The sequence below is a fragment of the Camellia sinensis genome, chromosome 4 (assembly GCF_055761805.1).
Source record: "Camellia sinensis isolate YWXY chromosome 4, ASM5576180v1, whole genome shotgun sequence".
NCBI lineage: Eukaryota > Viridiplantae > Streptophyta > Magnoliopsida > Ericales > Theaceae > Camellia > Camellia sinensis.
This window is the reverse complement of record NC_138964.1, coordinates 40,733,439-40,795,996: the sequence shown is the minus strand read 5'-3', so window position 1 is coordinate 40,795,996 and position 62,558 is coordinate 40,733,439. Positions and strand designations below refer to the sequence as shown.

General features: G+C 32.4%; 5 protein-coding genes across 10 annotated transcripts; 1 reads left to right on the top strand and 4 right to left on the bottom strand.

Moving 5' to 3' along the window:
* Nucleotides 1–3,922: 3,922 nt before the first annotated feature.
* Nucleotides 3,923–10,072, bottom strand: LOC114315174 (large ribosomal subunit protein bL35c). 5 transcript variants are annotated; one of them, XM_028261754.2, is made up of 4 exons: nt 8,705–10,072; nt 8,506–8,622; nt 4,393–4,449; nt 3,923–4,258 (listed from the first exon to the last, which is right to left on the bottom strand). In XM_028261754.2, the coding sequence occupies exons 1-4, from the start codon at nt 8,960–8,962 to the stop codon at nt 4,217–4,219; spliced, it is 474 nt and encodes a 157-aa protein (XP_028117555.2). In that variant the 5' UTR covers nt 8,963–10,072; the 3' UTR covers nt 3,923–4,216. The 5 variants fall into 5 exon arrangements, with proteins under 5 accessions (XP_028117555.2, XP_028117558.2, XP_028117553.2 ...); XM_028261757.2 differs by having other exon boundaries at nt 3,923–4,247; XM_028261752.2 differs by having other exon boundaries at nt 3,923–4,155.
* A 1,104-nt stretch (nt 10,073–11,176) lies between these two features.
* On the bottom strand, nt 11,177–17,653 carry LOC145789240 (nuclear pore complex protein NUP43-like). 2 transcript variants are annotated; one of them, XM_082924672.1, is made up of 5 exons: nt 16,876–17,653; nt 13,701–13,770; nt 12,290–12,521; nt 11,749–11,822; nt 11,177–11,598 (listed from the first exon to the last, which is right to left on the bottom strand). In XM_082924672.1, the coding sequence occupies exons 1-5, from the start codon at nt 17,505–17,507 to the stop codon at nt 11,545–11,547; spliced, it is 1,062 nt and encodes a 353-aa protein (XP_082780798.1). In that variant the 5' UTR covers nt 17,508–17,653; the 3' UTR covers nt 11,177–11,544. The 2 variants fall into 2 exon arrangements, with proteins under 2 accessions (XP_082780798.1, XP_082780797.1); XM_082924671.1 differs by having other exon boundaries at nt 11,440–11,822; nt 16,876–17,615.
* A 16,936-nt stretch (nt 17,654–34,589) lies between these two features.
* Nucleotides 34,590–41,088, top strand: LOC145824595 (uncharacterized). Its single transcript, XM_082924669.1, has 5 exons — nt 34,590–34,635; nt 34,791–34,870; nt 38,307–39,628; nt 40,054–40,208; nt 40,601–41,088. The coding sequence occupies exons 3-5, from the start codon at nt 38,409–38,411 to the stop codon at nt 40,909–40,911; spliced, it is 1,686 nt and encodes a 561-aa protein (XP_082780795.1). The 5' UTR covers nt 34,590–34,635; nt 34,791–34,870; nt 38,307–38,408; the 3' UTR covers nt 40,912–41,088.
* A 6,078-nt stretch (nt 41,089–47,166) lies between these two features.
* On the bottom strand, nt 47,167–48,468 carry LOC145823706 (uncharacterized). Its single transcript, XM_082923221.1, has 3 exons — nt 47,937–48,468; nt 47,721–47,839; nt 47,167–47,631 (listed from the first exon to the last, which is right to left on the bottom strand). Exons 1-3 carry the CDS (start codon nt 48,466–48,468, stop codon nt 47,167–47,169), a joined length of 1,116 nt encoding a protein of 371 aa, XP_082779347.1.
* Nucleotides 48,469–48,483: 15 nt separating this feature from the next.
* On the bottom strand, nt 48,484–49,445 carry LOC145823705 (uncharacterized). The gene is made up of 2 exons (XM_082923220.1): nt 48,860–49,445; nt 48,484–48,749 (listed from the first exon to the last, which is right to left on the bottom strand). The coding sequence occupies exons 1-2, from the start codon at nt 49,443–49,445 to the stop codon at nt 48,484–48,486; spliced, it is 852 nt and encodes a 283-aa protein (XP_082779346.1).
* Between the last annotated feature and the right edge of the window lie 13,113 nt (nt 49,446–62,558).

Below are 62,558 nucleotides of genomic sequence, written 5' to 3'. Positions count from 1 at the left end.
AAGTAATAGAAAAATATTAAGAAAAAAAAAATAAAATAAAACAAAATAAAAGAGTAAACAATTTTCTGTTTTGTTATTAGAGCATCTCCAACGGTGACTCAAATTTTTCACCAAATCTGAGTAAAAAATGACCCATTTCACCAAATTTGATACCACTCACTCCAACGGTTCACCTTTCGCCAAATCTATCCCAGGACAACCGGGTGGTCGACAGGCCGGTTGACCGGTTAGGAAATTTTTTTTTTTTTTTTTTCGCGAATTGTCTGAACTTTTTTTTTGAACTTTCTGAACTTTTTTCGGGTCGACCGGCCGGTTGACCGGTTAGGCAATTTTTTTTTTTTTTTTTTTTTTTTTTACGGTTTGAACTTTTTTCCTGAACTGTTTGAATCTTTTACTGGTCGACCGGTTGGTCAACCGGCCGGGCAACCAAATCTCCTGAACTGTTTGTATTTTACCAAATCTCGAGGGGAGTGTTTGTAATTTGCCCTTTTGAGATTTACTGTAACTTCTATTTATTTTGAATTTTAACAAAACTCTGCTTTATGCTTTTTTTTTTTTTTTTTTTTGGTTCCTTTCTTGTTTTATGCATACATGGACCTCATTTGTCAACATCTATGCTATTCTATAAAACAAACACTCAAGTCGGATCTTGAAAATTGAAGATTATACAATGCCGCAAAGTACATGAAAAAGAAACTGATTTAGCTACTGAATTATCCTTCTCCTTATTCTCTATCTAAGTCATTTATTCCCATGGATCATTTGTAATTAGCAATACGTAACTGTCGCATATTTGAATCACTCCTTCTAGTCTTTATAAAAGCAACTGCTTGGGTTCTTAAAATATTAGATTTGTTCATTTATTTTGGTAAAATGAAAATAAAAAACATATTTGATATTCATGTCCATTTCAAAAAATTATTTTGAGTCGATGGTTAGAGATTGTGACTAGAGATAGTTGTCGACCAATGGTGATCGAATCTGGGTGTAAGTCACAGGAGGTAATGACTAAAGGTAATTTTTGGCAAGAGGTGGTTGTGGTTATCGGTAAGTGATAGTTGCCACTTGTGGAAAGTTGTTGGTGATGTTGGAAGTAGTGGTCGAAGGTCAAAGGTTGTTGCCCAACGCCAAAAATGGTTACTGAAGGTTGTTTTCGACAAAAAATAGTAACCGTTAGCGTTTAACTGTAGGTGATTTCCATAGGTTGAAATTGGCTGTCAGCAATAAGAGGTAGGTGGTTTTCAAAGGTCATCAGTAGTAGTTGTCTAAGGTGAGGGTGGCCAAATGTGGTGATCGGTGAGGGATCAAACAAGGAATCAAGTAGTAGGATAATTAAGATAAAAAAATAATAATAATAATAATAATAATAATAATAATAATAATAATAATAGTAGGATGGTTGTTGAATAACATTTTTTTAGCACATTACTTAAAAATAACTTTACATACAATATCATATTTTTTTAATGGAGGAAAGCAACAAAATAATTGTTAATTTTGGTGGATAATAGCGCACAAAAAAGAAAAAAAAAAAAAAACTTTTGAACGCACTTTCATAAAACTTATTCATGTACGTATATTATAGTTTCGTTTGGCATGAATTATTTTGATTAAACTAATTAATAAAGACAAAACAAGTTAATTTAGCCAATAAGATAAGATATCACATCTAAATTATAATTATTTCACTTTTTCTCTCACAACCATCAAGTACAACAAAAATCAAAATTTATTCTAAATACAATTTTTTTTAAATAGGTTAAATTAGCACATTCCAAACGAGGACTACATATGCATTGTTTTGATCAAATTCTTTGCGTTCGTTTTCTTATATGCTAATAGCCACCATTAAGGGTATGGATCAAATTGTATGTAATTTCTTTAAGAATTGGTTGAAAAGATGACTACAACATATCGATAGAACAATAATAAAGGGTAATTCTATTCGCACCAATTCCACTCAATGCACATACTTAATGAACACCTTTTTAGTATATATATCAAAAAAATAAAAAAAAAATTCTCAGTACACATCCATTTATTCTAATAATACCCTCATTTTTAATTTCAAAGCTCAAAATTTTCTTTCATCCACCAACTCATCATTCGCGGCCGTTACCACCACTCTGTCAGCTCATTCCCTTTCCATCATAGACCTCCACAGTCAACTCAAAAGTGAGTGATTTCGCGGCGAGAGACTTGTAAGCATGTATGACTCATAGCGGAATGTGGTTGCAAGCAAAAGAGAAAGAGACAACACGAGGAGATGACGGAAGAGAGGTGGCACAAGTGATGGAGGATAGTTGTGGTGTCTTAGAATTAGGATTTGGGTGCAACAAGATATGGATATCATGATATTTGTGTCCTAGATATTTTTATTCTAGGACAAAAGTATATTAAGAAAAATCTTCATTAAATGTATGAAGGGATAGAAATTAGTTTGTGAAAATAAAATTACTAAATAATGACGCATAAAATATACATATAATTTATGCAAGATGGACATTTAACTAGAAGAGATTAGGGTAAATAGATTATTGCAATCCTCAATTAAGAAACATTTTTCTGAAAAGTATAGGAGAAAATAGCATGCATGTGTTATTAGATCTCTCACTATTAATAGGAATTTAATAAGAGCACTATGCAATCCATTTATATAAAACTCAAAAGTTTCATCAGTTCTTTGTCATACCACTTGCCTGCCTTGCTCTCAACAATATTATGCAGTTGAGACAAAAGGGTAGCCCAAGTGGTAAGGGCCCCTTTTACTAGACCCCAAGTCTGGGTTTCGAGTCTCACCTCCCCTCCCCTAGGTTAGATTACAACTGTGTTGTGAAAAGAAGTTGCAATTGACCATAGCAAACATGTTAGGAGGTAATGAACCTAACATTATCACAGAATGGCCATTTAAGAGAGACCTTACAGTAAGAGAAAGGGATGGGCATTTCTCCAGTCCACAAAGTGGACTAGACCGTACTGTTGGATCTGTTGGACCTGTAGAACTCACCACGAGTCCCGTTTCAATAATCAGAACCGTTCAATATGTAGAGCTCGTCCAGTACTTCATCCCTGCAAAAAAATCACGTTGATCGAATATCGATAGCCCCTCGATCGGAATACATTTTTGTTAACAATTTATTTTAAAAATCATATTTACTACTGACAAAAATGTGTTCCGATCAAAGAGCTATCGGTATCTGGTTAACGTGATTTTTTTTTGCAGGAATGAACTACCACATAATGGCATAGAACAAATTTTTACATGGTGAAAAAAGCATACAATCCCCAGAGATGTATAAAACAGTAAAATTATACCTTAGCCTCTATAATTCACCTCTTGTGTCGATTTGATCTACGTAGTTCCAATTATAGCAATTTCACTCTTTCATTTTTCACATTGTGTTAATTTAGTCCAATTGATAACATCCATCAAGAAATTGAACAGAAATCAAGGCTGAAATAATGCATTAAAAAAAGAATGCAACATTTCAAATTGGATGCCAACCCCTCAATCACTTTTAGGAGAGTGAATACACTAGTTTGCTCCTTGGTTTTAGTGAAGTTTTTGAAGAGCCATTATCAATTGGACTAAATTGATAGAATGTGAAAAATTCAAAGGTAAAATTGATGTAATTACAACTACAAAAACTAAATTGACACAAAAGAAAAACTATAAGAACTATAGTCGTAATTTTTCCAAAAGAAAAATTGCAAAAATAAAAATAAAATGTTTGAGAAATATGGTGCAAGATCATGAGGCAAAAGAAGATGGGATAGACATTCATGACCATGGAGTTGTGCTAGGATAACAAATATTTCAAAGTTAAGCCTCTACAGAGAGGAAATGGTTAATCAAGCAAACCCATTATAGATAAAACCTAACAGTTCTACCACATAGCAGTGGTTTAAAGAGCCATCAAAGTTTTGCCCAAAAATACCAATTATCGATGGTCAACTTACTTGCTAATGGTTGATAAAAAAATAAACATCAGTTAACTGAAACCAATATTGATGCAAATTTAACTAGACCCTTTAATTTGATACAACTATCTATTAACTAGTCTTGGCATGCTACACAATAAATAAATAAAAACACCCCAATGCAGTGCCAAGAAAGCCAAAGTTACCAGTGCTTGAAAGCTGCAAGGAACAAAGCTGTGCAAAACTCAATCCCCATGAAAGTCAACTTCATCATATTGTGTGTGTTGTGTTCATCCTACGACTGCATTTCCGTGTACTCAATAAAACTGAATTTGAACTTCAAGGTTAAAAAATTTCATTACACAAGTTGATTAGGAGAACTTAAACCATTAACAGATTATAGTTTACACAAAACGGGAGAAATCATCTTCCAAAACAATTGAAACATCACCTCTAATTTTGTCGATTTACCTTCAGATATGGCAAGGCACCAATGACATTGTCATAGTCACTGCGGTTAACTTGTAGCTGTAAGAGAACAAAATTCAATCAAAATTGAGATACAACTGAAGGATCAACGTACTGATATCAGCATATGTTCTATTCTTTTGAATTTATTTTTCTTACTCGTAAACAATTCTCTATCAGAAAATCAGAAACTGTGATTCCAGATCAATGGTAATATCAACCAATCACTGATATATATATGCATATATATATTAGCAATGATCATTTAAAATTTGTCCATTTTGTTTTTCATGAGATATGGCCAACTAGTTCATTTCCCTAGATGTCATAACATCATTCATTTGGGTAAATGTTACTCATTAAATTTTCAAGGTCCAAGCTCTCTCTCATTGCAGAGAAAGGCTATTTGTATCCAACAACCACTATCTTTTATCCAAGTAATTTTACTAGCCAAAGCTTTAGAAAGGGGGGGAAAAATCTAAAAACGAAGAAATATCGATGACATCACAATATTCAAAGGTTTGTTGGGGAAGTGGTTTTTTTTTGTGGCTCTTTGGCTAAAATATGGGTGAAAAAAACAGAAGTATTTAGGAATGGCTTTTTATGTAAAAACGTGCTTTTTTGTACGGACTTTTGATTTTTTGGCTTTTTTTAAATGACTTTTTAACCTTTTGGATAAATTAGCCTATTGCGAAATGACCCCTAAGGTTGTGTTTGATTGGAGGATTTAATTAGAGAAATGGAAAGAGAAAAGGAAATACAATCCCACTTTTTGTTTGGTTATCATGAAAAACACAGGGAAAATGAAAATGAGAGGGAAATGCAATCCCACTTTTTTGTCTTTTGGTTCACTTAGCCTCTTTTTTTTTTTCAAATTCCCAACTCAACCAAATATAGCTTGGAATTTGAGTCCTATTAATTCTTTCTCCTTCTCTTTCTATTTCCCTTTCCCTTTCCATTTCTCTCATCAAATCCTCCAACCAAACAGAGTCTAAATTTCTGCTAAAGCTTAGATTCCAAAGGTAAGAAGTCAGGCCTTGGGTTTGAAATGAGCCACATAAACCCCTTCATTGTCTGCAATAGCAAGTGGACAAAATAATCAATACTTGAGAGAACCCTCACCATGATCACCACAGACAATCTCCCTTAAAGCTAATTGTCATGAAGTTGCCTTGTCAACATCATCATGTGATGCTTTGTTATGAGAATTTTACGATTCATGATTTTGCATTTTTTGCAAAATCGATACGAATCTATGAGTGAATCTATTTTGATGTGAATCTCTAGTGAAACGCACGATTCACTATTGATTCACGAATTGATTTACGATTTGATTCAATTTTTACGATTCATGCAATTCTTGAAACTATGACAACTGGCATATTTTGATTCTTTTTTTCTCCATTTTTTTTTAATAGTTAAAATGGCATAATACAACTTCTAATAGTGTTTAGTACAAAATAACTAACATTTATACATAATTTGTTGTTATTTTGGAGATGATGGAGTTTTCAATGGGATCAAATTAGATTGAGTGAGTCAAACAATATGTTTTTAACCTTTCTTCTAATTTTTTTCTTTTCTTAAAAAAAAATTATAGTGTATTTTCTGAGGATGCCTCATCCTCCTCTCTTTGGCTTTGTGCCGTAATATATTCTTGTTTGTTGCTAATCAAAAAAAAAAAAAGAAGAGTAACTTGCAATATGAATTATCTATTGCTATTTTATTGAAAGAAATGTACTTCAATACTATATGGGTGAGGTAATATTGAAGTAGAAAATAAGAATATACGCTTATGACATATCAATATGGTGTCAGGTTATTATTACTTAGAAATTGAGAGTTTATCTTTGTTTACTTTCTTTATTAAGAATGGCTGATAAGCAATATCTATAAAAAAAAAGAAAAAGGTATGATGGTAATCTTACATGAGAACCTGTCTTAACTTCTTACCTATTAGACAACGTGATTATCATTCAAAACACCATGTTCATTGATTTAAGTCTAAATATTTTATATTTATAAGATATATTTAACATCTAAGTGTGTAAATATATTTTTCTAAGTAATTTATAAAAAGTGACCAAATCTTTACGATTTACGATTTGATTTGATTAGTGATTCGGTACAAGGTCATTTTGATTCACGATTTGACGACTATGATGTGATGTAGCACTAGAAGAAAAGTAAAGGAGAAGAAGAAATATAGAGAAGCAGCAGACAGAGAAAAAAGGGGAGGAACCAATTTCACAAATCAATTTTCAATTAATTAATATCCAAACCAAGTCTACAAAACCTATTATATATAGGCTTATTCATAGGCATGTTAGAAAATCCTGATAAAAGTTATTAAAAAAAATTATAATAATTAAATCCAAACTAAATAATGAAACCCAAATAATAATAATAATAATTAAATCCTAACTAAATAAAGAAACCCAATAAATATAAAACAATGCCAAAATAAAATATTAAAACTTTGTCAAGGTGGTCCACTCGTAAAATTATATTATATCCATACTCACCGGTACTTATTCAAAAATATTTCCATTTTTGCATGTGTATTATGCCTCCATCTATTTCGTACTTTGTCAATAGAAGTTAACACAACTAATCTGGTATCTTTGGTATGTAAAACCAAAAATCCATTTAGATTCTAACACCAAATTCATCATTTAGCACCTTTCCAAGCCTTTTTTCCTTAAGAAGCACTAATTTTTCAATCATAACACCATATGTTTCCTCACTGCTAGTAAGTACATGCAGCCTGCTCAAGGTTTTCGCAATGTGGCTAACTTATCTAAAAGAAAATTGAGGGAAAGAAAGGTAGAAAGGAGATAAGAAGTCTCTTAAAGAAAATAAAATAAACAATAGAACAAAAGGGCAATATCAACTTCTGCTTGCTTCTAGGTTTAAGAATTCCTTCATTGTTGCACCGAAACATACAAATATTGACTACTACAAATCCCCATGAAGCTTCCTTGCGGAGGAACATAATCAGCCTTACAAGGCCTGCCTATAATAGCCCTTTCTTTGCCATGGATCAGCCTCTTCATAACCTTATTGATTCATCAGAAGTAACTAGCTTAAGGCCTCCAGCTTAAGAATAGACAAGTCATTCTATTATCAATCTGGTACCCATTCTTATGAGAACACCAATCCAAATTCAGCATTATCTCTAACACAAGAGGCTTCCAAAATTCATTAATTAAAACTCAACCAAGTTGGTACACAGAATGGATCATTTGGCCCAATACTATCTAAATAGGCCCCATAGTAACAGCTGAATAAATAACTTCAGGGTTGAAATCTTGAAATCGCTATCCAATATTGGATTCCTTAGAAAACTTCAAACTTCATAACAAATTATGATCAAATGAATGTCAATCTTACCAATGGATTTTAGCTTTCATCTTCCAAGCCTAATCATATTTAAAGAACTAATAGTGATCTTTACATATCATATACACACATACATGCATGGTTGTTAGAATCGTACGATTCACAATTTGATTCATATGATTCAATATAAGTTTTAACAAAAACAATTCGAATTGTGATGTTGATTCGGAAATTGAGTGACTTGTGCAATTCAATTTGCGATTCACTATGATTTGTTACGATTCAGTTCTATTCTATTTTTGTTTTCTCTTACATAATGCATGAAATCAGATGGTGTTCGCCAAACTATAAAGACATATAGAAAAGAACAATTAGTTATATTCATATACATGATGTTATAAGTATATACATATATAAAAATTAGTTATATTTATTTTTACATCATTTTAAACACTATGATTTATATAGATATATAAGATTATATCTTATATTAAATAAAATTAATCTTATGACTCACGATTCAATACTGTTCACTATTCTCTATTTTGGCAAAACAATTTAGGATTCAATTTGCGATTTGACAACAATGCACACGTGTATATATATATATATATATATAAACTGAGAAATTGAATGAAATAAAAACGCAATTAATACCTCCTATTCTAACACATAACTATTAACTAAAAGGGTGAAACAATCGCATAGCCATAAAATTATGCATAAAGAAGAGATTGAGAATGAGTTAAAAGAGGGAAAAAAAAAAGCCCTAACCATCTTGGAGAGTCGCAATTTCCTCTTGGTATTCTTCTTTCCAAGCAAATGCTGCTTCCCAGCTCTCCTCCTCATAATCTTCCCACTACCCGTGACTCGAAATCGCTTCGCCGAAGCCTAAAAACACCCCAAAAAACAAATAAAATAAGTACCCAATTCCTCAATTACCTACAAAACACACAGAGATAGAGAGAAAGACCTTGTGGGTTTTCATTTTGTAGCCTTTTGCAGAGACGACGGTGAGAGATGGGGGGGTTGGAGTGGGAAAGTTGAGACGAGGAAGGATTGGGAAGAAGCCAGATATGGTGTGTGAGGAACTGAGGTTGAGTGAGGATTTCTTGGTGAATTGTGAGAGGCGAACAATGGTAGGAGTGGTACGAAGACTAGTAGTAGAAGAGCGAGCAATTGGGGGTGAGACTTTGAAAGCAAAAGAGAAGGTTGTTGAGGACCACGCCATTGTTGCTCTCTCTCTGCTATTTGTTGTTTTGGTTGAGAGGAAGGACCTCTTCTAGTTGTGTTTGTTTACTGGGTGCGTGTGGATAATGAATGGCTGTGTTGCATTCTGTGCTATAAAATGGATAAATTTTAGAGACCCGAATGTTTCAATTTTTTAAATTTAGGGTTCTTTTGGAGGTGGATTAGTGATCAAATGTTAGCTTTTAACCTATTTTAGTTTATATTATTTTTCTAATTTTTTATATATATTTTAAAAAAAGTTAAAAAATTAACTTTTAACTATCTTTTTAAAATAATTCTTAATGATGTGTAGTGTAGGTGATATAATTGGTTAATGATTAAGAAAATATGAGTGAATGTTATCTTAAAAATCTAATTGATTGTTGTATTATTAAACTTGAAAATTGAGTCTAATTTTTAGACTGGTATAGTAATGTCCGAAATAAAAATAGGTCTATTTTGAGAAGTCAGTTAAAAGTTTTTTTTTAAATTAATTAATTTATTTTTATCACATTACCTTTCTATTTTTTTACACATATTTATTTTTAAAAGTAAAAAATAAATAAATATAAAAAATAAAAAATCAACTTTTAACATGCTTCTTAAAATAGACCATAATCACATAAATAAAAATAAAAATAATTCATCCACTAAAAAATGGTTACATGGGTCTTTTTTGTCCTTTTCAACCTTGCTTTCGTTTGAAATAAAATAATTCTAAACTTGATATTATTTTGTAAATATATTGTTAGTATAAGCAGAGTGTTTTTATCTTTTTTTTATTTTATTTTTTTTTGATTGAGGTGTTTTCACTTAGTTAACAATATTACATATTAAAAAAAACAAATACTCAAAAAAATAACTTATATTTTAATTATAATCATCATCAGTTTTTCATTATTAAGTAATTTTATAATAAAAAAATGTGAAACATGTTTGGGAAGATGTGTGTTGGGTTTTTTTTTTTTTTTTACACAATAAGACAAACTTTTTGCAAAACTAAAAAAAACAAATCTAAACAAAATATTATATCCAATCCCATAATCATTTCATTTTTCTCTCACAAACATTACATCCAACCATAAAAAAAAAACCCAAATATCTTTCCAAATACCAAAAAGTTTTTATCCAATAATATTGTACAACTAAAAAAACCTACATAAAAACTCACTTCCCAAACACCCACTTTAAATGCATGTAAATTAAATAGATATAAAATCAGAAAAATATTTCCTTTGCATTATCATTTTACTAACATACACAAATATTTTTTTTTGTGTATGTTAAGAGTAAAATGATAAAAATCACCTAAATTAAAAACTACTAGTAGGCTGGGTTTTTGAGTTGAGGTTTGTGTGCTTGGGCAATTGAGTTTTGAAAACGCGATGGTGAAAATCTTAATCAAATAAGTTTTTGTTTTAAAACTTGAGTTCATAAAAAGTTTCGAAATATATGCTGAAAGTCAAATAAGTTTTAGATTTTCAATTTTGAAAAAATAATTCAAAAATTCAACCAAAGAGACTAAGCTTTTTTATTACTTCAATGAAGACGTTTGCGGATTAACTACCAAAATAAATGTATATTAACCTAATCCCTAATTGTAGTGACTAGGTTACCATTTGGAGTTGTTTGACATGATCTAAATAAGTACACTTTTTGTCTTTTTACGAAAAGATGTACAGAAAAATAAAGAGGTGATGTGATGAAAAAAATATAAAAAGATAAAAAGATTGATTATTTTTTAGTTGCCAAAACAAAGAGAAAAGGAACTGCCACATGCCACCGTCGTAATGACTTTTTTCTCCAAATGACACATTTCAACTTTTTTTTATTATTATTATTTTAAAAAAGGACAAATTATCAACACCCCTCAAGATTTGAATAAAATACAGATTCACTCCTGAAATTTGAAAAATTACATCCCGTCCCCTGAAATTTATATTTACATTACAAATTGACCATTGAGATTTTTATATTTGCATAACAAATTGCACCCTCATTTGTTATGCAAATATAAATCTCAAGAGGCAATTTGTAATTTTCCAAACCTTAGGAGAGAATCTGTATTTTAGTCAAACCTCGAGAGAACTATTGGTAATTAAAAAAAAAAACCATAAATATTATCCAGAAACATCAGTGTGGTTAAAATTCATGTAAGCCATGCACCCCACAATATAATAAATCAATCTCAGCCATGCACCAGTGCTCTGAACAGTTTTCATGGCAACTTTTTTGGGTCCATGGCTTTAGTGTTTCATTAGCAATGTCTTTCAAAACAAAAGCAGATGGTCCAAGATTAGAACAATTACTTTTCCAACATGGATTCAGTCTGGTGCTGTTAAAAAGCCATCTGTATTCTGTACTATTAGACAAGAAGGAGCATAACTATAAACCTTACATTTTTGGGTGCATATGCTGGTTACCAGAACACACTGAAGCTACCCAGTTCATCTTCCCAAAATCATAATGTGCTGCTTCTTTTTGCCCCAAGTAGGATCATCACTTTCACTTTTTAAGATACACTGAAAGGATAATGAACAGATCCTATTTATGCCACCGAATTCTTCATCTTAGTCTCAGAAATTATGCCCTCATCAAGATGGCAATAGCCTCCCACTCTAAACTACATATCACATCCTGTTATGGCAACAATTGAAATCATCAATCATTTTTAGCAATTCCACAGATATATGACATAGCAAAGTAATTTATCCCCAATATCAAAATGTTGTACATCTCTGAGATAAAACTGAGTATAGGAGAAAGAGAGAAGAAAAAACACATCACCGAGGGGTTCTGTCGGTCAATGTCAAAGCTGTTGATAGCACATGGTTCAGCCAAGAGTTCAATGGGTTCCTCACCTGTGCAAAGGAACAGTGTGCAACAAGTCAACCACCAGATAAGAGAGGTTACAGATTGTCTGAAGCAAGTATTCCTTTTGTAGAGGAGGCAAAAGATTTGGATGAGTCAAAACGAATAATGCATTTAAAAAACCTGACCATTTAATAAACGGGTTTAAGTGATTTGGGTTGAATTTGTACACAGGTATGGAAAATTAATCTGATCAACCCACTAACCCGACAAATTAACCAGATCAACCCAACAGGTATACAACTCATTTATAACCTGTTTATTTATATATTTTGACGAGAGTTTAAATGGGTGAAATTGGATGGATTTAAGGTTTCCGGTTAAGTGTGCCAGCTCTATCTTTTTGCCACAGAAAACAAGAAATATGAATTCAGCCACTTAGCAAATAAGATGACCTTAAGCCTTTCCACCAGAGCACTCAAATGGAAAAAGCCAGACATGGCAACAAACTTCATACCTTGTTCAACAACAGCAAGGATTCCATCTTCTGAGCAGATCATAACAGGTAACACCCGTGATGTTGACGTGTTACCAATGTTTGAAGTATAGCTATCATACTGGACCTCCCAAATTTCACTCTCAGATAATGAGTGGGACTGAAACTCACCTGCTGCAACCCCAGACAGAACTATTGGCTGCTGTTGCCACCGAAGATCCCATGCAAATACAGTACCAGAAGAGCCTCCTGCCTTCATGTAAACCAGCAAAATAAATAAACAATCTCGAAATTTTTCTCAAGTCAGAACACAGAAAGACAACTTATTCGGTTTCCAAATAACCATGTAATCCAATAATTAAACATGGAAGAATTTCAATGTGATCACAAAATCCTTTGAATCATCACCCAGCATGAAATTTAACCATGTCAACCAATATATTATCATGATCAGTCAAAATATTCAGCTTGCATAAAATTCATGTAGAATGATTTTGTTCAGATGCTTACAAAAATAACCATCTTAAATGAATGTGTTTTTTTTTTTTTTTTTGAACAGTAAAAAAGGGGTTCTCCTTGGAGGCGCCATCTTAAATGAATGTTCATAAGCATAATTCCTGTCTGGTCTATTTAATATTAAAAGGAAAAAAACAAAAAAAGCGAAATCAAAATTCATAGACTTTGACAAACTAAGTTTAAGAAAGTGAATCATTCTAAACCCTTGGACACAGAAATATACACCATAGAAACAATTTCAGTCAGAGTTGGTAGTATTTGCGCCAATACATAAATCTCAATGATCATCAAGAAGCAACTAGATACAACCAGAGCTATCTCGGCTACTTAATCAGCAGACAATTAGAGATCCTATTTATCTCAAAAAAACCTAATCAGTTGACCCAAGGACAGAATATCAGCATGCATCTGCAGCAGCAGTACAACAGCAAACTCCGTTACAGTGTGGCAATCAAATAAACCATATAATTATATAGCTGCCCAAACCCCTTATAATACCACAATGTGATACATTTTGATAAGATCTGTTTCTAACACAAATAACAGTAGGCTTTAGTTTATATTCCAAATCATCATCTTTATTATCTTTATCAAGTCATTACTGAACCTTTTAGCAACTAAGAAAACTACAGATAAAGCATAAATATTATCAGCCACTGGATATTCCAAATATACTGTAATTTTGCTCCCCCAAAAAAATATTAGGTGAGGGGAGACAGAGAGAGAGAGAACAATGGGGACAGCTAAAACAAAACCCAATAGTTCGTACACCCCTGTCCTAATGCCTTAGCATTTACATTCTAATGTTTTTAATTCTTACTTGATGGACTCTACATTATGCCCATGAGTTAAGCTTAGTGCATTAAATCTACATATTTTTATGAGAGGAATGAAGAATGAGAAAGCAGCATCTTACAATACAAGTGTGTTTTCTTGATGGATGAATATCAATGGAGTGTACAATCCCAGAAGTAGTTCCATGAGCCCTGCAACATTATTAATATGAAGAATCACATCTCATCACAACAAAAACAAACCATGAAACAAAAAAACTGCTTCTACTCAGATGGACAGAGTTGAATCCAACTGTCAAAATATGCCGTTAAGATAGTGCAAACAGCACAAAAATAAGCACTGAATTTAGAAGCATAATAGAAACTCATCTAAGAAAATGACTAATACCACTTAAGAACACATTAAGCTTCAAGCAATTCCTACATTAGTATGTTTAAATTATCAACAAATTATGAACTCCTCATGATCCTTGCATGTGAAGTGTATCACCATCCATCTTTTCTCTTTTGTTTATTTTCCCAAAATCATAACTTTATTTGATAAGAAGCAAATTTTATCAGAACATATAGGAAATAGGTCCCCTTAACACATTAGAGCACAAAAAAACAACTGATTTTAGTTCAAATAAATAATATAATAGTTCTCAAAAAAAATAAAAATAAAAGAAGTCTGAAATGAAAAAGAAATAAATAAATAAAGAACCTGAGTGGAGAACAAAATAATTCTCATAAAGAGCCATGTTCAAAAAGGGGGATGAACGAAAATCTCATTAAAATGCTCTAATTAGAGGCTTTAACCTTGTGTCCTGGCCTCCAAAACTCTACTAGACATGAAAATGTGATCAATAGGTGACAACTGCTAAATTAGCTGAAACCTCCAAGTATATAAATCACAGAACTCTTTGTACTCTCAAATATTACTTGCCAGCAAGTTACACTTAAGCCAGATTGAACTAACGTAAAGCTCAAGTGATCGCCCTTTAAAGCCAACAACATAAGCTCTAAACATTTCCAACCATTATCTAGAACACACCTTTAAACCCACCTCATATTGATAAAAGTACGTAACTACACACCTTTAAGGTGTGTCAAGATGGGATCCGGATTCTCTCCAACACTTTCTTCATACAACCATCACCCGACAGTTTATCCAAATACCACAAATGATAATGACTAGCTATTGAATTGTGGTATTTGGATCAAGTGTTGAATGATGGTCGTATAAAGTAAGTGTTGGAACTGGAAAGGGTGTTCCCCCAAGATGTACCCAAAATAAAGGTTCATTTTTGGCTATGAAGCATAGACACCGCTCCGAGGGCTCCGTACCAGTGTCGAACACGTGTCGGACATGGTGGACACGTGCTCGACACGCAGCTAAGAGTGTCCCAATTCTTTATTTTTTTTTGCAGCCGGACACGTTCCGGACACCTTCGGGGACACGTTCAGGGTCAATTTCACAGTTTATGGAACTTTTGTGGGTCAATTTGTAAAAAAATAAAAACAAAACAATATGTGCCCTAAATGAAGGTAGAGCAGAGCAGAAAGAGAGAGAAGAGAACAGAAGAACAGAGGAGAAAGAGATAGCAGACCTGATCGTTCGTCGTCGTCACTCGTCGGCTATTATCTTCTTCTTCTTCGTTCTTCTTCTTCTTCTTCGTTCTTCGATCTTCGATTTTCTTCTTTGATCTTCTTCTTCTCCGATGCTGTATCTCTCTCTCTCGCAGTCACTCATTCTCTCTCTCTCTCTCTTGCAGTGGCTGTCACTCTCTCTCGCAGTCACTCTCTCTCTCTCTCGTTGTCTCTAATCTTCTTCAATCTTTTTTTTTTTTTTTTTCGTTTTCTTTTTCTTTTATACGGTCAGTGAGTGGGAGTCTTGCTCTCTTCAATATTTTTTTTTCTAATTTCATTTTATATTTTCTCTTCTCTCTATGTGCCTTTGTTATAATTTTTTTTTTGTGATAAGTAAAAAAAAATGCCTCTGTTATAATTTTAATAGTATTATTTTGTATTTTTTATTATTTTTGAATAATTTTTTTATAATTTTATGACATATAATAAATAAAATCAATTATATATATTAAACGTGTCCTCAGCGTGTCGTGTCCCTTATTTTTTGAAAATTTGCGTGTCCTCGTGTCCATGTTGGGTCGGGTCGTGTCGCGTCGCGTCGCGTGTCTGTGCTTCATAGATTTTGGGTATGGGGTAGGCAACTAATAGGCATGATAAATTTATGACATCTCCAGAATCCAAAGCCAAATTGAACTAGGACTTGAAAAATTCAACCTAAATTGCGGTTTTCACTAGTAAAAGATAAAAGACAATAGTAGAGCAACCCATGCAATCTGCATAGGACTCTCACTGAAATATATTTCAAATTAACATTCCTTCCTAATTTCTTATTTAATATTTATCTCTACTTTTCAAAAAATGGGAAGATTCCCCAGCCCTATCTCATGTTTTCACTCCTCTACATTCTTAATTTTATACTATCTTTTACCCATTTAGTTTTACTTATAAATAGGAGAAAAAGAATAAAAAACACAACGGAGATTGCTCCATACAAGGATTGTAGGCCTTAAACAAAAATTTTAATGGACGAAAAATTGAAAACTAGCTGCCTAGTAATACCCAGACCAATCAATGGGAACCATGCAATTGCAAGGAATCACAAGCAGAAAAGACTACCAACATAAATAATCATCCGTCTCTTTTTAAATCTCTCCAAAAGGGAACGGGGATTAGGGATCTTGTCTCTCTTCTTTCATTTGTTTGGGACATGGTAAGCTAAATTTTTTTAAAAAGCGACGATTGGGAAAGGACACTTTGAAGCATATTTCTAATCCCAACTCCATACTTTGAAGCATTCACTCTACATCATGTACACAAAACACACCCACATACATTAAGTACATGCATTATTGCAGATAGATTGCACCCTTGTGACATTGGATGAGTCCTTGTTTCAACTCAAATATGGGCGGCAAATAAACATGATCAAGTCCAGACCTTGCCCATATGATTGACATGTATAATAACATTTGCCACATCTGAACCCAATTAGAATCCGTATTTTGATAGAATTTTCTTATTATTCAAATAGGGAGATCAACAAGTTCCATGAGATCATTTTGAAGATAAAGTTTGCAAATTTGCATCTCAGGTTGAAAATGAGTTAGTCACAGACCTACTTGCCACTACTTCTATCCAGATTTTTGGATGAAACTACAATGTTTAAAATGAAATTTCTATACAATAATTGTACAAAATGGAAAAATAAATAAATTGGTATTTGCTTACCAAATACCCTTGAACTGAGAAGCTGGTCCTCCAGGCTTTCTCTGATCCCACCACTGAAGACTAAACCCCAATCCACCCGTGGCAAACTCCATCGGCGACGCCCACTTCGCCGCTGTGTACGACACCAACCCATTGCTATCGAAAAACCGGCGGTGACTCAAATTCGAATTACCAACGCTCACCAAATTCACCCTCCCATCTTCCCCAACACTAACACACTCAGACCCATTTTCCTGCACATCAATACACGAAATGGGTCCAACGTGCAATGTCTTCCCAGGCACCGAAACCTCCGATTCGATCAACGCATCGACCGGGTCAGCGAGCAGGACGTGGAGCGAGCCGGAGAAGGTGGATGCGGCGATGAGGGGTTTGTGGAGGGTTTGAGAGGCTTTGAGGGAGGAAATTCTTGAGGGTGAGGACCATAAGGATTGACGAGTTAGATTTGCGGGGTTTGATCGGGTTAGGGAGTGGATTTCGATGGCGGAGGAGTTGGAATCGGAGTCGAATACGGCGAGGACGACGAAGCGATCAAAGGCGGAGAGAGGTGGAAGCCAGCGGAGGGCATCGATGTATTTGGAGAGTGGGAGTCTGTGGACTTGGAGGGTCTCTGGTGTCCCGTTCACCGCCATGGCTAGGGTTTTGTAAGGTTTTTGGACAGTAGTGAACTGTATGTGAAAGTGAGACGTGTGTGAGTGATGGTAGGGTAATAGAAGGTTTTGGTCTTTGGATAATTCATTATGATGTTCAAATTTAACGCCTCATTTGGTAACTAAGGCCTCGTTTGGCAACCTTCTTTTTTAGCCAAAAAGTCAAAAAGTTACTAAATTAGCCAAAAAGCCAACAACCCATACCAAAAAGTCAAAGATTCTTTTTTCTCTCTACTTTTTGCACATCTTTTCGTAAAAAGTCAAAAAGTCATCCCAAACATACTAGTTTTTTTTAGCTCATATTTTAGCCAAATAGCCAAAAAGTTACTAAATTAGTCTGTTCCCAAACGAGGCCTAAGGGTTTTTTTTTTTTTTCCCCTGAGATTTGGGGTTAAATTAGTTATTGAAAAATAAAATAAATTTAAAAATTAACAAAATAAAATATCACATTTAAATTATAATCATTTTACTCTATCTCTTTTAAAAGTTAAGAAAACTAACTCAAACGAACTTTTTAATCCCAAATTAAATGTTGGTTTGAAATATTCTAAATAAATAAGAAAAGATATGTTAATTGATATGACTCAAATAAATGTACTTATATAAAATAATATGTTTATATAATTTAATCTAAGTAAAAATTTAAATTAATTAAAAAATTAAAAAACCAACTCCCATATCAAACGAAACGTAAATATGAATTTAACAAAATTTAAAAGATTTCTGAAATGAAAATTTCTCACGGCCTGAAATCCCTTAACCCAAACCTGCCAGATAACCATCTCTTCAAACCAAAGCCAACTCATCAAGTCCCATTATCAATAGTACTCAGGTTGTTTGGAATGTTCTAAATAAGTGTAATTTGTGATTTTTTTTATAAAATATAGATTGAATTTGAAGTAATGTGATATAGAAATGATATAACTTAAATAAGATGATATGATTTAAATAATATAGTAATTTTTTGACTTTTTAACTGCTTTAAGGTATGCCAAACTTAACCTAAATCAGCAAGTCCCATTACCAATAATTCTCACTAAATTACAAATTGACCTCAAAATATGGAAAAATTACAAAAAATTATAAATAGTTATAAAAAAATTATATTTTTGTATAAATTTAGAATTAATATTTATATGCGTTTAATTACAGAATTTAGAGCTAAAATAAAATATAGTTTAGATTATATTTTTGAATTAGAAAGTGAATTAAATTAATTAAATTTTCTTTTGGCTATTATTTCAGAACAAATTGTAATAAATTATAGTCAAAGAATTGATAGCATTAAGGAGACAAATTCCTTAGAAAAGGCCAGTGTAAGTTACCAATGAAAGTTTTTACAAGAGTTACTATTAAATTAGATCTGCAAACCCTTAATTGAAATTGGTATCGGAGCTCGGTTTCTCTACCTTGCCAATAACATTTGCATGAGTATTAAATATAGTTAAAAAGTAGAATATGATAATTTAAATAATAATATTTCTTTACAAATAATAATAGAATAAAATAATACATTAATTAGGCTATTAAAAAAATTAACAAAATTTTTAGAACTAATCAATTAGAAATAATAAATAAAATTAGACATTTTATACAAGATCTAAAAACAAGTAGCCATTTTTGAAGGAAAACAAAAAGAATTAGATCTATATCCTTATCCATATAAATGAAATAATCCAGAAGAACCATTTGAACTAGTTTCACCAGCAAACTAAAAAGATAATGGAGTTAAGTAACTATAGTCTAAAATAGTTAGAAGAAATGGCTGAAAAGGAAAATGATAATGAAATAAAATACAAAATAATATTAGAAATAGCTGAACAATTAGATATGATAGATGAAGAAATAATAGAAGAAATAAATAATGAGAGAATAGAATTAGAAGAAGATATATATAAACAATTAGGATTAATCAATTTGGGAGAAATGAAATACATTCTCCTTGAAGATTTAGAACAAACAATGAGAAATAGTTATGCAGAAAAAAAAAAAATGTCCTACAAGGCATAGGAAAAGAAAAAGAAGATAATACCTTAGAAGGGTTCGAAGAGACTAATAACATTAATGATATTGATATGGTAGTTGTAAAACAAAAAAGAAGTGGCTTGTCTGCTCCACCTAATCCAAATCATCCAAATTTTAGAAACTTTACTAGGCATCAATTGGAAGATGACACTAGAAATTATGACTATAGAAAAAGAATGAGAAACTACAGTTATTTAAATAGAGGATCATTTGCTAGGGGAGTACCCAATTATGCAAAATTTATCCCTAGAAAAGAAGTATTTTTAAGAGAAGTACTACTAAAACCAATAAGTAATATATGATATTTATTAGATATTGATTCTACTACAAATACAAGTGAGTTAATAAAACAATGGAAAAGAGGTATACGCCATGTACTAAATATCCATAGCAGCAGCTGGAGTGCAAAGTTTTCTAAATTATATTGAACATAATTTCACGGATATAGTAACAAGTTGATATGACAGCCTGAGAGAAAGTGATAAAGAAAAATTAACAATAGAAACTACCTCAGAAGGTATGTCAACCCTATTTGTAAAATATATTGAAGATGTGTGATTGATAGTAGTGTAAGAGCATCTACAAGGTTTACTCTCTCTTTTTTCATCGAAGTTGAGTAAAAATTTGAGTTCAACGCTAAATTTTTAATTTTCATCAAATAATCGGTCGACTAGGAGGGTTTTTGGGTGGTTGTCTGGCTAAATATAAATTTTCTTCAAAATTTCTCCAATTCGGTCGTCTACCCAGTTATCCGGCCAGTCGTCCACCGGTTGACCGGCCGGTCATCTACCAATGGCCACCTGCGAGATTTGATGATAGATTAAACGTTCTCTTGATTTGATGAATGGGGGTTGTTTGGGGTGTCCTAAATAAGTGCATTTTTTATCTTTTTGGATTAAAAAATTGAGATTGAAAATATAGATGTTTGGGTTAACTTTTTGACTTTTTATGGAAAAATGTGTAATAAAAAATTGTAAAAATTGATTTGTAGGGAAAAATTCGAATTGGGAGTTGTGCAGCCGTAATTGTTGACTTTTGATGAATAGTGTTAACTTTTTAACTTTTTAAGTAACTTTTTGTCTTTTTATCTTTTTTGAAAGATCCCAAACTTGCCCTTAATACCAATTTAGTGAAATAGTTGGAACACCATTTTCATCAAATTTAAATTTGATTAAAGAGTTGAGTTTGAGTTGGGGATGGTCTAATGGATGGTTTGGCCTTAGATAATTCAGTTTGAGTTATGATGTTCAAATTTAAATATAAATTTAAGAAAATTTAAAAGATTTGTGAAATTCATAGTTTTGTTTTATTTTTTGTGAGGACTTAGTTTTGTTTTATTGACTTGAATCGTTTACGTTGTAAAGTTTTGTGTATTTTACTCCAAAAAAAAAAAAAAAGATTTAATTGATTGGATAATTATAACATTTTTATTTTATAATGTTTGTATCTTAAAATTGAAGAAGCATGCTTTTCTAAATAGACCATCTATTTTTTTTAAACAAATATGATAAAATGTAAAAATTGAGTTTATTAGATTGACATAATTTGTTTTTTATTTTTTTTTATAGATGATATATATATATAAAACCTTACAAAATAAACGATTTTGATCATTGAAATGAATACAACTGTTCAACGCTAAATTTTTAATTTTCATCAAATAATCAGTTGACCAGGAGGATGTCCAAGTGGGTGTCCGGCTTAATGTAAATTTTCTTCAAAATTTATCTAATCCGGTTGTCTACCCTGTTGTCTGGCTGGTCGTCCACCGGTTGACCGGTCGATCATTTATCCGGTCGTCCACCAACGGCCACCTACGAGATTTGATGAAAGGTTAAACGTTCTCTTGATTTGATGAAAAAATTAGGACTCCTTTTATTTTATACCGATTTAGTGAAACTATTAGATCACCGTTTTCACCAAATTTTCATCAAATTTACATTTGATTAAAGATTTGAGTTTGAGTTGGAGATGGTCTAATGGATGGTTTTGGCATTAGATAATTCAGTTTGAGTTCTTATGTTCAAATTTAAATATAAATTTAAGAACACTTAACAGACTTGTGAAATTCATAGTTTTGTTTTGTTGATCTGAATAGTTTATTTTGTAAATTTTTTATTGTATTTTACTCAAAAAAAAATTAAATTGATCGAATAACTGTAACATTTTTATTTTATAATGTTTGTGTCTAAAAAATGAAGAAGCCTTTTTTTTTTTAAATAGACCATCTATTTTTGTTTTTAAACAAATATGATAAAATGTAAAAATTACGTTTATTAGATAGATATAATTTTTTATTTTTATTTTTATAAATAATATATATGAAAGACTTTACAAAATAAACGATTTAAATGAATAAGCCCTTTTAAATTCTATCAAGTTTAACTATGAATTTTAAAAAACAATTATGTTACATCCACTGAGATTATGCCCACCTGAAATGCTCGAATAAGATGGAAAGTCTTACTCCAATACTGGTCCCATTTGCCCAAAAAATGTGTGAGTTTCACAATTATGCTACATCCAGTCCCGAAATCGCATTTGATTGCTCTCTTTTGTCTGGTCTCAAACTCATGAACCTCTCTCGTTCAACAATTTCAATGACAAGTGGGTGGTTCAGAGATTTGATTTTAACACTTGAACTATCCAAAATTTCATAAACCTACCTCACAAAATTCACGCAAAAAACACAAACCTATCAAGAAAAACATCAAGAAACAAAAATTCTGATATAAAAACAAAGCTTTAGGCCAAGTTTGGGAAGACTAAATAAGTGCACTTTTTGTCTTTTTGGACTAAAAAATTGAGGTTGAAAATATGGATGTTTGGGTTAACTTTTTGACTTTTTATTGAAAAATGTGTAATAAAAAATTGTAAAAATTGATTTGTAGGGAAAAATTTGAATTGGGAGTTGTGCAGCCGTAATTGTTGACTTTTGGTGAATAGTGTTAACTTTTTAACTTTTTGAGTAACTTTTTGGCTTTTTGACTTTTTTGGAACATCCCAAACTTGGCCTTAGTCTTGGCTTTGTCAATTTCATCATCATCAACTATTGTTTTGGCCATGGTTGTATGTATTGCACATGTACAGGAAAAGAGAGAAGTCTTAAATTGAAGAACAAATGGTTGATCTCTTTACACCCATTCAATTACCTTTCAAGATAGACAAAATTAGGGATGGTTAGTTTCGAGATCGAGTCAGGATAATCATGGGTTGTAGGGGTTTTTTTTTTTTTTGGGTCTTGTTTCCCTTCAATCCCAGATTAGATTGGAGGATATTGTTGGGCCGTGGAAGCCCATCACGGGTCCTTTTTCGATAATTTAAATAATTTAATGTGTATAATTCGTCGAGTACTATATGCTTATAAAAAATCACGTTGATCGGATATCGATAGCTATTAAATCAGTTTTGTATAACAAAAAATAAACAGTGAAAAAATAAACAATTGACAGAAATCTTATCTGATGAAATAGTTACCTATATCCAATCAACGTAATATTTTACAAGCATATAGTATTCTACGAGTTCTACACATTGAACGGTTCAGATTATCAAAACGAGACCCGTAATAAAACCATGGGCCCAACAGTACCCTCCAGTCTGATGTGAAACTGGAGAGAAGCCCGTCCCTTTTGTTTTGTTTTTGTTTTGGTGTTATGGAAGAATGTGTGTGAAAATATGTGGAGTTAGTACCAAAATGGAGGTCTTGTGGATTTTGATCAATAGAGTTTTAAAGAAAGAGAGTGAAAATGGTGCTTTAAACCCACTATTACCCTTTCATTCTTGCTTCTCTCTCTGGCGCGGTGACCCGCGATCTGCAGTAGCGAAAAAAGGGGTTGGACTTGTGACGGTGAGGTTCGTGAAAGGTGGTGGGTGGTTCATGATGGTCGGCAAAGGAGTGGCGGCGAGGGTGTGGAGGTCGGTTCTCTGATCACCCTCTCCCTTCTTTCTTTTCTTCATAGATTCAGATCTGCAAGAGGAGAGAAAAAGACTACACCATTTGTTTGAGAAACAGAGAGAAGAGAGAGAGAGAGAGAGAGAGAGAGAGAGGACTGTCGGTGTAGACAAAGAAAGCAGAGAAATGCGTGGTTTTTTTTTTTCTTTTTTGTGAGTGCCACGTAATGCAGGCTGGGTTAGACTGAGGATTTTGTATGGGCCAAACATTATTCTTTTAAAAACCCCTAACCCATTGAGTTTATTACGGACACTGAATGCCTAATTTTCTACCCCAGCAATGTGATATTCATATAATTTTTTCTTCTGTGTGTTTCCTAAATATGTTTTTGACCGGTAAAAAGGTCATAATCATTTTCTTATAGGTCCAAAAAAAAAAAAATTTGGAAGAAAAAAATTGTGTAAATGAATCATTTTTGTTTTCACACAAAATTCTCCGAAATCTCTTCTACACCCATGTGAGATAGTCTATAAATTTGTGTAAAAATTGGGTAATTATATCTTTACTCTAATTCTATTCCTAATTATCATTATTTTTTTTTTCCATGTATAAATTATTTATGTTGTTCGAATCTTAACTTTCAAATAAAAATTAATTGATCGAATTTCAATTTTAAACAAAATTCAATTGTTCAAATAAATTTTTTATTCAATATGACATTCAAACAAATAATTTTCTTTGGTAGTTAATATTATTTTTGGACAATTGATATCGAAATAATACAAACGTTGTATACTAAGGTCTCATTTCAGGATTAAATATTTTAGCCAAAAAGCTAAAAAGTCGTTATAAGTTGTCATACCATGCTCTCTACTTTTCTACATATTTTTTTTTGTAAAAAATCAAAAAATTACTAAAATAACATATTCCCAAAACGAGGCATAATAAGATAAAGTTGGGTTTGGTACTTGAATGCTGATCAAATGTTAGAAAATTTAGAGTTCGTTTTTTTTTGTTAAATGACATTTTTGCCCTAACCTTGAGTTTTTTTTTTTTTTTTTTTGATATATATGTAATGATAGCCACCAATGAATATGCAAGAAAGGACTTGGACAAGAAAATGCTGATCATAGAAAGGAGTGTTATCTCCAACATCCTTACACACATGGTTGTGAAGAAAAATGGGACAAAGTTTAGAAGCAATATAGTAGTATCTCAAAAGAGAGAATTGGGTGAGAAATCAAGGGACAAACAGGAACCTATTTTTTCATTGAGAGTTTCAAACACAATTCTTGCTCAATCTGTAGTTACAATGCTTGGATTGGGGTTCATCGATGCCGGGTAATCTCCTAGAAATTACTTCTACTAATTTTTTTTTTCTTGTGTGTGTGTGATCTAAATAGGTATAGTAGTGTTTAGACTTCACCAGTATCTACTCTCTCTCTCTCTCTCTCTCTCTAACTTGCAAAATTTGCACAATTCAATGTGAAGGTATAGTGGAGACTGGTCAAGGATTGGAGTGATTTCAAAGGAGACTGAAGATTTGTTAAAGCTTGCAGCATTTGTGGTGGTCCCTTTGTGCCTCTTTCTCTAATTTTCTTTCTCTAAGAAACAAGAGGCTTGAAATTTCGAACATGATTGTACCATTTTCTAGGCAAAAAGAAGAAGAATTTTGTGGTGGTTTATTTTTTCTATTTTTCCTTGTCCTTTCACTCAGCAAGACCCATGACATGCCCTATAAAAAAAGGATAATATTTTTGTTAGTTTGCATCAAAATGCAGCCTTTTACCATTAAACAAAAAAATGCAACTTCCGTTCAATGGTCGGAGATACCTTTGTATTGTTTTGTCTCTTGTTTTTATTAGCAAAATAGAAGAGTTCTATCACATAATGTGGAAATAGAACCAATAATTATGGGATTATTTACACCATGACCTCCTAAATTATTGCAAAAATATTATTTTGACCTCCTAAGTTGTAAAAGCGTGTAAATAGATTTCCTAGACTAATGTGAAGTATCACTTGGTCCCTGAAATTATAAAAACGTGCAAATAAACTCCCTAAACTATTGGCGTCCCTTTCGTTAGGGGTCTAATTTGTACAGTTTTATAGACTATGGGCGTGTTTCAATCTGAGCCCTTTTATTAGGGGTCCAGTTTGTACGGTTTTTATAATTTATGAAGTTCATTTATACGCCTTTATAATTAATAGGACAAAATGACATTTCACAATAATTTAAGGGTTCATTTGTAAACTTTTATAATTTAAAAATCAAAATGATATTTTTTTTAATAATCTAAAAGTCCTCCATATAAATAGCGATACCTACATTATATTAGTATCACTAGTGGATAAGTTAAGAGGTATACATTACAATCACAAGTGTAAGTGGGTATTAGTTGGAAAAATTCTATGACACATGTCTAGTTATGATTTTTTTTAGTTTTTGATTATTATTGGTTTTGGTATTAGTTGACTATGACTAATTGTAATGTAAATTATAATTTGATTATAATCACTTCTTGTTTTATTTTAGTTATGTCTGAAGAGGTATTTGATTATGCCTCAATTAGTCTTTGGTTATGACCCTTAGTTATGTTGTAAAGTTGGTTATACTATAACAAATAAGAGTTTTAAAGATCAATTTTTTGTTTCAAAATATAAAAATTTTATTGCAAAAAATATTTAAGGACCAATTTGTGTTGTTACGAGAATAATTGCTAAAAGGTTAATTCGAAAAAAAAAAGAAGAAGTTTTAGAAACAAAATTTTAAAATTGTTGCTGATAGATGCATTTTTAGGAACAATCATTTTTTTAGATAAAATTCAGGTCCCAAAAAAATAATAATTTATCACTAAATGTCCAATTTTGTCTCTAAAAATACAATAATGCTATTTTTGACCCAAAAAAAAATTATTACGTATCTAAAAAGTGATTTTATCCCTAAATTTTTGTTTTTAAAACCTTCATTTGCTGTAGTGTTATAATTTATTATAATTATTATTTTAGTTATGATCGAAAAAGTCTTAATCATGTCATAAGTGATATTTGATCATGATCCATTATATTATCTTTAATTTTGAATATAAAAGTAATTTAGTTATAATATTTATGATATGGATGACATAACTTACCTATGATATATACTAAAAAAAAAAAATGTGTGCCGTAAAACAACCTAATATTATTATTTTATTTAGACACATCAAATTTATATAATTTATATTTCTTTCTAAAGTCAAGCATCGACGGAGAGTAGAGTCACCAAGTCAAACTTATTAGGCTCCTCATCATTGATCATTTTAATTTTGTTATAATTTCATGTAAAATTTTATAAATATTTCTTTTTTTACTCATTTTGATTGGTGTTGACATCAAGAATTATAGCGTAACGGATCATATAGTTTGAGACTTGAAATAGAACAATTAAAATATTGAGATTTAAAATGTAACGTAATGTATGCTTTAAGGACCATCAGCGTAATTACTCTTTAAAAAAAAAATTACAATTTATCTCAATACATTGACGTAGTTTGAATCAACAATTATAGCATGGATAACTACAAATAAACTCCCGAAGAAGGAGAGAGATATTCCAAATAATTGCAAGGGTAATACAACCCTTATGCAGGTGAAAAGAGTCGAACTCTTAACCTCTTAGTACACTTTAAGAGCTCTAGCCAATGGATTAATTCTTTTAAATGCTAATAGAAGGACAAATGTTGCCAAATTAAGGAAGATAGGTATACGTAGCTACTGTGTATGAAGTACAACAGTCACTGTTGTACAGCTAACTGGGCTAACTGAGCTCACTTCGGGCCTTATTTAGAGATATTGAGTAAAATATACTCGGAAAAAAATTAAATTAATCGGATATTGGTAGCCCTTTCATCTAAGTACATTTGTATTCTATTTTATACACAAAATCACATTAACCATTCATTTTTTTTAAATACAAATGTAAATAGATGCAAAAGGTATAGATATCCGATCAATTTGATTTTTTTACAGATATATTTTATTTGATATACTCTAAATAGTGAATGATTCAGATTATTGAAATAAGACCCATAATTATTGACCGCACAACAGTGACCTGTGCATAAAGCACAATAATCATCCCAAATTCAAATTTAAACACCATGGCTAGTTAAATTCTATTTTGTTTTCTTTCCAATCTAGCAAATTACATACTTTTTTTTTTTTTTTAATTTTATTTTTATGCACTTTTGTGTATATATGAATGTAATGAACTAGCAAGTAATTTGTTGTCCCTTTCTCTAAATCAAACTGCAATGCAAGCAAGCAGTTTGTTCGATCCTTATTTTTTTTATAAACCAAAGTGTAAGCAAGTAATCTATTCTCTTCTTTTTGGTCCTTTGATATTGATATACTTTGGTTCTACCTATAGAAACTGATTGGCCTACAACTAGTCAGTCCGGTCATGACAGTAAAACACCAGGCCGTAGACCATTCAAACAATGGCTTTAGTCCCCATATTGGATGAGTCTCCAACAAAAAAAACATGTCATTTTTAAAAGATCCAACAAAAAAAATACTTCCCTTATCCAAAAGACTAAAAGAATTCGTTTGGTTTGGTTTGATTTTAAAATCAATTTTGAAAGATATATTTTTTAAAAGAGTTTTTAAAATTTAAAATTTTATTTAGTTGTGTATTTTAAAAACTAGCGAGTGACATACACAATATGTGTGCAATTCAAATTAATAAGAATAAAAGAAAGTGATAATGAAATTAATATTATAATATGTATTTAGCTTAAGTGGTATAAGTTCTCTTATCTTAAACTCATGATCATGGTATGAGGAGAATAAGACTTCACTATACCAACTATTTATATAAAACACTGCCACGTGGCATGAGGGTCTTTGTGTAATTTTTTATAAATAAAAAACACTATTTATATAAAACATTGTCACGTGTCATGAGAAGAGTAAGGTTTAACTACACTAATTGAGACATTCACTTAATAATTGTATAGATAGAATTTGTAATTTGGGATGATTTGTAATTTTTTTGTAGATGAATGGATGAGCGCGAGAGAAAACGTTATTGATTGATTTGTATGATGTAATAGAGGAGAGAGAAAAAATAATTAATTGATGTGTTGAATGTAAGAGAAGAATGGATATAGAAAAATTGATTTAAAACAATTTTGAAAAAATTATAAAACCAAACAATTTTTGATTTTGAGCGCCCCAAAATTGATTTGAACGTGAAAAGAGCCCTAAGAAATTCAATTTTTTTTTTTTTTTATCAAGTCCCAGCCAAATAATCTCTGTCCAAAAGTCTTCAATTGTAAAAATTGAGAAAAATATTCTTTATCAACAGACTTAGAAAAGAATTTTATTCTTTGAGTGATGATACATTAAAGAAAAAAAAAAAAAAACCCTCCTTTTCTGAAGGATCAATAAATAAAAACTTCATATTCAAAGCTCAACTAAAAAAAATAATTATCCAAAAGTGCTCCCAATATTAACACTTAGAATTTTAATTACAAGAAGGACAAATTGCAACAGTAATTCTTATATTTTGATTCTTGTGTCATTTTGGTTATTATAATTTCAATTGACTTGATTTTGATTATGAATTTATAATTTTGTTTCAATTTAATCTAATTGATAACTCTTAATATTGTTTTATGAAAAATATGCATGTAAGTGGTATGTGTCATATGTTTTAGAGTAAAATTATATAAATTTACTAACTTCAGTGAGTTATCTCAACCAATTCAGTAATTATTTTCAGTCAAAAACATTAATGATATTATCAATTGAATCAAATTGACACAAAATTTAAAATTAAGGGTTAAAACTGTATCAATTGAAAGTGTAGGGATTATAATGGCATAAGGGGCAAAATTTAAAGAGTACCAGTGTAATTTTCCCTTACAAGAATTAAACATATGATTTTCATAAAATATTTCATAATATAAAAATTAATAAAATTTATTTAAATATTAAAAAAAACCTAATTTGCCTTAACCTCATGAAAGGTTGGGCACATCAATACAACATCCCCCAAACGTATCAAAAGAAATGGCAGCAGCCTTTTGCGTTTGGTCGGAAAACATTTTTTGAAATATATATATATATATTGTATTTTTTGGTATTTGAAACAATAAAAAATGAAAGTTAATGAAAAATATTTTCTATAGTTTACAGAAAACAAGTCTATATGAACAGAAAATAGTTTTTACTTTTAAAAAATAAAAAACGTTTTCCACACTAAAATCTTAACAATGCCACCACACTACCACCGTCACCTCACCTCCACCACCACACCACGATCACCACGGCCACGGCTAGTGCCACCATCACCGTTGTCAATGCCCCACCACCATGCCACTACCTCTACCTCCACCTTTGTTTCACCACCACCACCACCACCACCACTACCACTAAATATAGAAAAATGTTTTCTCTAGAAAACATTTTTTGAAAAAAAAATTTCATAAAAAATATTTTTTGCCCAAACAAACGGAGCATAAGGTCACAACCTAATCAGTTTTATTTCCCTTAATTCTTAAACTTTAATCCATATTATTCCATTAATGCATCTTTGAAAAAATACTAACCAAAAAAATTAGAACTTGATGCATTTCATAAATTTTTTAAAAAATACTTCTTTTGTGTTATTAATTTTGATGGCATTAACGTTAGGGATTAAAGTGTAACAAATCACATAATTTGAGAACAAAAATGGAACAATTAAAAATCAGGACTAAAATATAGTATAACTTATCCTTTGAAGATCATTAGTGTAGTTATCCCTTTTTTAATTACATTTTTTCTCAAAACATTGAACTAGTTTGAATTAACAATTATAACATAAAGAATTACAAATAAACTCCCAAAGAAAGAAAGAGATACCCAAAACAACAAGAAGGCGAATAGGACCCTCACACAGGTAGGAGGTATCGAACTCTTGACCTCTTAGTACGGTGCAAGACTTCTGGTCAATGGGCTAAATTCTGTTAAATGTCAAGTGCAGGACAAATGTTGCCAAATTTTAAACACCATATGGCTGGTTAAATTTGCTTTTGTTTTCTAAACTAGATTCCAAGCTAGTAAATTGTTTTGTTTTTATTTTTCTTCTTTGTCCTTTGATACACTTTCTTTGTATATATAAATGTAAGGAACAAGTAAGTAATTTGTTCTCCCTTTACTCTAATCAGATTTCAAGCAAGGAATTTGTTCTCCCCTCAATTTTTTCCTATACCAAAATGCAAGCAAGTAATTTATTCTCTTCCTTTGTCCTTTGACATTCTTTGTTTCTGTATAAATATAAGGATTGGGAGGTAATATGGAGTACCAACTGAGAGGGAGATTTATGATCTGGATTGGGCCGTGGTAATGGCCGGGTATATTTGGGCCGAACACAGTTGGGCCGTGGTAGCATGGGCCTGTCTAGAAAGGTTTTGCTCGGTTAAGGCAAGGTGTGGTAGGACCAAGCTACTTGGTTTCAGGGTGCAGAAAACCGGTCGAGTGATGGTCCGGCCGAGATGTCCGCTACCTCACTGGGTTCCACGGTTCGTGGGTTAGCCCGGCAGGAAGGCCGACGGCTAACCAGCATGAGCTATCCCGAGCTCGGCTATGCCGGAATGCAACCGAGCTCGGTCGTCATCGAGCTTGGCGAGCGGAGCGCTCTGGCTAGCAACATAGCACGGCCTTTGGCAGCCGAGATGCTACAGCCCGGCTGCCGAGCTCCCAGTAGTGTGGGCTGGCAGTTTGGTTAGGTAATGTTTAGCTAGATTTGCACTGACAAATGGGATAGCAGCACCACGTGTCGAGAGACTAATGGGAGTAGATTTGGGGCGCAGAAGGTATATAAGCGAGTCTGAGCCCCCCATGCTGGGATATATGAAACATTTGGTGAGATTTACACAAAAACACTCAGTCCTCTCTCTCTCTCTCTATCCCTGTGTGTGTCTAACTTGATCGTTGGAGGGGTACTCTGGCCACATACCGCCGAGTAACTCACCGCTGTTGTGCTCGCAGGTCGATCGGACAGGCAGGAGCTTGGAAAAAAGGAGTACGGGCTTGCCGGAATATTTGCTCCCCGTACACCAACCATATCATCATTGATCTTCTTGCTTTCAAAGTCATCACAGGCTACAAAATAGAGGTACGAAAGAGTGTTTTTCTTTTCTTCTTTTTAAGAATATATATGTTTTCTTTTTAATTAGTTGGTATTGTCTAACTTCTATTTTTTAGTTTACATGTTAGCCACAATAAGAATTTAATATCATTGCAGGGGTCACCAAGTGAGATTCTAACTTCTTTAAAGTTAAGCTTGATTTGTCCTACATTATTGTTATCTCTATATTCATAATGCCTTAACAATGTTGTTTATGAGAAATGTTTTTCGAGGTTCAAATATTTGCAAAATAATTACTATTGTAATATGTTTTTAGCTTAAGTGGTATAAGTTCTCTTATCTTAAACTCATGATCATGGTATGAGGAGAATAAGACTTCACTATACCAACTATTTATATAACACATTGCCACGTGGCATGAGGATCTTTGTGTAACTTTTTACAAATAAAAAACACTATTTATATAAAACATTGTCACGTGGCATGAGAAGAATAAGGTTCAACTACACTAATCGAGACATTCACTTAATAATTGTATAGATAGAATTTGTAATTTGGGATGATTTGTTATTTTTTTTGTAGATGAATGGATGAGTGCGTGAGAAAACGTTATTGATTGATGTGTATGATGTAATAGAGCAGAGAGAAAAAAATAATTAATTGATGTGTTGAATATAAGAGAAGAATGGAGATAGAAAAATTGATTTAAAACAATTTTGAAAAAATTATAAAACCAAACAATTTTTTATTTTGAGTGCCCAAAAATTTATTTGAACGTGAAACAAGCCCTAAGAAATTCAATTTTTTTTTTTTTAATCAAGTCCCAGCCAAATAATCTCTGTCCAAAAGTCTTCAATTGTAAAAATTGAGAAAAATATTCTTTATCAACAGGCCCAGAAAAGAATTTTATTCTTTGAGTGATGAAAAAAAAAAACCCCTCCTTTTCTGAAGGATCAATAAATAAAAACTTCATATTCAAAGCTCAACTAAAAAAATAATTCTCCAAAAGTGCTCCCAATATTAACACTTAGAATTTTAATTACAAGAAGGACAAATTGCAACAGTAATTCTTATATTTTGATTCTTGTGTCATTTTGGTTATTATAATTTCAATTGACTTGATTTTGATTATGAATTTATAATTTTGTTTCAATTTAGTCTAATTGATAACTCTTAATATTGTTTTATGAAAAATATGCATGTAAGTGGTATGTGTCATATTTTTTAGAGTAAAATTATATAAATTTACTAACTTCAGTGAGTTATCTCAACCAATTCAATAATTATTTTCAGTCAAAAACATTAATGATATTATCAATTGGATCAAATTGACACAAAATTTAAAATTAAGGGTTAAAACTGTATCAATTGAAAGTGTAGGGATTATAATGGCAAAAGGGGCAAAATGTAAAGAGTACCAGTGTAATTTTCCCCTACAAGAATTAAACATATGATTTTCATAAAATATTTCATAATATAAAAATTAATAAAAGTTATTTAAATATTAAAAAAAACCTAATTTGCCTTAACCTCGTGAAAGGTTGGGCACATCAATACAACATCCCCCAAACGTATCAAAAGAAATGGCAGGCAGCCTTTTGAGTTTGGTCGGAAAACATTTTTTGAAATATATATATATATATATATATATATTTTTTGTATTTTTTGATATTTGACACAATAGAAAATGAAAGTTAATGAAAAATATTTTCTATAGTTTACAGAAAACAAGTCTATATGAACAGAAAATAGTTTTTACTTTTAAAAAATAAAAAACGTTTTCCACACTAAAATCTTAACAATGCCTCTCCACACTACCACTGTCACCTCACCTCCACCACCACACCACGATCACCACGGCCACGGCTAGTGCCACCATCACCGTTGTCAATGCCCCACCACTGTGCCACCACCTCTACCTCCACCTTTATTTCACCACCACCACCACCACCACCACTACCACTAAATATAGAAAAATGTTTTCTCTAGAAAACATTTTATGAAAAAAAATTTCCATAAAAAATATTTTTTGTCAAACAAACGGAGCATAAGGTCACAACCTAATCAGTTTCATTTCCCTTAATTTTTAAACTTTAATCCATATTATTCCAGTAATGCATCTTTAAAAAAATACTAACCAAAAAAATTAGAACTTGATGCATTTCATAAATTTTTTAAAAAATACTTATTGTGTTATTAATTTTGATGGCATTAACGTTAGGGATTAAAGTGTAACAAATCACATAATTTGAGAACAAAAATGGAACAATTAAAAATCGGGACTAAAATATAGTATAACTTATCCTTTGAAGATCATTAGTGTAGTTAACCCTTTTTTAATTACATTTTTTCTCAAAACATTGAACTAGTTTGAATTAACAATTATACCATAGAGAACTACAAATAAACTCCCAAAGAAAGAAAGAGATACCCAAAACAACTGCAAGGCGAATAGGACCCTCACGCAGGTAGGAGGTATCGAACTCTTGACCTCTTAGTACGGTGCAAGAGTTCTGGTCAATGGGCTAAATTCTGTTAAATGTCAAGTGCAGGACAAATGTTGCCAAATTTTAAACACCATATGGCTGGTTAAATTTGCTTTTGTTTTCTAAACTAGATTCCAAGCTAGTAAATTGTTTTGTTTTTATTTTTCTTCTTTGTCCTTTGATACACTTTCTTTGTATATATAAATGTAAGGAACAAGTAAGTAATTTGTTCCCCCTTTACTCTACATCAGATTGCAAGCAAGGAATTTGTTCTCTCCTCAATTTTTTCCTACACCAAAATGCAAGCAAGTAATTTATTCTCTTCCTTTGTCCTTTGACATACTTTGTTTCTGTATAAATACAAGGATTGGGATGTAATATGGAGTACCAACCATATCATCATTGATCTTCTTGCTTTCAAAGTCATCACAGGCTACAAAATAGAGGTACGAAAGAGTGTTTTTCTTTTCTTCTTTTTAAGAATATATATGTTTTCTTTTTAATTAGTTGGCACTGTCTAACTTCTATCTTTTAGTTTACATGTTAGCCACAATAAGAGTTTAATATCATTGCAGGGGTCACCAAGTGAGATTCTAAGTTCTTTAAAGTTAATCTTGATTTGTCCTACATTATTGTTATCTCTATATTCATAAAGCCTTAACAATGTTGTTTATGAGAAATGTTTTTCAGGTTCAAATATTTGCAAAATAATGTAGACCTTGTATTTGATTTTTTACCAGAGGGGTTACTTGCAGATCCCTTGTTGCGGTTCCCTGCGTTTCTGAGCCTGTTTAAGACCTCGTATTTGATTCTTCAACAGGTAAATACTCATAAAATTAACATTGAGAGAGGGTTGTCTCGTGTTAGTTGGCCCCTCCTATCTATTTTACTGATTGAATAATCTATCGATTTATAATTACACATCCTTAAAAGAGTGTACCATATGCATTTCTAATTATGCTATTTTCTTTTTTAATTATGACATTATTTTAGTTATAATTCATGTGTTTTTTAGTTATGCCCCATGTTGTGTTTAGTTATCATACGCATTTTTTTTTTTTAAGTTGTGACTTAGAAAGTATGAAATTATGTTATTTTATTTTTTAATTGTAAGGTGCATATAGTACATACTTTTTAAGAGTGTGTACCATAGTTATACTTATATTAAGTAAAATGAAAGGGGTATTACATCCTAGTGGAATAAAAGAGTTTTTTTTACATAAACATGGAGGGGTACAAGAATATTTCACTTGTATTCCGTCACAAAATCACTTACACCTCACATAATTTTGTATTTTTTTTTTCTTTATCCCGCTATACTATAATTCCCCCTAAGATAAACTTTTTATCTAAAAATGTTCTATGAGCTCCAAAGTATTAATCTAAATTTATTAAATTTTTAAATTTTAAGAAATGCACATGCCATAGAAATATTGGCCATCTAACCATATCTATAATTTTGGAATTCAAAAATCTTAATATAGAAAGTCAAAAAAGAAATTTAGCCATCTCTAATTTGAAATTTAAAAATCTTTAAAAAGAATTCCAAATATGAAATTAGTCTTAAATAATTTTAAATTTTAAAAATATTTATTTCAAAATTTTCTATTTTTATTTTTGGCATCAAAATATTTATAGCACATTTGTTAATCAAAGAGAAATTAAAACAAAAAATACGTGTGCTGTGCATATTTTTTTGTCACATAAAAAAATAAATGTGTTGTGCTGAAAAATACATATGATTTTAACTCTGTCTTTTAACAATATCCAAGCCTGCAATATTTTATTTTTAAAATTTTAAAATGCGTGTCATAAAATATAGATGATATAAAACTATTGGCCTATCTTCTTCTTTTTTCGTAATTTAAAAATTTGTAAATGGAAAGTCAAAAATAAAATTCTGACCATATTTATGTTACATCTATTTTGAGATTTAAAAGAAAAGTCTAAATATAATTTTAATTATATATAATTTTAAAATATTTAAATGGAAAATATGAATGAAATTTTTAGCTACAAATTATAATTATCAAATGACCTAATTTTATTGAGAAAAACATTAAATGAAAATTGATAGAATTTATATTTATAATTATGAAATATTTTAAGAATAAATATATAATTTCTTAATTAAAGTTTTAAAATGTTAATAAATATACAAAAATAATATATACAAAAAAGAAATTAAAAAAATATGTGTAGTGCATAATTTTTATGTCACGTTCAAAAATACATGTGTCATGCTTAAAAATATATATTGTTTAAATTATATCTTTTTTTTTTTATAAATAATATCTAACCCTTCTATTTGTTTTAATATTTAAAAATACGTAAAAAGTGTATTTAGATTATAATTTTTTTTTGACATTTTGTGTTTCTTATTGATAGTCCTTAGGGCTATATTATTAGCAAGATCAATAAATTAATAGGTGAGGTGATTCATGAGTTAGACAGACAATTATTTCACAGTAATATTAGAAATATTAATTAATTTATCAATTAACACACCACTAGTTATAATATTAAATGAAACTATGTTAATTAATTGAATCCACATCAAGCGTTATCTTTTCAAAATTAGTGTATTGGATGAAAATAAAAAAATTATGGCATGTTCTCTTTTTAATCATTATTAATTGTCAGTGAAAGACGGTGCACATTATTTTTAGATAGGAAAGAAAAAAACGTGTTGCTTTAATTGATTTTAGAAAAAAAGATTGAGATTCATAATTTAAGTCTCACAATGAGTTGATAGATTATGTGTCAATTTTGATATGTTACAAACTCAATCATATAAGGGGTCCAATTCTCTTATTATGCCTTTGTGAGTAAATTGAGAGACATAAATTATGAGTTTATAACGTTTCTCTTCACTTTAATGGGAAATTCTATGAAAACACACCTCAAAAAAAGGAGTATACAAATGGCCCGTAGTTTGTGGGCGGCCTGAAGCCCCGTCTGCGACTCGGGGTGAGCTCGGCCCATTTAGGCCCGGGCCTGAGCCTAGCTCAAGACCTTGGGCTTGGGCCTGGGTCATCATTTTGAAGCTCGACCTGCCTATAGGCTCGCTTAAGGCCCACTCAAGACCCGGCCGGTCCGGCCTGCCCGAGGCCCAGTGTCTTTTTTAGCGGAAAATAATAGAATTTTGGTAGAAAAAATAAAAAAAACAAAAAAAATGTTCAAGCCCGCTCAAGCTCGAGCCTCCATGCTCAGGCCGCCCAAGGCCCGAATACCCCCTAGGTCTGGACCTGAATTTTTTTGACTCGACAAAATTTACACCCTTGGAGTGTATCATATGCCTAGTTACGACTTTTGTGATGTTTGGTTATAATCGATTGTAATATTGGTTTTGACCTATTAGGGTATTGGTTAGGACTTTGTTATGATTTATTATGGTTGTTATTTTTTATATGTGCAGAAGTTAGTGATTATTGTGTTATTTTTATTTTTATTTTTAATTATGATTGTTATTTTGGTTATGATTAAAAAAGTCTTTACTTATGATGCAAGTGGCGTTTGATTATGACTCATTTTAATGTTGATTATGATTCATTGTGGTATTAATTATAATTCATTAGGGTATTTAGTTATGAACCATTTTGATTTCTTTAGTTTTGACTAAAGGTGGTTTGGTTAAGACACTTTGTAGTACTATCGACATCATAAATTATCATAACTTGCATATGGTGCACAATTAAAAAAAAAAAGAGTTTTGTATAAATTTTTGAATTTCATTCTCAATTATAATGCGTTACCATGATGGAAAATGATATACAATCTCACTTTTTAGACCCAATAATGTGTAAGTGAGATGATTGGTTGATGATAGAGAAGATATAAGAGACAATGTTATTTTAGATATTCTAATTAAGTGTTAAATTATTGAATTTAGAAAGTGAGTCTAATTTTTTAGGTTGGATAACAATGTTCAATTCATATTTATCCATCTATGTTTACTTATAGTAACTTAATTTTCTCTCCATGTGGATAAAGAAGAGAAGGGTGTGATGAATCCGATTCCAGTATCGCGGAAGATACTATGGGATGTGTGGGATATTCGGATGCTGGTTCTACTTAGTCTCACTTTACAAATCATTCTTTTCGTCTTTGGCAAACGCAGAAAGAATATGTCATTACAATGGATTAATGTGATTGTCTGGTTGGCCTACTTAATGGCCGATTCGGTGGCAACTTTTGCCCTTGGCAAGCTTTCTTGTGCCCAAAATAATATTCCTAATCCCACTAATGCATTACAGGCATTATGGGCTCCCTTGCTTTTATTGCATCTTGGTGGCCCAGATACCATAACTGCTTATTCTTTGGAAGATAATCAATTGTGGATAAGGCATTTTTTGGGCATGGGTGTTCAAGCTACTGTGACAATTTATGTCATTATTATGTCTTGGAGGCATTTTTGGTTTTCATTTATGTTAATTCCGGCATTTATGGCTGGAATTATTAAGTATGGGGAGAGAACATGGGCTCTTAAGTTAGCATGCCATGATGAGTCAGGAAACATTGTACCCTTTTGTTCTTACTCATATGGTCTTGCTCGTCTTGCTAGCCCTATCAAACAAGAGGAGAGAGATGAAGGAGTTTTAAGTGTAGCCTGCATGCTGGTGACGGAATTTAAAGAGTATATAGAGAATTATGACATTGGTAGATTTACATTCATGAAATGGTATACAGAAACAAATTTTCTGAATGCAATGAATCTGGATGATGATACATATATTGGGGATATATTGGAGGTTGAAATGGGGCTCATGTACGATTTGTTATACACAAAAGCACCCATAACATTTACCAAGAGAGGGTGCATTTTTCGCTCTATCAGCTTCATGTGTACGGTGTCTGTGTTGGTAGGACTCTTCCGGCTTATCGCCATGGAAGCGAAGTGGCACGAGCAGCACTACTCCATGGTTGATATTGTCATCACAGGGGTATTATTGGTCGGAGCTCTAGCTTTGGAGATTTATGCAGTCATTTTGTTATTATTCTCTGATTGGGCGATGCTTTGGCTAATTTACTGCGGCAGAGGCAAATGGGCAATCCAATTGTGGCAGAAATTTCCTTGGTTTTTTGAAAAGAAGAAGTGGTCTAAAAAGATGGGGCAAATCGATCTATTCGAAGAGGAAGACAAGCGTTCAAAATGGAGCAACATGCTTCGGAGGTTGGGATTGTTGGGGATTCCATACAAGTTCTATAGGTACATGCATACGACTACTGTGCCTATCCCTCGGACGCTATATCCCATGATTTTACAATTTATTTATCGTGCCGCAACTACAGACAACTTAATTGACCTTAAGGGCCTGGAGCGGTTCTTTGGCTTCACAGCTTTTCCTGACCAAATTATTATTATGCACATCATAACAGATATATGCTACTGTTATGATGATACACACACTTCCCAAAATAGTGCTAACTCATCTGGACGTCATGATGACAAGGAAACATGCAAAACTCTATCAAAGTACATGATGTATCTATTCCTCACCTGCCGTTCGTTGTTGCCTGTTGTATTATCGGATAGCCAGTTGGAGGATTTCATATACAAGGGCAGTCCTCGTTTCAGGTATATTATAGTTTTTGTTTCAGGTATATTATGGATGTTATCACTACAAGAAATTATGGTTTGAGACAAAAAATAAAATTAGGAGCAATATTACTTTTTAAGGGCAAAATATTTTTATCACAAAAAGTATTATTATTTTATTTTTAGCAATAAAATTAGACATTTAGTAATGAGTTACTAGCCTTTTGAAACCAAAAGTTTTGTCTGAAAAAATTAAATCTTTGAGAACAAATTATTTTGTCCCTAAAAGTGCATTTATTAACGATATTTTTTCAAATTTTGCTCCTAAAAACTCATTTACTTTTCAGGATGACTTTTTACAACTATACTCGTGACAATTGAAATTAGTCCCTAAATATTTTTTAGAACAAAATTTATACTTTTAGAGATAAAAAAAAATTAATTTTTAAAACTCTTATATGTAGTGTAATGAAAACACAAGAAGGAGAAGGAGAAGGAGAAGGAGAAGGAGGACGCAAAAGGTCTCCCTCGGATATGATAAAAAATTACCTTGAGGAGGCAAAAGCTTTTTTTGAAAAAGCTGAAAAAAGACAAGGAGCCAAATTGGGTTTCCTAGCGGAATTGGGATCCTCCCCTTGAGGCCCCTCCTTCATTCCCTCCTTGTAAGGGCCTTCGGGTCCACTTTGAGGCCCAATTTTGATAATCCGAACCGTTCATATTTTTAGATTTATTCAGTATATCATACCTGTAAAAAATCAAATTGATCGAATATCATAAAGTATGTGTTCGGAAAATTGTTTATTAAAAAATAGTTTGTAGTCCCAATTTTCTGAACGCATACTTTCTGATATCCGATCAACTTGATTTTTTACAGGTATAATATACTGAATAAATCTAAAAATATGAACGATTCGGATTATCAAAACTAGGCCTCAAAGTGGACCCGAAAGCCCCTGCAAGGAGGGAATGAAGGAGGGGGCTCAAGGAGGGGATCTGGACTCTTCCTAGCGGGGCTGGATTTTTTCAATACAGAAGTGATTATTGAACTCGTCGACGAAGGTAAGAAGGAGGTGAAATGGGAAATATTGAAAATCGCGTGGTTGGCGATGTTATGCTACGCTGCAGTTAGTTGTCCAAAAAATAACCATCTTCAACAGCTTAAAGAAGGAGGCGAGCTCCTCAATTTGGTTTGGTTCCTTATACCGCAGTCTCGTGTATTTTGTGGCGTCGACACCTTCGCTCTAAACGGCTTCTTCAATAAGTATTTTCAATCAATGCCAGATGTCAGAAGGTCGAGGTCGCTATACAACGAAGGCTCTTAAAAAAAACAAGTTTATTTGCATTGGTAATATTTTATTTTGTATGCTTTGGTTGTTTTAAAAAAATTAAAAGATCCCATTAAATGAAAAAAAAAAATGTTCAATACAATAGTAATATTATGTTATTGGTATCATCATCCAATAATATCCTATCATTTACATTCTCATGTATATATGGTAATATAGTTATATTTTGAGATTACTCATCTTTGGTGAATTTTTTAAACATTTTAAGCAGATTTTTTTTGTCTTTCTTTTTAGATTCTCTTAATCTAAATACATTTAAAAAATAAAATATTTGTGAATTTTTTTATATAAAAAAAATTTAGGTACATCTAAGAAAATTACTAATATATATATATAATTCACTAAGAACAAAAAAATTACTAATATATATATATATATAATTCACTAAGAGTGCTAAAAAAAAAAATAACTACTTTTGAAAATTTAGGTATATGTTGCCCAAGTCATGTGAGATTTCTTAATGAAACCGAAGGTCTTGGATTCAACCATCTTTCAACACTGTATGTAATTTTTGTTTTTAGGATAAAAAAATATGCCACGTGGCCTGAGAAAAAAGCTTAGACACAAAATCTAGCCTTCGTTTAATAATAGTATAGATAGATAGATGTGCATATCTTCTGTATTTTTATTTATACTATTATTAAAAGTGAACAATTCACTTGATTTTATGAACCTCTCCTCTCTTTTTGTCAAGTGACCTTCTCTTCTTGCGTTAAGTATCAATTTCACTATTCAAAAGGAACAAAGATCATAGTTACACAAGGGGCATAAGACCTCAACCAATGACCATTGATTGATATAATAAAAAACACTTTTCACCACTTAAATAACATAGAAAATATATTTTAAATTTAAAATTAAAATTTATATTTTAAATGCACCTATCAAGTGGGCTCACATTTCTAGTATATATAGATGCATGCAAATAGAGCTAGAAGTAGTTGAAAAAAGCAATTTAAAAATCGAAGTTAGAGGGAGAGATAAGTATTGTTCAAAGAATTTTGTTGCTAATCACGTTATATCCAAATAATCAGAAGCCAACCAGATAAAAAAAAAAAAAAAAAAGTTGAGAGAGATGCAGTAGGTTGTAGATAATTTGTTTTGTTTGGTTGCTGTTTCATACCATCTAAAAAACTTATACTCATTCATTATTCATACTATTCAATACAAAGTTTCTCTTCTCTCTTTATAATATCATAATAGGGTCTAAACCCATACAATTATTGGCAGATTGACGGGTTCAAGTCAACCTATAGGCAGATTGGCGGGTTTGGCTCAATCTTACCAGCTCTAGAAAATTTGTAAAGGGGTTCAAATTTGTTTAGCTTTCATTTCCATACAAAACTTGATATATTTGATTCTTCTTATCTTTCATATTTTGCAAATATTTTTAAAATCCTAAAAATTTATAAATGGACAATTATTGCCGTAGTTCTACCCATCTTTCAACATTTTCCTTCCTCTCAGAAGTGCCATTTTCCATCCTCTCTCAGAAGTGCAATTTGTCATGTGTGTTTTCATTCTTTATGCTCACCAACTTGTGAGTCAGACCGAAAATAAATAGAAAATTCCAATGAATGTTTTGTGATAAAATAGCTCTTACCAAACTTAACTCAATAATCTATAAAGTTCACTCGTAAAAAACAATTTACAATTAAGGTGTCCTTTGGAAAAATTTATAATTTATTATTTTTTTGTTACAAGAAACAATAAATATGTTTATGTTTATTTTTAGTAAAAATGAAAATAAACAATATGCTTGATATATGGGTCTGTTTGGTAGCGTTTATGTTTTCAATTTATATTTACAAAAATTTTATAAATTAATTTTTATTTATTTTTAAAAAAACATAAACTACAAACGCGTTTGGTAATATACAAAATATTTAAAAAAATTTAAATATAAAAAAAAGAGTGAAAAATGGCAAATGACGACGGAAGATAGTGGTGAAAAATGATGATGGTGGGTAACGGGTGGTGGCAGGTGGGTGGTGGTGGTGGTGGTGGTGGTGGTGGTGGTGGTGGGTGACGGTGGCGGGTGGTAGCGAGTGGGTGGTGGTGGTAAAGGTGGCGGGTGGTGGGTGGTGGTGGCAGATTGGTGGCGAATGGCAGGTGGGTGGTAGTGGCTAGTAGGTGGCGGGTGATGGGTGGTAGCGAGTAGGTGGTGATGGCGGGTGGGTGGTGGTGGCGGGTGGTGGGTGGTAGCGAGTAGGTGGTGGTGGCGGGTGTGGGTGGTGGTGGCAGGTGGGTGGCGGATGGTGGGTGGTAGTGGCGAGTAGGTGGCGGGTGGTGGGTGGTAGCGAGTAGGTGGTGGTGGCGGGTGGGTGGTGGCGGCGAGTAGGTGACGGGTGGTGGGTGGTAGCGAGTAGGTGGTGGTGGCGGGTGGTGGGTGGTGGTGGCAGGTGAGTGGCGGATGGTGGGTGGTGGTGGGTAAGTGGTGATGGTGGATGGATGGGTGGCGGTGGCGGGTGGTGGGTGGTAGCGAGTGGGTGGTGGTGGTAGTGGTGGGCGGTGGCAGCAGGTTGGTGGTGGATGGCAGGTGGTGGTGGTGGGTGGTGACGGGTGGGTGGATGGGTGACGGTGGTGGGTGGTGGCGGCAGGTAAGTAGCGGGTGGGTGATGGTGGTGATGGTGGTGGTGGTGGGTAGTGACGGCGAGTGGATGGCTGGTGGTGGCGGGTGGAGGATGGTGGTGGCAGGTGGGTGGTGAGTGGTGGTGATGGGTAGGTAGGTGGCGGGTGGTGGTGGTGGTGGTGGTGGCGGTGGCGGCGGGTGGTGGATGGTAGTGGCAGGTGGTGGGTGGTGACAGGTGGATGGCAGGTGGGTGGTGGGTGGTGGTGGCGAATAGGTGGCAGGTGGGTGGTGGTGGCGAATAGGTGGCAGGTGGGTGGTGGATGGTGGGTGGTTAGTGGTGGTGGCAGGTGGTGGTGGCAGAAGACGGTGGTGGAAATGGTGGCGGGTGGTGGCTAGTGTTGGGTGGTAAAAAAAAAAAAACTCAAAACTCAAAATGCAAACACATTTTTTGAATTTACATTTTTTAGCCAAATTTATAAACTGAGACTACTGATTTATAAATAAAAAATTTACCAAACAAGCTTTTATTTGAATTTTTAAATTTCTGTAAATATAAACAAAAAATTGAAAACGCAAACGTTACCAAACGGCACTTAAGTATTTTAAAATTTTATTTTGAAAATAAGCGAAAATGGAAGCTATGGAAGGTGATTATCGACGGTTACAGATGATAGCAAGATGTGGTTGTTGGCAACGAGAGATAATGGCTAGTGGTGGTTATTGACCGCAAGTGATTGGAGATGATGACCAGTCAGCCGCCTAAAGCTGTAATTTAGGTCTCGTTTAAGAAACGACCGGTTTAGCCAAAAAGTTACTAAAAAAGTCAAAAAACCAACAACTTATACAAAAAAGTCAAAGATTCTCTTTTCTCTCTACTTTTTGCACATCTTTTCATAAAAATTCAAAAAGTCATTCCAAACATACTAATTTTTTTTAACTCATATTTTAGTCAAATAACCAAAAAATTAATAAATTAGCCTGCTCCCAAATGAGGCCTTAGTGGCTAAAAAAATTTAATTTATAAGGCCATAATTTTTAATTTATTATTTTTAATTAAATTTAATTTATAATTTATATTTTTTATTTAATATATAATTTTAAATAAACAACACTAAAAAATAATTTTATTTAATATATGCATTTAATTTTTTAACACTAAAAAAATTTAATTTTTATGGCCATAATTTTTAATTTATTATTTTTAATTAAATTAAATTTATAATTTATAAATGTTCAAAAGGCTATTTTATCATTTTTCAATTATTTACTAAGTAATAGCATGAGGATAAAATGAACATTTTATACATTAGTATGGAAATAATACCCCCCCCCCCGAACTAGGATTGTATAGTCCCTCATATGAGAGATATAGAATCCGGCTGAACTCCATATCCGACAGACTAAAAATCCAATCAAACGATGGACATCCCCCTCCATGGGATAAGCAATCTGCACAGTAAATAATTCGCCCTAATCCCCCCAATCAAACATACCCTATATCTGAAGGAAGGAATGAATCACAGTGGGGATGAGATTACAATTCAGAAGTTACTTGTAACTTTGACATGAGACCCAGCTATGCTTGCCATTTTCAGAGTGTTGTGTTACAATTATTACCTCCTCTCTGAAAAGAAAAAAAAATAAAACAAATATACTATGATTAGTGTAAAACAATCTCTAAAACATTATGATTAAGCAAGAAGCTGAACAGAGGCACTACATAAATAAAAAATGATAAGCAATCAACATGAAGAAGAGCACATGAGATCACCATATGCATAGGCAAATTTATGTGTATATATACATATACACACAGCTACACAAAGTCACAAACATCTAGTAGTTGGCAAGCACTTTATAAAGGTCTTCTAATAAACTATTTGCATTAAAAAAGCCACCTAGAATTGGAGACCTAAAAGAAGTGACAACAAAGCAAAATGGATCAAAGGTCAACAAGATTTGAGTGAACTTGCTTGGCTAATAATGCAAAGATATATTATAATTATAGGCAGCTTCCATGCATGCTGCTAGTTGTTGGTTAGTGTGTTTAAGCCATGGGATACCTGGTTTATTAGGTATGCTAGTGAATGCTCTTGGCAAACTGACGCTTGTAAAAACAAGACTTCAAGTCAAGCTATTCAATTTCCTTCTTGGAATTTTGTTTCTCCAGTAGAACAAAGAATGATGTCATTAATGAGCACTTGAACAAGTTCATGGATGACAACAAAGCAAATGACCATAAGAACTTCGCTTGTTTACAGCCCTATAACATGAGCACTAGGCAAGCAAATGAATGAAGCATTCACAATCTAAAAAAATATTCATCAACAACATCAAGTTACAAAGCTTGAATAAGAATTGGCTAAAACATCTAAAGAATGAGAAGCAAATAAAACTATCATACTGAGTACCTGAAGTCAGTTACAAAAGAAGTGGCAATTCCTATCATTCGTAGAGAGATACAGACTGGAATAGCATACCTAGATCTTCCAGAGCTACTGCTTCAACTGATTATTCAGCTCTCCCTGCTGAGCCGCACATGCTCTCAAGTCGTAGAAATACCAAAGATTAAGTGCATGTTTGTGTATCCAACCCAAATTGCCATGTAACACTAACAAATAGCAGCGCAAGACCCAACAAGCTGCAGAAGTTAGTTGCAAAAACCAGAACACATGACAAACACATATTACTGAAATCAAAAAGGACGAGAAAAATGAGAACCACAAATAAGTTATAGCTAAAGAATCTACAAGTTCAGAGCATCCCCATGAACCATGAAGGGTCATACCGCTGCCCAAAATTAAAAAGGCAATGACACTAACCTACATGCATATAAATATAGACACCTAGATTATACACTCACATAATGAGATTAAATTATTAGAAAGTTAAAGCACCTAGAACTAATGTAGCATGAATGCTCGACTTTCAGAAAATTAAAAGCTCAAGTCACATCTAACACATTTGAAATATATGTAAATACTCAATTTATGGTGCACATCAGCCTACCTTGATACATGTTTTGTAATAATCCTCATTCTTGTCTTAATCGCGTTCATGTGCGGTTGCATGATTTTGTCTTGTTAAGCTTGCATTTGTAGACTTTGACTTGTTTTGCCTAAGTAAAGGTCCCTGTCTTGTTTTGTGCATATGTGATTTGCCTAAGTGTTGCATGCCTACTTTGTTCCTTGCTTGGTGTGTTAAGCCTAAGTCATACCTTTGAGCCTTTTACACCTAAGCCATTGCACGCCAACACCTAGGACCAGTGTTTTTAAAGGCTCAAGGCGCACTAAGGCGCCGAAGGTCTCTTGGAGCCTAGGCGCAAGGCGAGGCGCGGGCTTTATTGAAGTAAGGCGCACAGTATTCGTAAAAAATAGAAAAATTAATATAGACTAATCATTCATAGTAGTAAGACAATTTTTTAAAAAATAAAAAGTAATCAAGATTCAAGACAAAATATAGAATAATTCTCAAAACCATGAAAGTGCATATTACATAACATTCCAATTTTCAAAGATCAAATAATCCACATTCAACAAAATAAAAACATAAACACTAAACATCCAAAACATAAATATCCAACAAATATTAATATATGTCTTAACTTAACACTTAAAAACATCAATATCAAAAGAAAGGGTAGGTTAGGTCGGTGTCAGTCAATCATCATCCTCAACATCAATGGCAAGCAAACTATCATCTTCTTCTCCATCAGTTGATTTGTATCCCTCAACATCTTCCTCCTCTGTGTCATCTGAGCCCACTTCCTCTTCATCTATTAATTGAAGTGGAGTCAATGTTGATGGTTTAGATATCCTCGGTTGTGCCTTTGAGCGTGAACTTGTTGCTCTACTTGCATGGCTACTTTCTTCTACTCCAGAAGCTCTAGCAATAGTAGCCCACGTCAAGCCATCATCATCATCAAACACAGGCTCATTATCTTCATCTGATTCTCCATCCATCCTCCCAAGCAACCACTCATTGCTTTCATCAATATTTTGCAAAGATACGGGATCAAGAGTGTTGCGCATGTCATACCTAAATCTCAATGTTCTATTGTATTTGACATACACTAAATCATTGAGACGTTGTTGTTCCAATCTATTTCTTTTCTTGCTATGAAGCTGCAAGTATTAAAAAGATATTAAATTCTATATAATGAGAAAAAAAAATTGAATTCAACAAAAAATTAGTTAGAATGTTAAATACTCACATGTTCGAATACACTCCAATTTCGTTCACAACCCGATGAACTACATGTTAGGCTAAGGACTTTTATAGCAAACGTTTGCAAGTTTGGAGTATAAGAACCATATGATGCCCACCAATCAGCTGCGATAATCCACTAGTTAGAAATAATTGTTACCAAGTATTAAGTTTTACTAAAAGTATTACTCAAAATAAACTCTATGAGTCTATAATATATTACCTGGTGCTCTTGTATTTCTTTGCCTAATCGCAACAGCCTTGCCAAAAAGACTCTCAGCCTTCATATAAATACTCATCTCATTACTGATCAAATCTTGAACAATGACATCCGGGACCAACCTTTGTATGCATTCATAAAACCCATTCATCACTTCATGATCTCTTTGCACCTCTAACGCTTTTGGGTAAAAGAATTCTGGGTTAAGAAAATGCGCAGCTACATGTAAAGGTCGATGCAATTGGACATCCCATCTTTTGTCAATGATTTCGAAGATTTCATTATACTTCTCTTCTTTATGATCAAATGAACTTGCAATGCATTCTTTTGCCCTATCCATTGCCTCATAAATGTATCCCATGGGAGGTTTCTTCTCAGTATCAACCAATCTAAGCACTTTGACAAGAGGACCCGAGACCTTAAGGGCAAACACAACAGTATTCCAAAATGAAGGCATCAACAAAGTTTGTGCCATTCTTTTACCTTGTGGCTCCTTTGCCCATTTGCTTGAGGTCCAGTCTTCGGAGGTGACCATCTTTCTCAAATTGTTTTATTGTTGATGCATCCTAGACAAAGTCAAAAAAGCGGTTGCAAATCTAGTTTTTGCAGGCTTGATCAAATTCTTCAAATTTGTATAGCGCCTCATCATGTTTAGCAACGTAGGCCGATTGTAAATGTAGCCATGTACTGCAATACCCCTTTCAAATGTCTTTTTCAGTCTAGGTATCTTGAAAATGTCTTCTAACATCAAGTCCAAACAATGAGCAGCACATGGTGTCCAATACAACTGTTCATACTTAGCTTCCAAAAACCTCCCTATAATGTAACAATAATGAAGAATTATTATTTTCAAGTTTTTAAATTTTAAATACAAAACAAATTATGAATAAACAATTTTGATGTAAGGAATGAGGAAATATTCTTACCCGCCAACACATTAGCTGCAGCGCTATCAGTGATAACTTGCACGACATTCTCTTTTCCAACTTTCTCCACAAACTTGTCTAGTAATTCAAATAGCTTTTGCCCATCCTTGGAATAGCTAGAAGCATCAACTGACTCAACAAACATGGTTCCTCTTGGACAATTAACTAAAAAATTAATCAATGTCCTTCCTCTCTTATCAGTCCAACCATCAGCCATTATGGAACACCCGTATTTTGCACAATCCTCTTTATGATACTTCATCAAATCTTCAGTATGTTTCACTTCTTTTTTGAGTTGAGTAACCCGCACTTCATGGTAAGTCGGTGGCTTCATACCAGGACCATATTGGCCAATGGCTTCAATCATTGGTCCAAAACTCTCATAATTTACTGCATTGAAAGGGATACCAGCATCATACATCCACCTTGCAAATCTTTGCAGTGCCCGAGCTCTCATTTCTTTTTTGTAAGGGTCATTTGCATCAATTTTTGTTTGTTTCCCTTTTGCTTGGTCTCTTCGATTTTTCACCACTGATTCAGGATTGGGTGTGAAGTAAACATCCATAGGCCCTTTTCTCTTTGGCATTTTTTATTTGGATTTGGATTTGGATGAACCTTGGCTACTACTTGTCAACTTGCGGTGTTGATTGACATTGATCTCAACAACATCATCATCATCTTCATCTTCATCTTCCATGTCCATGTCATCAAAATCAGACAACATGTTCATTTCTTCTTTTTGTGTCTTTTTTTTGGACATGAACTCTCTAATCTCTTCTCTTACATGAGAAGGACACTTCGGGCAAGCAGTAACATTCCTATAACCTCCCGCAAGGTGTTGTTTCACCCGATAAACACCTCCATTTGATACTTTACCACAAAAATTACACTCAAACTTGTTTAAATTATTCTCCTCCACCAAATGGGCATATAGCCACGCCGGATCTTTTCTATTACTTTCCGATGTCATTTTCTACTTAGTAATAGTACTTACTACACAACACAAAAAATAAATAACAGAAAAACAATTTCAGTATAATGAATGTAATGTATGTTATGTGATGAATTAATTAATGTATGTAATGTATGAATCAATTTTCTATTTTTTTAATTAATGATGAATTTATTAATTAATGTACATTACATTCCATTACATTCATTCCTATGTTACATTATTTTTTCAAGAAAAACTTTGACCAATTTATTAATTCATCACATTAATAAATTGATTAACTTATGAATCAATTTATCAATTAATTAATCAACCAATTTTCTATTTTTTTAATCACAACACATTAATCACAACACAATAAATTGATTAATTGATAAATTGATTAATCTTTATTAATAAATTAAATTCTTATTAAATTCTTATTAATCACATTAATCACAACACATACAACACATTAAATTCTTATTAATCACAACACATTAATCTTTTCTAATTAATTAATCAATTTTCTATTTTTTTAATTAACTTATGAATCAATTTATGAATTAATTAATGTTATGATTCAATGTATGTACGGTAATGAATGTATGAATTAATTAACTCATGAATCAATTTTCTATTTTTTTAATTAATGATCAATTTATTAATTAATGTACATTACATTCCATTACATTCATTCCTATGTTACATTATTTTTTCAAGAAAAACTTTGACCAATTTATTAATTCATCACATTAATAAATTGATTAACTTATGAATCAATTTATCAATTAATTAATCAACCAATTTTCTATTTTTTTAATTACAACACAATAAATTGATTAATTGATAAATTGATTAATCTTTATTAATCAATTAAATTCTTATGAAATTCTTATTAATCACATTAATCACAACACATACAACATATTAAATTCTTATTAATCACAACACATTAATCTTTTCTAATTAATTAATCAATTTTCTATTTTTTTAATTAACTTATGAATCAATTTATGAATTAATTAATGTTATGATTCAATGTATGTACTGTAATAATGAATGTATGAATTAATTAACTCATGAATCAATTTTCTATTTTTTTAATTAATGATCAATTAATTAATTTCAGTATAATGATGAATCAATTTTAATATAATCATAATGGATGTAATGTAATGTATCTATTTTTTTATTTATGTATGTATGAATTAATTAATTTATTTATGTAATAATCATAATGGGTTGAACCAGTGTTGAAAAAACATAAACTCAAATAATTGAAAAAAAAAAAAGAAAAGGAAAAAAAAAAAGAAGAGAGGACTGAACCTGCGAAGCCGAAGGAGAAAAAAGAAAAGGAAAAAAAAAAAAAAAAAAAATTCGAAGTCGAACGACGACCTGTCGAAGACGAAGAAGAAGGAGAAGGGGATCAGTGTCGAAGACGAAGAAGAAGGAGTCGAACCTGCTCAGCCGAAGTCGATCCACTGTCGCAGTCGAAGTCCAGCTCGTGTCGCAGCTCGTGTCGCAGTCGTCGCTCCAGCAGCTCGAAGTCGATTGCGAGACGACTTCGATTAGGGTTAATCTGAGTCCTATTCGGCTGATATGGTACACGAGTTCTGATCCTCTGTGATTTTATGCCATTCGAAAGCTTCATCTGAGTCGAATCTGAGTCGTTCGATCTGATCTACAGATTAAACGCTCAGTCGCGCCTAGGCGAGGGCCTTGCGCCTCTCTCGCCTTGCTAAAGGCGCGGCTAAGGCGCTCGCCTGGCTCAAGCCGCCTCGCCTGATACCTGTACAGGCGCAGATGGTGCGCATCGACTCGCCTTGCGCCTAGGCGTGCGCCTAGGCGCGACTTTGACAACACTGCCTAGGACCATCTTAAAACCACTTTGGTTGAGCTCCACTTTCACCCTGTCGTATTGGCCGAGATGTCATCACCTAGGCCGAGATGTGTATCATCTAGGCCGAGATGTTATCATCTAGGCGTCCTAGATCTTTGATCCTTGCACCTAGTGATCTTATTCCTGGGCTGGTATGACCTAGACCGAGGTGTGACACATCTAGGCGGAGGTGTGGCACAGCTAGGTCAATTGTTATCCTTCCTAGCCAAGATCATTGAAACCCTCTTACCGAAGCCTATGTCCTAATCCAAGATCATTACCTTGTCAGAGTGCCCATGCCACCTTATTTGTTATACACACTTTGTCATGCTCTTGTCTTTTCATTCTGGCACCTTTTTGAGGAGATCCAATCCGGCGATGCCACGTGTCCCAGTAGAGGGTTAAGTCAGATTGTAGCTGAGGGAACCCATATCATTTTGTCATATCTTTGCATTGTAGAGAGAGAAGCTCTAGGAAGAGGAAGAGAAGTTCTTAGAGTGAGAGAGCTAGATTCCAAGTTTGATCTTCATACCTTGAACCGTTAAATTCGTGTTTTGAGATTAAAATCTTGATCTACTCTTGTTGTTCTTTATGTTGACCTAATCACATTGCATGATCTAGCATGATTCATGAGTCATGCATTGATTTAAAGTTTGTTTTAGAGAGAGAAAATGATGTTATTGTGTTTTTAAAAGAAAACCATATTTTGATCCGAAAGTATCATGTTTTTGTGTTTGTTTTCATGAAATCTTCAAGTATGGGTATCCAGGTCCATGTTTTTGAACTCATAACATGAAATCTCAGATTTTGAATAAAGAAGTTATGATTTCATCATTCATGTTCTTCATGTTCATGTTCTTCAAGAGGAAACCTAGAATTCCAGACTTCATTTGCCTAGTGTGGTCACTAAGACCCACTCTTGCCTAGACCACACCTAGGCCAAGCATCGTATCTCACCTTGGCCTACCTTGCATGATCACTTGCACCTTAACCTATCTTGCATGCACACCTACACTACAGGAAATGACACTCTTGGCGACCAAAATATTGGTCGCCAAAAGCCCCATTTTTGGTCGCCGAAACAAATTAGCGACTAATTTTTTTGGTCGCCAAAGTCGTCGCCTATGCTCTGTCGGTGATAGTATTGGCGACTAAACTATTTTTGGTCGCTGAAAGTGAACCTTTTGGCTACTAAAGTTTGGTTAGTCGGCAAAGGTTATTTTTTGGCAACTAAAATATTAGTCACCAAAACTGAACATTTGGCTACTAAAGTCTAGTTAGTCGGCAAAGATTATCTTTTGGCGACTAAAATATTAGTCGCAAAAACTGAACATTTGGCTACGAAACTCTGAGTAGTCGGGAAAGGTGATATTTGGCGACTAAATATTTAGTCGCCAAAAGTGTTCAAATAAAATTAATTTGATTTTTAGCGACTAAAAATTTTAGTCGTAGATAAGTTTTAGTCCCAACATTACTACATTTAGGGACTAAAGAATTTAGTAGCTAAAAAATTATTTTTCATTAAATTTTATTTTTTGCTACTAACCATTTGGTCGCCGAAAGTCTTCATTTATTTTTTGCTACTAAACTATTTAGTAGCCTAAAGTTTTATATAGTTTTGGCTACTAAATTTTTAGTCACCAAAAATCTTCGGGTTCTTTCTGGCTACCAAATATTTAGTGGCTAAAAACATTGATTTCCTTTTTGACTACCAATTGGTTAGTCACTAACAAATTCACTTTTTCTTTTTTGGCTACTAAACATTTACTTGCCAAAAACTTTATTTAGTGTTTTTTTTTTATTATTTATTTATCCACAACCTGTATTTATTTCGTGCAACCTGCACCCTGTATATAAACAAAATAATACATATTTCTATTTCGTTTCAACCATACAAAAATTTGGCGTTTTAACATCAAATTCTATACAAATCAAATATAATCCAACCCAAAATAATAATTCCATACAAACATATAATCATACAAAACAGATATCCTTTGTACACAAAATTCTACATCAAATGTCATTTACAAAATATTTTGAAGGTGTAAACATGATGGGAAAATTAAATTTATTTACTAAAACACTTGCTTAATTTAACAATGAAGCCATTGATCTAAAACACTTGTGAACTTTCTGAATGTATGCTTGTTGCTTCGACCTTCCTACTTGAAAGCATGAAGTATCAACAAGTAGCAATCTGTAGAGAGCTTCTGGCTCCGCGCTTCAAGGTACTTGTTGACACTAACAACGAACTCTAACCGACTTGTTCTGTCACAAATAGTGATGAAGTTCAGTAAAAACAATTTTTGTCCACAAATTACAGAGCAAAAGGAAATTTAGCAAGCTTTGATATATGCAATGGAAGCCATTTTTCACATGCCATATTAGTGGATACAAGGAAAAAGGAACTTCAAGAAGAGCCTTACGCTTCAATAATAATGTTTGGTAATATCTCATTTGACCTTCTACCTTGGCAAGGACCTGCCACTAAACAATAGAAAAAGAAAAACAAACGAGTAAATTACCTTAAAGGAAATAGAAAGGTAACTGATATAGTCATGTGAACGAGAAAACCTAAAATCCACCAAGATAAAGAAATAGAAATGAAGTAAATTACCTTAAAGGAAATATTGCAGAGTTATTTTTCCAAACCAAATAATTTGAGAAGAGATAACTATAATGCGTAAGTCAATATGAATGATATCAATGTGATGATAGTGTTGAGGGGTAAATTACATGCTTTGTCATAAAAATATTGCAAGACAAGCTATCTCTAATGATCTTTTTACATATAAAAATCAATCTATGTTACGATTGCATGAAACAAAATTTCTTTAATCTCACAACCAAAAAAATGATAAACTTAACTGCATTAGAACTTAAAGAAATGTCAACAACAATAGACAGTTTACATGAAGTTCATTATCAACTTGAAACAATTTTTTAACAGCTAATTTAGTAAGTGTTATTAAGTTTTAACTCTATGTCAAGAACTTTTTATTTTCATTGACCAACTGCGCACTTATTGTGTAAATGCTCAATACAAACTTATGCATGCATATCAAGACATTTATTTTCAGCAAGGGCTGACATGTGAGGTTTCCTAATGTAACATGCCATTCAAATCATAATTTACAATGTATATATTAGCCAGTAAGAAAGAAAAAAAGAAATCAAATTGCATTGGAATCAAAAACCTATCATCACCGTCGCTGAGTAAAAGAGAATGTAATCAAAACAGAATTACTGCAATAACAATCAACAGTGATAACCAAATTGCTCTAACATATTGCCTGACCATGTTTATCACTATTTGTATGTACTAAAAAAAATTAATTTCTTATTAAAAAAAAGTAATATACATATATATAATTCATATTAAATTTTTTACATAAAATTTACACTTCAATATAATCCTTTCATTTCTTTGATAGTAAAAAAATGACATAAGATCAATTGTTTCAAAAATGAATTAGATGTGCTCAAGTTTAGACCAAGTAGTAGAAATGGGTCTTCAATATGCAGAATGCCCAAATTTGACTTCTTTTCATATGATTAAACTAACCAACACATTCATACCTCAGATTTGGCAGCAACTTCCATTTGCTGCTTCAATAGAGCATAAGTTTTGCTGTTTCTCCCAACCTGTAAAACTGACTTCTTTTAAGTGATGAAAAAGGTGGTAAAATTAATACATTACTAGTTTAAATACATAATGTAAAAAAAAAAAAAAAAAAAAGCAATTTTAATATTCTCTGTGAGATTATATCCCAATTTTTTATGACCATGTTCCATGGGGCTTGGCTAATTATGCAGTGGTTTGATAAATTTGTCACTTGAGCATAGAATCAAACACTTGGTGGGCAAAAAACTTTAAGGGCTAGCTTGGTGAGCATAGATCATTATTATTGTCTAACCAAACAAGGATACCATTGTCCAAGATGAATAATCAGATAATAAATATGAGTCTCTCATTATCGTAAGGGGCTTTATTTGTTTCATTTGCCTTCTAAAAACATAAAACTGCCATCAAATTTAGGTGTTTTGCAATTATATATGGTACACTCACACCAAATCAAAACCTTAACACAAAGGCAAAGCCATATCTCTACTCAAGTGACCAGGTATGTAACCCAAATAGTCAGTTTGGGTAGCAGAACAATGGTGAACTCAACCCATGAACAACCCTAGACAGCATATATAAATCAATGAAGCACGTATTTTGCTTCCCAATGTGAACAGAGTGACAGCACACTTGCACAAAACTCATGGTAGCGAACCTAAAACTATGGTTAAAAAGGAAAAATCAAGCAATACCAACTAACCATGCCAAATTTCTGAATGTGTGGGCAACACCGAGTACATGTCCAGCAGTTAAAAACATATCTACAAACAGGAAATGATCTGCATCCGCCCAAAAAAATAAAAAATCTCATCATTTATAAGCATTCACACCAAAGTGTGGAGCAAGCTAAGAGAGAAACCAAAACAGAATATTCTTCATAGTATTGACGTAAGCATTTTACAACACTGCTACTCATTTTCGAAATTTAAAAAATTGAACAGTACAAATTGAGCAAAATCCCTAAATTTAAAACCTTAAAAATTGGGGAAAAACACTCACAAATTGAGCTATAGTTATAGCGAAGACACGTTCGACACCGGACTTGAGCCTGGTGAGAGTGGCCTTCTTGTGGGCGACGATGAAAGGGGCATCCGAGCTCGCCACTGTCAAGAACAGAGCTGCTATCAGAGAGAGAGAGAGAGAGTTGGAGGAGGGCAGAGGCGTGATGGTGGTGATGCTCCCGTACCTGACGCCGACGGAGACAAAGGCGAGAGAGAGAGCTGGAGGAGGGCAGAGGCGTGAGAGAGTGAGAAAGAGAGAGAAAAGAAAGAAGTAATAAAATTTCCCTCCGAAGTTTCCCTCCGAAGTCTGAAGCACAATTTTTAAATTTTGTAATTATAATCGCCGACTAATATTTAGTCGGTAAAAGTAAAATAACAACTTTAAAAAAAAAAATTAAATAAAAGTAACAAATATATTAAAATTATATTTAAATAAAAATATAAGTAATAAAATTATAAAGTAAAAAAATTAAATTATCTTAAATATTTGTCCTAATATTTTTGTACTAAAAAATATAATAATATATTTTAAAATTTTATATTCTTATATTTTCTTATATTCTTATATTATATATATATATATATATATAAAATAAGAAAGAAAAGAAAGAAAGAAAAGAAAGAAAGAAAATTTAAAAAGGAAAAGAAGGAAAAAAAATTTAAAAAAAAATTCTGAGCCAGCTCAGCCCGTGTTTTTTTTTTTGGGACTCCTGCATGACTAACTAGGCACTAATCAATTTTTTAGAATTTTAGAACATGCAATATGTATATTTTCTCATAGATAAAGACAGATGAAGAAATCACGTGTCCAGTGGATTTAATTAATTTATTATTCAGTTGTAACTAGTAGTCAAAATCATTTTCTCAAGCATATCTTAGCAGTCAAAATCATTAACGCATAACTAAAAAATATATATGCACAGCCCCAGCTTAGGCCTTTAGTTCAATTAGCACTAAATCGCCAATTACTTTTATAGATCCCTCAAATTTAAAAAAAATATATATCTAAATTAAGTGAATTAAGTGAGTACTTCTTTTGTATTTAAAAAAAATCACAAATATTTTCTTTTTTAAATATTTCTAAATTAAGTGAATCTAAAAAATAAACAAATTTGCTTAAAATATTTAAAAAAGTTAAAAAAATTAATTATTAAAAAATTAAGAAAAAATTTTTTAATGAAAATTTAAAAAATTAATCACTTAGCCCTCGTTTTGATAATGAAATTTTTTAAAAACTTTTTAAATATATGTTTTGTGTCTGTGAAATGATTATTTCATTAGTACTGGTAATAATATTGAAAAGTTTATTAAAATGATAAATAATTGGGATATTTTGCCTTTTATTTGTAAATTTGATTTATTCTTAATTTTTCATTACATTTTACTGGTAATAATATTTTGTCTTTCATTACTGGTAATAATATTGAAAAATTTATTTAAATGATAAATTATTACATTTTAATAATATTAATTTTTCATTACAACCCTACAGAAATTACCATTACCTAAAGGAACACTTTACCATTATTAAACAATCGGCTACCAAAATATTTAGTAGCCAAAAGTAGGTCTTTGGCGACTAAAAAGTAATTTAGTCGGTGAAAATATGTTTTTGGCGACCAAAATTTTGGTCGCCAAAGATCAAAAATAATTTTTTTATTTTCATTCAGCTACCAAGCAATTTAGTAGCCAAAAGTAGGTCTTTGGCGACTAAAATATAATTTAGTCGGTGAAAATATGTTTTTGGCGACCAAAGTTTTGGTCGCCAAAGATCAAAAATAATTTTTTTATTTTCATTCGGCTACCAAAATATTTAGTAGCCAAAAGTAGGTCTTTGGCGACTAAAAAGTAATTTAGTCGGTGAAAATATGTTTTTGGCGACCAAAATTTTGGTCGCCAAAGATCAAAAATAATTTTTTTATTTTCATTCGCCTACCAAACTATTTAGTAGCCAAAAGTAGGTCTTTGCCGACCAAAAATTCTTTTAGTCGCCAATTGTGATGTGTTTAGCTACTAAAAAATTTTGTAGTCGCCAATTGTAATATTTTTAGCTACTAAATTTTTTTTAGTCGCCAATAATCAACATTCCCCTACTAAAAAAAATTAGTAGTTAAAAGGTTGACTTTTGCCGACTAATATTATTTTTGGTAGCCAATTCCGTGACTTTTGGCGACTAAATTGTTTTTAGTAGCTAAAAATGGTCGGCAAAAATGTTTTTTTTTGTAATGCTAGGCCTAGGAGACCACACCTCAGCCAAGACGTGTGTAACCTCGGCCAAGAGGTGTGGGACCTCGCCCAAGACTCCCTGAGTTTACCCAGCTAGGCCATTTTAGCCTAGATCATCTCTGTGCATCCATTCCGAGACCTGGTTGGTACGCAATATGTTTTCCCTAGAAGAAAAACAATGTTTTAACTCCCAGCACATGTTTTGCTTTGTCTTGACTTGGTTTTGGAAAGAAATGTCGGGATCATTTGCACTCATGTAAAGCTTATTTTGAGAATACATTTCATATCATATCTATCTTTGAGCATCTCTTCTTGTCTTCTTGAAGTGCATTCAATGGGATTTATTATGTACTTGTAGGCCTTGGATCCCTACTTTAATCCCCACACCCGAAGAGCAATGTGAGTGGTAATTTTAATAAAACTATATTATAATGTTTTGATAAAAGCTTTGCTTTATTTTGTTTTGTTTCGGATAAGTATTTGATCAAGTATGAATGATTATCCCTTAGTTTTGTATCAAGTATTATTTTTGTTTTGATGACATTTTTTAAAAGTCCTTAGTGCTAGGAGATTATAATGCAACTAGTACCCTTGTTTGAAATATCTCCCTTGCCACCGACGGTCTTGTATGGGTGGGTTTGTCTAATCGATTCCAGGTCGATTATTCCCTTATTTTGTTAGGAATGTCATCCCTTGTATTATGTTGATGCTAGTAAGCATCCCTTGAAGCTTGAAAGGCTTTGATTGATGAACTTGATTCATCCATGCTTTGTACAAGTTATGCTATGTATTGTTTTGATAAAGATCTCGGATATTATTCATTCAAACCTTTATTACTAATATCATTCACTGAGTATCCAAGCTCACCCTTCCCTTTATATATATGTAGGTGATGAGCAAGAAGACGGTGTCGCCAAAGATGTTATTTGCAAGATGTTTTGGATTCATGTTTTGTTAACATCTTGAAAATTATGCTTCTTAACTTGTAGTTCATGTCTTTTGTATGTTTCGGCTTGAGAAGCCTTTTGATCAAGATGTAATATTTAGTTTTAATTTATTTGTATTCAAGTTGTAAAACCATGTTAAGATGTATGTCATTTCATTTGATCTATGCACAGCTCTTATGGACTACTTAGATCTAAATTTGCTTCCGCACATGTAAGTCCCATATGTATACTCTGATTGTGTGAATCTTTGTAAGTTAGCCTTTGGTAATCTCGGATTACTGGCCATCATGGCACCATTCTACTAGGGGCGAAATGGGACCGTGACATGTTTATTCACTTACAAGAACTTTACCTTCGTAAATGAACTAAACATTTCAAAAAATAAAAAACTCAAATAAAATACCGTACATTGAAATATATGTGAACACTCTAGTCAAACAAATCATAAACCTACCGAATTTAGCATTGTCATGAGTTATGGTGTACATCAGCCTACCTTGATACATGTTTATTCACTTGTTGTAAGAGCTTTACCTTCTTAAAAGAACTAAATATATGCACATGTCTCTTGAACTTATTTCTGCCACTAGCACTTGGTTTAGGAGAATAATACCTAAATGGGAGCACAAGCCAAAACACCTGGTTCAGGAGAACTTTGCTTACCTAGTGCTCATGTTGTTGATGAAATTTGGTAATGCTTCACTCAATATGGAGAATATTCCAAATGCTTGACTCAATGTGATGAAAAAAGTGTTTTTCCCTTGATTTGATAAGCATTTTATGAAAAGGTTGATAAGCATTTTATGAAAAGGTTGGAGATGGATTTTGAGCAATTTTTCAACAAATTTAAATTTGATAAGGAAAAAAAAAAAAAAAGGTTTAAGGATTGAAAAGAACTTTTTTAGTTGCAGCAGAGCAGACTGCTAATTTTTTACCCTATAATTGTCAGCCAAAAAGGTTAATTCAAATATTATTTTTCATGTAAGAAAGGGAATGTGGAATTTGACTAAACTTTGGAAAGAAAAGTAGTCTTACCTGATTAACTGCGGATAACAGATGCAAATACAATGAAAAACTTAAGAGCCATGACAAAGTGACGATTGCATTTATAAGTTAAAATGTCTATCTTACAGCACCCTTGGCCTCATCCATCAATCTCAAAACTCCAGGTCGGGGCTCCATTTGCCCATTAACAACACAAATCCATTTTCTTGGATATCATTCATCCAGAATAATCAGCCACATAGATGAACTAACAAGTAATCATAAATGAAGAATAAATAAATTCCTACTTACTGCTCCAGATTTGATAATTTCCTTGTATCTTTCAGTCTTCCAATCGTACAGATAAATAACCCTAAAACAGTCCATAAATATAGCCAATTAATTGATGATACAGATTAAAAAAAATCTCTTCGATTTGGAGGAATTTACAAGAGATTAGCATACATATAGCCAATTCATCTCTGTTAAAGACCATGATCTCTTCCCCCTTTTTCCCCCATTTCTTCTCTCCAATAGGAAAGCTTTAAGAATAATTACGACACAATTGCTATTGGTAACTTTGCGAAACCCTCTCTTTGCTCACAAAAGAAAGAAACCCTCACTCAACCAATCAGTCTGGCCTGTTTGGTTACTGAAATGTCTAGATAAAGCTGAATCACCCGAAATAGAAAGAAAGGAAATTTTGCTAACAAATGCAAATCCAACTAATAGACTTACTTAAATTTATTTTTTTATTTTTTTAAATTTCCTAGAAACCAAAAAACCAAAATCAAAAACCAAACTCAACTACTATCAACTAAAAAAACGCAATCAAACAATAATAACATCAAAATTAAAAACACAACTACAATCAGAATTTAAAAAAAAAAAAAAAAAATTTATTTCTATGTCGAGCAAGGTTTTTAATGAATTGAATTGCAAGTACTTGGAATTTGAATTCTGAAAAAGTTGGGAGTAAGAAATGCAAGAATCAAATATTCATGAGTTCAAGTGAGTCCAACTTAGGGGATAATGGTAATCTGTTAGGTGAAAAAAAAAAAGTGTTAAAAAGATTTATTGAAGAACTAGTGTTAATAATAAGTTTAAGAATATAAAAACTAAATCATAGAATCAGACATAGAATTTGTATAGATGGACAAAGACTTCTTCAAGTTTCACGGCTCACCGGGAAGTTACCGGTAACGATAACTGCTTCGCCGCCGCTTCCTCCGCCGCCGCCGACCGTTGCAGGAAACTGACGATCAGATACTCCGCGACGGCAGATTTGGAGGAAGCAAAAGAAGCGGTGGTGGCAGCGGAGGGAGATTTTGTGTTGTCGTGGTCGATCGAGAGCGAGCAGAGTTGAGGGAGTCCCTAGGGTTTACAAGGAACAGTCGCGCGTGCTTGCAAAGATTAGAAATTAGAAATTATTTCATATAAAAACAAGATTGGAAAGATATATACAATAGCCATTGGCAATGGATAACCTGTGGCTATCCATCTAACCCAAATACATAAGTTTTTTCTTTTTTTTCTTCTCTATTGAATAGGATAAGTGATATTTTTTAAATATTTATAGGAGATAGTTGAAAATAAGTACCTATTAATTTTCTCATATATATATATATTTTTTTTAAGATTCACAACTAAAATTAAATATATATTTAATTTTTATTTATTTATTTTTTCAGGTTCACAACCAACTTTTTTTTTTTTGAAGATCCACAACCAAAGCTAAATATACATCCAATCTTTTTTTCTTTTTTTTTTTAAGGTTCACAACCATTTTTTTTTTAATTTTTAAGATTCACAACCAAAGCTAAATATACATTCAATCTTTTTTCTTTTATTTTTTTTTTAATTTTTTTTTAACGTTCACAACCATTTTTTTTTTTTAAGATTCACAACCAAAGTTAAATATACATTCAATCTTATTTTATTTTATTTGGCTCACCAATAAAATCGAATACACATTAATTAAAATTGTCACATTATTCTTGTCAAATTTTATGCATATCTAGAATTTTTTTAATTTATTTAAAAAAATTAAAGACACTGTCTAGTGCAGGTTTCAGTTTACTTTTCTATGTTATTTTATTT

Bases quoted from the DNA above. Each gene is read 5' to 3' on its own strand.
- LOC114315174 (XM_028261752.2), bottom strand. From the start codon at position 8,962: ATGGCGTGGTCCTCAACAACCTTCTCTTTTGCTTTCAAAGTCTCACCC. The intron at 8,623-8,704 runs GTCTTTCTCTCT...GGGTGTTTTTAG, and splicing joins ACAAAATGAAAACCCACAAG to GCTTCGGCGAAGCGATTTCG. The intron at 4,156-4,392 runs GTAAATCGACAA...AGTTTTGCACAG, and splicing joins GTGCCTTGCCATATCTGAAG to CTTTGTTCCTTGCAGCTTTC.
- LOC145789240 (XM_082924671.1), bottom strand. From the start codon at position 17,507: ATGGCGGTGAACGGGACACCAGAGACCCTCCAAGTCCACAGACTCCCA. The intron at 12,522-13,700 runs GTAAGATGCTGC...GTTTACATGAAG, and splicing joins CAAGAAAACACACTTGTATT to GCAGGAGGCTCTTCTGGTAC. The intron at 11,823-12,289 runs GTATGAAGTTTG...TCCTTTGCACAG, and splicing joins CCTTGCTGTTGTTGAACAAG to GTGAGGAACCCATTGAACTC.
- LOC145824595 (XM_082924669.1), top strand. From the start codon at position 38,409: ATGGGTGTTCAAGCTACTGTGACAATTTATGTCATTATTATGTCTTGG. The intron at 39,629-40,053 runs GTATATTATAGT...TCTTATATGTAG, and splicing joins AAGGGCAGTCCTCGTTTCAG to TGTAATGAAAACACAAGAAG. The intron at 40,209-40,600 runs AATTGGGATCCT...TCTTCCTAGCGG, and splicing joins CAAATTGGGTTTCCTAGCGG to GGCTGGATTTTTTCAATACA.
- LOC145823706 (XM_082923221.1), bottom strand. From the start codon at position 48,468: ATGGTCACCTCCGAAGACTGGACCTCAAGCAAATGGGCAAAGGAGCCA. The intron at 47,840-47,936 runs GTAATATATTAT...GGATTATCGCAG, and splicing joins AAGAAATACAAGAGCACCAG to CTGATTGGTGGGCATCATAT. The intron at 47,632-47,720 runs GTGAGTATTTAA...TAATACTTGCAG, and splicing joins ATTGGAGTGTATTCGAACAT to CTTCATAGCAAGAAAAGAAA.
- LOC145823705 (XM_082923220.1), bottom strand. From the start codon at position 49,445: ATGCCAAAGAGAAAAGGGCCTATGGATGTTTACTTCACACCCAATCCT. The intron at 48,750-48,859 runs GTAAGAATATTT...GTTACATTATAG, and splicing joins TGCAGCTAATGTGTTGGCGG to GGAGGTTTTTGGAAGCTAAG.